The 72,089-nt window shown below is 44.4% G+C and overlaps 1 protein-coding gene across 1 annotated transcript; it reads left to right on the top strand.

Moving 5' to 3' along the window:
• Positions 1–15,578: 15,578 nt before the first annotated feature.
• On the top strand, positions 15,579–67,926 carry DENND6A (DENN domain containing 6A). The gene is made up of 20 exons (XM_083156246.1): positions 15,579–15,796; positions 28,562–28,600; positions 29,650–29,692; positions 31,154–31,266; positions 33,354–33,434; positions 34,127–34,232; positions 36,711–36,790; positions 38,048–38,110; positions 38,404–38,459; positions 40,023–40,145; positions 43,946–44,041; positions 47,894–47,988; positions 48,951–49,016; positions 49,507–49,571; positions 53,499–53,588; positions 54,630–54,683; positions 54,769–54,878; positions 57,375–57,477; positions 59,652–59,726; positions 61,713–67,926. The coding sequence occupies exons 1-20, from the start codon at positions 15,653–15,655 to the stop codon at positions 61,842–61,844; spliced, it is 1,734 nt and encodes a 577-aa protein (XP_083012372.1). The 5' UTR covers positions 15,579–15,652; the 3' UTR covers positions 61,845–67,926.
• Positions 67,927–72,089: the final 4,163 nt, after the last annotated feature.

The raw sequence follows: 72,089 nt of genomic DNA, 5'->3' as shown, positions 1-72,089 counted from the left end.
TTGCTGCTTACTTCTACTATTAACTGCTCGCATATAAGTACCATCAGCCCCCATTCAGAGAGTCAACATCGATACTACCACCATCGTGATTACCATTGTTTACAGTCATCATCGGTGGAACTCTTCAGCTTCCAATTCACTCACCCTTCAGACATGACAACGTGCACTAAGGAGAGTGGTCCCTCCACCCTGAGTTGTTTCTGCTCATTACTAAAAGATGGGGCAAGCCAGACATGGATCTAATGGTGTCTCTCTACAACCACAAGGTGCCGCTGTTCGGGGCCAGGAACCCGCTAGCGGCTTTCACGGATGCTCTATTAATACAGTGGAATTTTCATCTCCCATATGCCTTTCTGCCAGTGTTGCTTCTTCCTTGTCTGCTCAGGAAACCAAAACAGGAAGGGGATAGCCTAATCCTGGTGGCCCAGGAGACATTTCAGCTACCGTCACAATGGAATCTGCTCAGCAAGGTCCTTGTTTACACCCGGACCTGAATTGGTTAGCTTTCACGGTGTGGCACTTGCCTTCTTACGGAGTAAGGGTGGCTAGTCTAGGCACAAATTCATTATAGGGTGTGGCACACCTATTTCTCTTGGTGTAGAGCTAAAGGTTATGATACCAAGGTGGCAAGGCTATTGGTTTTCCTACAGAGCGGCCTTGATAAGGGCTTGCATCTGCCATCCATTAGAGTGCTGGTCTCTGCACTGGCTGTGTGGTTTCAGAGACATTGCCAGATGTGCGTACTTTGTTTCAGGGGGGACTCAGGATCCAACCACCATATACTCCTCCAGATTTGAAATGTATTTTTGATGGCTATAGCCTCCGCTGGGAGAGTATCTGATTTGGGGGCTTTATCCTGTCCTTCCCCATTCCTAGTGTTCCATCAGAACAAGGCCTGCAGACAAAACTGTCAGGATGGCCGGCTCACAAGCAAACTTTGGCTCGCTGGATTAGACTGGACATTGCTCTTGCATATGAGAAGGCTGACCTGCCTTTACCTACTTTGATTTCAGCACACTCCACCAGGTCTGTTTGTCCTTCGTGGGCTGTACGTCGTGATGTTTCTGCTGAACAGCTGTGCAAGGCAGCAACTTGGTCCTTGGCCCATACGTTTCTGAGGTTCTATGCCTTTGGCACATTTGCTTCCAAAGATGCTGCGTTTGGTCGCCAGGTCCTCCTGGCCCCTCATGCATCTTCCCTTCCTTAAAATTACGGCTCCCACTTGCAGGATTTTTGTTGGCAGCACCCACCTTATGGAATGCTCTCAGTGCTGTGAGGCAGTAATGCTAACCATTACACCACCCTAAGGGGTAGATTTATTGAGCTCGGTGAAGTGATAAAGTGTTTTTGTTTTTTTATCACCGGCCAATCAGCTCCTACCTGTCATTTTTGAAACCAAGCCTGTAACTTCACAGTTAGAAGCTGATTGGCCAGTGATAAAAACCAGACACTTTATCACTTCACTAAGCGTAATAAATCTGTCCCCTAGATTCCCACTGATACTCATTTTATGAACACATCAGGAACTTGCAGTGTGTTCCCCCCTCTATCAGAACATTTGCAGACAGTTTTAGATTTCTTGAGAGACAGTTAAAAGTGGATGGGTATATTAATCAAAATACATCATAAACTCCAACAAGGAGCAAAAACAATATATTTCTCTAAAAGGCTAATTTCACTGCCAGTTCGGTGAGAGTACTACGACGCCGGATTTCTGCAGCTTAAGGAGAGAAGAAAACAATAAAAGAATGGGGAAAAAGGAGAGGAACAAAAGGTCTCTTTTTCTTAGAATGTATCCCTCCTATTATCCATATAGATTGTAAGCTTGCGAGCAGGGCCCTCCTACCTCCTATGTCGGTTTGTTTCTACCCAGTTTGTTTTATCACTGTTATTTCCAATTGTAAAGCGCAACGGAATATGCTGCGCTCTATAAGAAACTGTAAATAAATAATAAATGTGTTTCTATTTAATTTGCAGTATGTTTAGAGGATAATTAGTGAGAGGTCCTTATGACTTGTACATTAAGTGGCTAATGCGGAGAGAGCACTCCACTGGTATGCATAATTTCCATCAGCAGGAGTCAGGACCGCAGACAGGCCACAAACACGGCGGCGGCAAGTGGAGGGCTAAGGCAGGATTGGAGGTAGTTTAACTTTTCTTAGGAGGGGGGGGGGGGGCACTTCCAACATTTTCAGCTGGGGATAGGTGGTATTGCAGTCTAGGGTGATGGCAACAGCAAGGAATCATTTTGATGGCAATTTTTGCAGGGACATTGATATGTTTCAAGATTGCTGGATATGGGGAGAGGGAGCTCTGAAGATAGATATTGGAGATAGGAGCAGATGGGGACAGGGTGGAGAAGTTGTGGGCTAAAAACTGTCACAGCTCGAAGTGAAAGTACATTGCAGAATCCATCATTTTGATGGATGTTCAACTAGTAGGCAATAAAGACTGGAGATCTCAAAAGAAAACCTTTGTTATCTTATAGACAGGTTGAGCACGGAATGTGGCAGTTAAAATGTAGACATAGTTACAATATTGACAGTTAAAATATAGACAAATTATAAGGTCAACAGTTAATATGTTGACAGATAACATAACGCAAGACAACTGGAAAGAAACTGGACTTATTCAAGGGTTTTGTATGGGCCGGTATTGATCAGCGTTCATTGACTGATGTTCCTGGTAGAAAGGCTGTTGAGTATGCAGGACGCAGCATTATTTCAATGTCTATTTGTCAGCTATTTTTGATTTATTTGAGAAGATGAAACTGACCCAGACTTACAATTAAAGAGGGTGAGGACAGTAGGAACACTGGAAAGTGAAGCTGGAAATGAAGGATGTTTATTAAATATTGTTAACGAAAAGTCTTCCTTAATGGATTAAAGGGCATATGCTTTTATAAATTGCTGCATCTGATGGGTTTCAGGTACAAATTAAAGCAGTGCTAACATTAAAGGTCTGGATACTGAGTCTGCACATATCTGTACCGCACAGGGATTTGGCTAAACAGAAGCACAGAGATGTTGTGTCTAACGGTAGTTTAGCTGACCTGTCACCGATACTGGTTACATGCAGGCATGCAGAATCGTTTATACAGGAGGCCCTACTCAGATGGATACTGTGCACATTCCACAGGGCTGATGTGAGCTTCTAGGGCAGGGGTGGGCAATAAGCGTCTGTGCAGCTGTTTATGAACTACACATCTCAGCATGCCTTGCATCGGTTTCACATCCTCCCAACTTTAGAATTATGCACGTCAGGACCCTCGTGCACGCCTTAGACCTGAAATTAAGGGGGCCCTGCCTGGCTACAAGGAGGCGCTGCCTACAAATTGCATCACTCCTGCGAGGCTATGTCCCCCGTCGCTGTCGAGGCATGGCCAGTGGCTCTGTGAGCTGCTGGCCATGACCCAGCTCTTCTGCCTATGGGAATAGACGCTGTGCGCATGAACGGAGCAACAGGTGACATGGGGGACAACCAACGGCCCCCACGTCGCGGAACACTGCCAGCCAGGACGGGATGCGGGAACGTCCCCCAAAAAACTGGGACGGACCCACAAAAATTGGGACAGTTGGAAGGTATGCTTTCAGCATGGACAAATAGCACAACTAAGGCAAGGCATGCTGGGAGGTGTAGTTCATCAACAGCTGGTGGCCCTCTTTTTCTAGGTTGTGACTAATAATGCACCAATCATGACTGTCATGGTTGAAGAGGCTCCAACTGGGCGCCTCAGTCTTCCACATTTGGATGCACACCAGGCTTTAAAGCAGCATTAGCATACAGTGGCATACACGCAGGGCCAGTATAAGGCTCCTCGGCAGAGGAAGATTCTTGGGACCCTCACTGTATACCGGTATCCAGGGACTCCTGTCTTTGGATTAACATCTTTACGCTTATCTTGTCTGCATTTGTTTGTAGGCAAGACTTTATGGTGAGAGTCCTTTGTTTTCAAATCCTGCTTGTTAATTTGTTTTAAATTATTAAAAATATACTGCACTATGATCATCTCTCCATCCTTTTGAGTTACAACGTTTCTGAGGAGGAGAAGGAGGAACTCATTGGTTGACGCATTTGTCTACTATAAATGTGGACAAAAAATATTGGTACGAGTCAATATTATTGTGGCCATTACTATTATCAATCTAAAGTGTTACGGTGTTACACTATTGCCTATTTCTTTTTCTTTCGGGGTTACCATTTCGGCTGTACTTCCAAAAATCACGACATCTAGCGCCTAGGGAACTCTCCAATATCTTTTGTTGGTATTGTATGTTGATATTTTGAAGTGGTTCTTCATTTTTTGGATGTTGTGACCTAGGCTGCTTTTAGCGCATAATATATTGGTCTGAAATCTTGTTTATTTTCCTCGGCACCCTAGGCACAACTTCAACCTACTGCCCCCCCACCCCATAATGCCGCCAATACCCACATTCTAGTCCCTCAATTGAAAATGCAGAGGTGGCATCTCAGCAGTTACCGTCCAGAGTAAAGCAGCCACCGGTGAAGGCAATTCTATATGGGTGCCGGATGACAGACAGACAGTCGGGATTCCGAAAGTCATTAAACCTACGTCAGAATCCCGACAGTTAAAACTCAGACACTCGGGATCCCGACACCCACTGGCCATTCTCCCTCATGGGGGTCCACCACGACCCCCATAGAGGGAGAATAGAATAGGTAGCGAGTGCAGCGAGCCATTGTGCCCGCAAGGGGCTTGTCCCCCCGCTGTCTGAGTCCGGTCAGTCGGGATTCTGACGTCGGGCTAATGACCGTCTGAATCCTGACTGTCGGTGTGCTATACCACACCCATTTGTATATGGCTACTTGTGGTATGGTATGTTTGGAATAAGGAGACATGGGGGAAGGTGAATACAAGACAAATTAGTAATTGAAGAAGGGTAAAGACAGGTTGCTGCTGGCATACATGCAACATCAGACCTATTAGGCCATTTAATACATGTACATATTGTGAAAGGGTGCAAGATACGCAATGTGGGTCCCTAGGGACCCATGTTATAAATACGCCCATGTGCAGTAGCGTAACTATAAAAACAGCACCCCCCACCATAAATTTTGGCGCCATCCAATGATGTCGGAAATAAGTCAGTTGAAACTGGGAAGCAGAACGACCAGCATTTTCATGGGGACACCCATAAAACATGGGGAATTCCCATGGGCGGATCCCTGCCCCCCCCCCCCTCGTAAAGCCGTTCATTGCCAGGGTCTGCACAGTTACACACTTGCACATACCCTCCAACATTGGAACAGCGCCAAATTCGATCCCTTCTGATAGTTATTGAAACAGGGACAAAAAGAGCTGCATTTTGGAAATGTAAACATCAATTCTATTATTACAAAGACAATCAGGGAAAATGGCAGTAAACCCGATGGGTGGTCCTTGGATCTAATGCTGGTACACACCTGTCCGACATGTCAGCAAATGATCTAGGTAAGTATACACACTTACCAATCAGATGCTCAATGTGTCAATCAGAAAACCCAGGCATCATAAAATCCAGACTCCCCCCCCCCCCTGCATGCAGCAACTGCATGGGTGGTCAGCGGCCAGCCGGTGCACACAATCAGATGCACCGATATATCTAAACTTACACTGGCCATCGGCTGTGCTGCACATCCGATGATATATAACTGCGAATGACCCACCAATGGGCTTGCGATATATTGGCCAATGAAAACCCAGCTTAAGACAGTTAAAGATGTTGGAAATTACAATAAACTGTGTTCCATATGCAGGATACAAATACACACATTATGGCCATTTCTCCCCTCAGAGAAGTCGCACACAATCTCCCCTTGAGATGAATGGGATCTTCCTGGGTGGCAGGATAGCATGCCATATATCATATGCAGTCAGGGTTGCCTACTTTCTGGCTACCCTCTCCGGAAGAGGGCAGCCAGTTCAGTGAGGCAGGGGGGCGGGGGCACCGATGGGATGGGAAAGGGGCGGGTCACAATATAATGTCATATTTGGGGGCGTGTCTCCACCTCCTGACGCAGTTCCAACTGTCCGTGGTGCGCTGCTGCTGACTGATGCAAGGCTGCAGCCAGCGCTACCACATCACACAGGGACACCCGCCCCAGGCACTTTGTGACTTGCGCATGCGCAGTCACAGCTTATTGCTGCCGGGCAGCTGAAAAACCGGGAGGATCAGGTGACATATCGGGAGAAATACTTAAAAAGCAGGAGACTCCCGGGTTGGCAACTATGTACGCAGTCCTTCACATAAGATATATCGCACACAATCTCGGCCAAGTCTGCCTGGCTTGGCTGTGAGTCGGCAGATTGCTAGTGCAGCAGCTGCGACTCACAGGAGAACTCACAGAACATCTCATCTGCTGCCATATACATGTGATTTGGATGCTTTTTATGCGATTGATTGCTGCAATCGCATAAAAAGTGTCCAAACTGCATCCAAATTGCTCCAATGTATGGCCAGCTTAAGAGAACAAAAATGTTCTGTAATAGTAATTGGAAATAACACTTCTAAATTATTATTTAGTAGGATAATTATCTATATTTATTTAAGTATGGCCTGCATTCTTTACAACTGCAGCATGCCTATTTTGTCAATCCAGGGCACCACAATTTCTGAGAGCAGCCCTGCAGGGAACAAAGGATAGGACTGGACAAAGGATTACATCTAGTCCGTGTGCTTGACGTTTAGGGCTGTGTTTTCAACAGAACCAGGGGCAAAGCTTCCGTAGAGTGGTGAATAGATTATGAGCTACTGTATGTTTCTGAGATATTGATCATTGGCCAAAAAATATTCAATACCATTGGCTAATATTTCTATAGCGAAAGATCTACAGCAAATAAATACTGTACATTTGTGTGCAATCTGCATAGAGGTGACACAGAAACCCAGAGAATTAGGGTTATGGTATAGGGGGTTGACAATGTTTAGGTGGTGTATGTGGTAAAACGTGTGTGATTTATACTGCGCAGGTGAGCGGCCTTGAGTGTATGCACAGGGGTAGAGTGTAGCACCCAGGGATGTTCGGTGAGGTAAATAGGGAAGGAGTCCCTGATATAGCACTGTACACTAAATGGACTTGTACAGACAAAATTACTGAGGTGATGGAAGGGATTTCACGTTTCTCCTCCTTAGGAATGTTTTCAATCAATATGTAAGAGAAAAGAACACACATCTGCTGGGTTTCTCTCCATGCTTTCTTTGACCTGGAATTGACCCAAATGAGACTCTGCAGATGCAAATGTATCTAAGTTGAGAGCCAGCCTATCAGGAGTTACCCCTAAATCCTCCTTGTGGCACTACCCCTAAATCCTCCTCCAAATTCCTGGCATTTGGAGGGCATGCTGGTTCCTGTAGTGCCACAAGGAGGAGTTAGGGGTAACTTCGGATAGGCTGGCTCCCAATTAAGATAACCCAGATTTTCGAGAAAATCGTGACTCTTCCCTCTCTTTCACCCCCCACATTCGTGCTCTCTCACAGTCTTGCCGCTTTCACCTCCGCAACATCTCGCGCATTAGACCATTCCTCTCCACTGACGAGACCAAAATTCTCATTCACTCTCTTGTCATCTCCCGCCTTGACTACTGCAACATCCTTCTCTCCGGGCTACCTCTCGCCCGCCTCGCCCCTCTCCAATCCATTCTTAACGCCGCTGCTAGGCTTATCTTCCTCTCCCGCCTCTCTACCTCTGCCTCCCCACTCTGTCTATCTCTTCACTGGCTCCCCATTCCTTTCCGAGTTCTCTTTAAACTCTTCACCACCACCTACAAGGCTCTCTCCTCCTCCACCGCTCCTTACCTCTCTTCACTGATCGCTATCCACACTCTCTCCCGACCTCTTTGCTCCGCCGCTGACCACCGACTGACCTCTCACCTAATCACCTCCTCCCACTCCCGTGTCCAAGACTTCTCTTGCGCTGCCCCCCGGCACTGGAACAACCTCTCGCCACCCATCAGGCTTTCTGATTCCCTTACCTCCTTCAAATGCTCCCTCAAAACCCACTTCTTCTGACTAGCCTATCCCTCCTCCTCCTAACCTCTTTCGCTTCTCCTATCCTGCCTACCCTACCCATCCATCTGTTTCTATCCATTCCTACTTATCCTATTGTTTTTCGTTCATCCACCCACCTCCTTTTAGTCTGTTAACTCTTATGAGTAGGGCCCTCCTTCCTCACGTACTCACCCTACCTCTTTCCCTTCCTCTACTTCATCTTCAGTCTCCTCGACAATTTCGACATCTGCTTTAGAACTGATGCTGATTTTAGTTCTACCAGCTATACCCCTATTTATGCTGTATTTTATCAACACATCCTGTACGTTGTAATTTGTTTTTTTGTTTGCTACAGTATGTACAGCGCTGCGGTCACTTTGTGGTGCCTTATAAATAAACTTACTACTACTACTAGAGACCAAGAAAGAAGAGGATGAACCAGGCCATGGAGTTTGCACTTTCTTTATAAGAGGCCCCCACCAAGAAAGTGTCGTTTAAAGGGATGAACACAATGCTCCCCTCCCAGGGGATCACCAGTAGGCATCTGCTGATAAATGAAAAGATAAAGTGATGTAGCTAGGATAAATTACACTGGCGTATACACAGTAAAGGTCAAATGTTGGTAGCCAAAAACAAAGGAGCTCCAAGATTAGCTGCGATTCCATTCACAACCGCTCACCATCTAATGATTTTCCCAGTGTGTGCAGTCTAGGGTGGCCAATCCTGGGATCGGCGGGATCCCGGGATTTGGCCTCAAAATCGCCGGGATTTCAATCCTGGGATTGGAGGTTCCAATCCCGGGATTTCGGAATTAGACGGCACATGCTCCTACTCAGACGCTGCCCTGCTTCTTCTGTCGCCGGCGCGGCTCTGCCTAGCGCGGCTCTGCGTAGCGTGATGTCAGTACTCATGCTGCGCAGGTCAGAAAATAGAGCTCAGGAAATGCCTCTGTGTGTTACCTACTCCGCGAACAATAAAGTTTGCTGAAATGCTGGCGGGTGGCGCCTTGGACGATGACGCAGCGCGATGCAGGAAGTGATGAAGTGGCTGCTGTGTACGGCCGGATAATGATTTACTTCAGCTTGTTCCCCACTGTCATAAATTCTGCCACACCTCCCGGATCCTGGCCACCCAGGTATGTAAATATGAGGGCAGCCGGTGCATTTTTTTAAATAGGAAAGTCAATCGCGGGATCCCGGGATTGAGCATTTTTCAATCCCGAATCCCGGGATTGAAAAAATGCCCTGGGATTGGCATCCCTAGTGCAGTCTGTGCATAGCCCAGGACATACTCAGTAGCTTTAATAGAAGCAGGCTGATTGGAGCCGGAGCTGACGCCACATGACTTCTCTTCGAACACTTGGCCATGCCTGACACTCTCAGAAAACAGTTACCATCCCCAAATGCCTGTCAATCACCTTGTGAGCGGCCAGCAACCAAAAAAGCAGCAAGATTTTATCGCAGGAAGTCCGTCGCATGCGTACAACAGGCCGTATGCATGCACAGTCTATAGATTATCACCTAGCCTGCAAGTTCACAGCCATGCTTTCAGATCGTGGTGGAAATAGAACCCATAACATCAGTGCTGGGATCCAGCAATGCTAACCATTACACCATAGGTACTGTCCATTAACGCAATAAATGTATTTTACCCTGGGTGACAAGCTTGGTGGGGTAGCACCAGCAGGCATAATAAGGAGGGAAAACAACTTTATAGAATATCAGGCTGGCAGCCTGGGGCAACTGGCCTTTGTGATTTGCACCTCATACTCTTTGTAGTGCCAGCCAGGGCCGTCTTAACATTAGGAAGGGCCCCTGGGCAACCTAATTCACTAGACCCCCTCCCCCCATTAGTTTGCCCAGGAGCCCTCAGTCACCTCCCCAACCCTCACCTCTCTGGCTCCGTGCGGCAGCCAGTCTGCTTCCGGCGTCGGGGGTCCGGGGATCCGATTAGCCTCGCTGGGGGATCCAGGCAGGGGGATCAGGGCAGCGGCGGTAGCTAGGAGCCTGAAGCGGTGAAGCGCTATTTGCCAGCCAATCAGCGTCCGGCCAGTCTTTTCAAATGCAGCAGCGCTTCCCACACCACCGGCAAATAGCGCTTCCCACACCACCAGCAAATAGCGCTAATGGGAAAGACGGTGGCCGGGTGGCCGGGATCCGGGGAGGGGAAGATCAGGGCGGCGGCGGCTGTAGCTAGGAGCATGAAGCGGCTAAGCAGTATTTGTCGGCGGGGGCGGGAAGTGCTGTTGAATTTGACTGTCTGGACGCTGATTGGCTGAATTCAGCCAATCAGCGTTCGGCCTGTCTTTTGAAATGCAGCAGTGCTTCCCGCCCCCGCCGGCAAATATTGGTTTGCCGCTTCGGGCTCCTAGCTACCGTCGCCGCCGTCCTGATCCCCCTGCCCGGATCCCCCAGTGAGGGTGATCGGATCCCCGGCACCCGGACCCCCAAAACGAATTCACTGGTAGCTAGGCGGCGAAGTGCTATTTGCCGGCGGGGCGGCAAGCGATGCTGCATTTGAAAAGACTGGCCGGATGCTGATTGGCTGAATTCAGCCAATCAGCGTCTGGCCAATCTTTTAAAATGCAGCAGCGCTTCCCACCCCGCCGGCAAATAGCGCTTCCCCAATTAAGGCTCCTAGCTACCGCCACCACCCTGATCCCCCTGCCTGGATCCCCCAGCGAGGGTGATCGGATCCCCGGATCCCGGCCACCGGCTTTCCCATTGGGCTGGGCCCCTAGGTCCTAGGGCCCCTGGGCATCTGCCCATCATGCCCAATGGGAAAGAGGGCACTGGTGCCAGCGAGCAGTTACTTACGCTGTGGGACATCTTACACTATGAGACTGGAGGGGAGATGCCTCTGTGGGCCTGATTCTGGTTCATTTGCAAAAGCAAACTTATACCCCTTTCACACAGAAAACAAAATTGCCGGGTGAAGCAGTTCCACCCGGTCATTTTGTGAATAACACGGGTCCTTTTTCTGTGTGAAAGGGCACACCCGTGTTGTAAATCCCGTGTCTCTGACCTGGAATTGACCAGGGTCGAGGACACGGGATTTATGACCCGGGTTGACCCTTTCACACCGAAGAAATACCCGTGTTATTCATCAAATTACCGGGTAGCAATTTTCAACCCGGCAATTTGTTCTTCTGTGTGAAGGGGGGTCAGGTTGCTCCCAGCAAAATGACACGGCATTTGAACTGCCGTGCATTTGCCGGGATTTGCAGACTTTTCTGTCTGAAAGGGGTATAATTCTTATAATGGAAAGAGAGAGTTAGATTTGGGTGGGGTTAGTACTTCAAATTGATATCTATATTGCAGTGTAAACAAAAAGCATTCAGTATTTATCCTGCACAGAAACAAAATAAGACCCAAATCTAGCTCTCTGCACATGTTACATGTGCCCCACCTGCAGTGCACATGGTTTTGTCCATTAAAGAATCAGGCCCTGTATGTCATCCAGTGGACATTGATATGACAGTACAACAAATATAGATAATTGAAGCTCTGATTATATTGTTCCCATAATAATTAAAAACTTTAGGTTGCAAGAATACATGGTGACAGATGAAACCATCATATAATCCACTCATAAAACTAAATAATTAACACTAGTAATTAGTAAAGGATTATGGCACCAACTTTCCGTGCCTTCTGCTACAAAGCTAATGTTTCAGAATCCACCTAGGTACTAATTTGATTTTATATTTAGCTGGCTGTGAATGAGAGAGGAATCCAGTCAGACAAGTACAAGCGACTGTGTGGCAACAATAACATCAGGTGTGTCAGTATGTAGGATGTGTCATCTTCCTGCACTTCTTACTTACTGCAGCCAGCTACACTATAATGACAGTGGGTGGAAACATCTCACCGCAGGTAACTCTGACTCATTCATTCCCTACTGGTTGTAATAAATTGCGCCATCTGCTGGATGAAGTTAATTCTGCATCTGCACAGCATGCGTTGATAGACCAAAGTGCTTACAAGATGAGAAGATCTCACCCATGGTAACGACCGCAAGTTACCTACTGTATATTGGGATCAATGGTCAGATGACTCATCCCCCACCATGTTCAATACAAAAAAAATTACAGATGGAGCGCCTCCCAGCCAGCACCCCCACTGGCAAGCGCTGGTGGAGAGGCGCTCCAGCTGACTGTGACGTGCGTCACAGTTTTCGGGCAGCGGGGGACAGGAACCCTGCCTGTCTCTGCTCCAGGAAGATGAGCAGGGTTGGGGGGTGGGTGAGCAGGGAGGCGGTGGGGACCGGCGGACAGCAACATGTCGGTGGCGGGGACCGATGGGGAGCTCCGCGCGCGAGTCCCCTTCTGGCGGCTGGTGGTTGGCGATTCGACCGTCAGACCCCCGCTAAACTAGAGTGGCTCCACCTGTACATACGGACTGAATGCTTGTTCTCAATACTGGAGAGTCTGGTGGTTTGGTAGTATTGTGCAGCATATTCTTATGAGATCACATGGCAAAGGTCAATACCAGTTATTACTGGGTGAACCCATGTTTATCCCATTTTGCAGCATTCCTTTCCTGACCTTCAGGATGACTATGACTTAATCTAGAGTTCCCAATGTTACCCAAATGTCATATATGACTTTAGTTAAGAATTTATTTGCTAGGTAAGCATTATTTTCATATTCAAGATCAATGGTTGAGACTACAATTGCCATCATCATCCCCCGGACATCAGTTACGCGACTTTCGTGGGGAAGAATAGTGTTATATAATGATCTCATCTCTATATTCAATATTGTGCTCACACCCTCATCTGTATGTCCAGAACTGTGCTTCCGCCCTCATCTGTATGTCCAGTACTGTGCTTCCGCCCTCATCTGTATGTCCAGTACTGTGCTTCCGCCCTCATCTGTATGTCCAGTATTGTGCTTCTGCCCTCATCTGTATGTCCAGTATTGTGCTCACACCCTCATCTGTATTTCCAGTATTGTGCTTCCGCCCTCATCTGTATGTCCAGTATTGTGCTTCCGCCCTCATCTGTATGTCCAGTATTGTGCTTCCGCCCTCATCTGTATGTCCAGTATTGTGCTTCCGCCCTCATCTGTATGTCCAGTATTGTGCTTCCGCCCTCATCTGTATGTCCAGTATTGTGCTTCCGCCCTCATCTGTATGTCCAGTATTGTGCTTCCGCCCTCATCTGTATGTCCAGTATTGTGCTCACACCCTCATCTGCATGTCCAGTATTGTGCTCACACTCTCATCTGTATGTCCAGTATTGTGCTTCCACCCTCATCTGTATGTCCAGTATTGTGCTTCCGCCCTCATCTGTATGTCCAGTATTGTGCTCCCGCCCTCATCTGTATGTCCAGTATTGTTCTCACGCCCTCATCTGTATGTCCAGTATTATGCTTCCGCCCTCATCTGTATGTCCAGTATTGTGCTTCCACTCTCATCTGTATGTCCAGTATCTTGCTCACATCCTCATCTGTGTGTCAAGCACTGAGTTCTCCCCCACACCAGGGGGCCTCTGGGATTCCAGGCTTGCCCAGTGGCTTCGTTGCTGATTGGCTGAGAGAGAGAGAGCGCACTCTCAGCCAATCAGCGGCCAAAGTATCTTTTGATTTTTTTTGTAATTCTTCCCAGCAGGTCCGCTCAGCAGCACTTCCTGGAGACTGCAGAGTAGGAATTCCTGCCCCGCCACAATGCTGCACCCACACACCCCACTGCTGCCCAGGATTTTTTCTTTAATTACTCTCCTAACCCGCAGCTCCCCAGGAATTTACATGGGATAAATTGCATGCGTTTTATCCCATGTAAAAAATGGCACATCAAGTGCCAAATCGTTAGTGAGCTCTCCCGGGGAGCGGATAGGAAATTGGGTCTGATTTGTCCTCACAACAAGTCGGACTAGTGTATGGGGGTCTTTAAGGGGTAGATCACTTAGAAAGTAAGCACAGATCACCCGATTGGCCGGTGACGGCGATGGTCCCATGCGTTGCTATCGCCTGACTAGATTTTGACTGCATGCCCGTATCATTGACCATGTTCTCTCTATTGAGAACACGGGCAGTAACAGATCGCTCAGCACACATCGCTGGTGCTGCGCGATCTGCTGAGCAATATGAGGGACGCTAGATCGCTCAGCACAAAGCTCCCGCCACCATGTGTGTACAGAGCTTCAGAATACAATCTATCTTTTATAAGTGCATAGCCTTAAGGAGGCCACACACGCACCGATGCGGGCGGGCGGTGCGATGCTGTACGATGGGGTGCGCGCTCCCGCGGCACCTCATCGTACAGTACAAAAAGTATGTGCTGCACACTTTTTGTACTAGCATAGCATCGCATGCACAAGGCATACGATGCGATGCTATGTATGCTAGTTAAGCCCACAACGCACGCCGGGATCGGTGCGTGTGTGGGCTGCATTAGCTGTCAACTTCTGACTAAAATGTCCAGGCAGATTTCATGGCTGCAGAGATAAATGTATACATCTCACATCGTGCGCCTATATGTACATGCTGATTAGTCTTAACCCTTTCAGTGCCGACATCTCTGTGAGAGACGTGCAAAATACCTGCTTAATATTCTAGCATCGCTCACATTAGTTATAGGAGTTCAAACAAAAAATGTTGTGTAAAAAAAGATATTTCCTATATAAGTTAAACATTACAGGTCATTATTTATTTATTTGCCTGCCCATGTTCACACCTATTTTGATAAATTCACTTTGCCATCAAAGGGTTAATCACAATAGATTTTTGATTTATGACTAATACTATTACTTTTTACTTTACTTTTACTGTTCTGTTCTTTTTATGATTTATTACTGTATACAGGGGTGGATTCAATTACGCCCAAAGCTATGGAATTTTGGAATTTTTCTGGACAATACATTTTGCATAAAGCAATGAAATCTCTTTGTCTCCCCGCAGTAAAACCCCAGGGGATGAAGTTACCACATTTTTTTAATTCTCACAGCTTCTAAATTATTGTTCTGGGGATGAAGTGGTCATGTGCAACTAATTTATATTAACCTGGGACAGTCCCAGGGGAAAAAAGTAAGATTCCTTAAAAGCTAGCACCAACACCAAATTTGTCATAGGCTCATTCCGGACATCTGAGGCAATTCATACGGGGGGTTTATCACATACTGGAGCGGAAGTAGAGAGAGGCAAAGTACCAAACAATGAGCATGTAACCGCCATGTTACCAGGTTCCGCTAGAAAATAAAAACCCTGATTGCTTTGTACTTTATCTCTCTCTCTCTCTCTCTCTCTCCAAGCTTTGACAAATCTCCCCCCATAGAGGGCCTGTTTCAGGTTAGTACTTAAACCCAATAGAAGCTTAGCACAATAATCCTGTTAAATAACATTCAGATATATACAAATACAAAGTCAATGTTACATAGCATCTTAGTGTACCCATAAATAATATGTAAACGTAACAGCAGCTGCAACATTACCAGTTCCCACAACACACAATGCAGCTAACTGTAACACAGTACAGAACACACGCTACACAGGTCACCCACATCACAACAACACTTCCTGGCGGAAGCTCTGCTGCGCCCACACACTAAGGATTACTTTCCAGCAACAAGCACGTCATTAGTGCACGCCCTGCAGTGCTGGCGCTGTGTGATGACGGGGACGCTTTGTTGATTGACGGCTGGATGGAAGCTCGGTGCAGCTAGTCATGTCTGTTCCGGGGATGGAGGGGACCGGAGAACTGAACACTTCTGCTGGGGACCCGCTATCCCTGCCCTGGGACCGCTTCTCCTCCTGGCTGCACTGTATCTGTGTGGTGGGCTTCGACCTGGAATTGGGCCAGACAGTGGAGGTGAGAGTGGAGCCTGGAAGTTGTATTACTTCTACATCTGTGCATAGCTACTTATGTTTGTTTGTGTGTGTGTGTGTGTGTGTGTGTGTGTGTGTGTGTGTGTGTGTGTGTGTGTGTGTGTGAATGTGTCTGTCTCTGTCTGTCTATCTTGGTGTGTGTCTGTGTTCTAAGTTTTGGTGAGAGATAAAGTAGCAGCCTTTTAGCTCCTACCTGCCATGTTGGTAGTCTACCCACTTTATCAATCTCCAAGGTTTAGTACATCTGACCAATAACATGTTGCCTCCCTACTACTACTTTGCGGTTGTTTGTATTTTGGACTGTGTACATGAGTGTGTATTTAGTGAATGTAAGATCTGATACATGTTTTCCCTAGACCACACGGATTCAATGCATTGAATTGTGTTCTCTGTTGCTGGCACTCTGGCAATGAATGGGTCAAACACAGTTGTTGTTTTTTTAATGGAAAACCTGCTGTGTGGAGCTACATGGTACATTGCATTCATGTGACTTAAGTTTCCAGGGAACAGTTTGGCGACACGACTATGAATTGACATCCGAGTTCTTCACATTCCGAATGTGACGTGTGTGTGGTCGGTCTCGCATAGAACTGAGAATCTTTTTGTAGGTTTTTTTACTGAGAAAAACACAGGCCCATGTGTTGTCCATGTTCTTACTTGTGTTCTGGTGAATATATCCATTTGATACGGATGGTAGTTATCACATGTTCCCGCAAGTAGATGTCCGCAGAGTGGTGGGGACCTGTTGAGGGTACTTGAGGAGAAGGTTGAAAACCAGAGGGAGATGTTGTGTTTGAGTTTTTAATAGTTTGCCATGTTTAATGTCAGCTGTGTGATCTTGTGTTCATTCTAGCACCTGCATCTTCCATAGCACAGTATGGTCTGTATTTCAGCTCTGATATGCAGACCGGACGTGTGCTAGAAGCACCACAGCAGAGTGTGACCTCCCAGGAAGGGAAGATAAACTGCACGGGTTTTGATAGATGCAGGGTGCTAGAATGACACTGAATGTGTCCATCATATCATATCATGAACAGCTGCTGATGTTGGGGTTCAACCCTAATAAGGCAGAATAAACATCAAGTGGTTAGAGACCCTAAGATTTCTTACTTGCCAATATATTTGGGGTGATTAAAAAGTGCATTACCATTTAATAACTGATGCTTCATGCACTTATTTTTTTTCCAGGGATCTGTTGCTTTTAGTGCTGATATACAGACCACAATGTGATAGATGTAAAACAGCAGAGAGCGACGCCCCAGATAAGGAAGAGGAACTTCATGGGTTTTGGAAGATGCAGGGTTCTAGACATTATGGGCGAAATTTAATGCCACCCACACCCAAGTTCAGCGGCAGTGCGAGATGTCCGCTGAATGCGGTTTTTTTTTTTTATAATGACCTAAATGAGTGTCATTTGAGTGGTTCAGAATTTATTAATCTTGCATATTGTGGTATAATAAGGTCACATCCATGATGGCACAGAACCACAATCACCCTTCTTATTACACTTTGTTCTGGCTGCGGCTATATCTGACTTCTATTAATATCTGTAAGTTAATGGTAAAACTTTAGACCTGCAGCGAGTAAAGTCTAGAGGTCGCAAGATTTGAAGGTGTAAATGTGGCATTTTTCCATCTATGTCTTCATGCTATCTTTTTCCATCCTTATGGGGCCTACACACAGTGCGATTTCCGGGCATTTTCTAAGTGATCTCATTAGATCGCTTGGAAGATGCCCCTACATCGCTCCGTGTGTAGCGGCCATAGTGATAGCGATGCGCGGCCCCACGCATTGATATCGCCCGGCGATTAATATCCATCATGCCGGATAAATCTAGTCAATCACCGGTCAGGTCCAGCGTTCTCACCAGAGAACACTTCCCCTGACAGATGGCTCAGCACGCACATCGCTGATACCTATCGGGAGATCATGTACAACCCTTCAACCTTCTAAAGGGCTACATACTGTATTAAAAATCTCAGTTATAATTTAAAACCGTACATTTAAAAGAAAGACGCACCTAACTGTGATAAGTTAGCAGCACGCATTAACAGACATCTGACAATAAAGCTTGGGGTCCTAATGCCACCTACTATTTTGCCCTTGGGTACGACATGGCCCAAACACCCCGTCACCGTATACACTCAGTTTAAAACAAAACAAAAAAAAGTATTTGAAGTCAGTGATTTCTGTTATTTCGTTCCTCTAGGTCTTTTGTATTTGATGTTAAAACCGAGCAATAGCTCTAAAGGGGGGAACTCAATTGTTTTATTGTGACCACAGCTTTAGTCTTAACCCTTTGAGTGCCAATGTTGCTGTGAGCGTTCCTCAAAAAAAAAGAATAGTCGCTGTGTGCGGCATTGGCACCGTTTATTTCTATAATCTTGAAACGAGATCCATGCTGCTTAATGCAGCATGGTCCCCGCTCCCGCCTCTCGTCTGGCAGCATCTATATTGGGGGCTGCCAATTGGCCCGAGTGGACACACCTTTATTTTTGCCTTTTGCTGAATTTTAAACCTGTAGGCTGCATCACCAAAATGTCACCAATGTCTGCTGCTCACAGACTGCTGCATTTGGGCCAATGTATACATCACATTTGTGTGTCATTCTATAGTAAAGCTAGGTGCGCATTACGCAATGTATGTACCCAGAGACATCATGGCCGGGGAGGGACCAGACAGGGAGCTAGCATTGGCCATTGTCTACATACTTGCCAGCAGCGATGGAGTGGGTACAGGAGCCATGCTGCACCCCACAGCTTGACCCTCCATTGCGAGGTCCTCTATCGTACGGCGTGTAGGGATAACGGAGGATGACGCTGATGACACGCACCGTGAGGGACAAAGTGCATACATCAGCATTTTTCAACCACTGTGCCGTGGCACACTAGTGTGCCTTGAGCTGATCTCAAGTGTGCCCCCAGATCTTGAGATGTCCACACCAGTTTATTACAGCCACCACCAGTTCAACTGTTATTTACTGGTCTCTTCTTTTCATGTAAAGTGTAAGTGTATTTTATTTTTGTTACCTGTGGGGACCAGTGTGATTATTGTTTGTCCTGTGGGGCTCAATGAGTTTTTTTCCCTGTGGGGATCTCATGGTGTGCCTTGGCAATTTTAAAAACTTGTTTGGTATGCCGCGAGGTAAAAAGGTTGAAAATCACTGGCATACATGCTAGAGGATAGAGATTTTGTCACTCCGACCCGTCGGAATTGACAAAATTGTTGAAAATATTGTCTAATGTGTACCCAGCTTAAAATAAATTTGATGTTGAAGACCATTTACAAATGATCTACTGTTTCTTATATGCGTTAGAACAAAGAGCCACTGTTACTTATTTCCTTCTATTGTGTGTTTGATTTTAAAGTACAATTTCAATGAATGGAGGCAGACAGAGAACACGTGGTGTTACTATAAGCACAGATGTCAGATATTCCCCATCCTATACATGGCATACAGCAGAGGAAATCTGTCCATTTCAGTGTTTGCAGGACACGTAGCAGAAAGGGCAGCTTAGTAAATATTAGCGTTCAGGCCGTCAGTAGGGGACGTGGCTCCTTCTGAGTGTAAGAACTCCTGTGCTCCGTCACTGCAAGGGTACATACAGAGAAATCTAATGTTGTGGCACATATTTATTGCATGCATATCCCTGGGGAGCTGGCAGGGGGCAGGCAGCGGGGTCCCTGCAGCGTGTGGCTGGTCAGCGGGTACATGCTGAGTGCGGGTGGGAACTGAGTGAGTAGCGCTATTCGCCAGGTGGCAGCGTGGTAAGCACTGCTGAATTTGAAAACACTGATTGGCTGAGATTCAGCCATTTAGCGTCCGGCCAGTGTTTTCACATTCAGCAGCGCTTCCCACGCCGCCGCTCGGCGAATAGCGGTACTCACTCAGTTCCCATCCACCGGACCCGCTTTTCAGCGCCGCAGGAACCCCGCTGCCAGCCACACGCCGCTTTTCAGCCGGCCGCCCCCGCCACTCAACAAACTGGCCAGACTCCACAGCCCGGCCCCAGCTGCACACGTGGGAGGTCTCAGAACGGGTGGTCGGGCGACCAGCATGTCTGACCACCTGCTCGGGTACGATGCGCACGGGACCGTGCATCGGACCTGAGGGGACATCAAACTGAGCCGATTTGGGCCGATTTCACGGCCCAATTCGTCACAATTGGCCCAAATCGGCTCTGTATATAGGCACCTTTTAAGCAAGTCTGATTGGCCATTTATTTCTATTGCCGTTTTAAATCTACGCAACCATTGTGATTCTGCCAGTTTTTACTCTTGAAATAAAACTGATTCATATCTGTAATAAAATAATAGATCAAATAAATGTCAAATATTAATTCTAACATCAGAGAGCTGGACTTCTGGGAATCCTGATGGCACTTTTGTGGCCTGGTATCCATCCTGGTAAAGAATTTATGGCAAGAAACTACACATCCCACCATCCATCTGCTGTAATGTCTGTAGCTTGCTTGCATCAGCAAGAACTTTAATCCTATTTGTACAGAGATAACAGGTGCTGAAGGAGTTGAAGTGAGTGCATTTGCTGGTGTTTTTTTTTATATATAGCAGTGAATGGAGAAGATGGAACCTTTTGGCTCCATTGAATCCACACAAACTAAAGGTGCCCACACACTAGAAAGATCTGCGATCATAAGATGTGCGCATTAGCATACCTCCCAACAGTCCCGATTTTATCGGGACAGTCCCGATTGTCAGGGCCTGTCCCGCTGTCCCACCCGCGGGCGGCAGTGTCCCGCGGTGTGGGGGGGCTGTTGGAAGTCCCCCCTGTCAGCTGCTAAGCAGCGGGGAATAAACGCTGTGCGCATGCGCACAGCGTCTATTCCCGCAGCCAGGGGGCTGGGGGCATGGCTAGAGGCTCACAGAGCCTCTGGGTCATGCCCCCATAGCGGCAAAATGGGGGCGTGGCCTCACGGGAGAGCCGCGAGTATAGACCACGCCCCCGAAAATTTCGACACGCCTCCGGCACGCAGCAGCAGCGTCCCGCCTGCTGGAGTGCCAAAGTTGGGAGGTATGCATTTAGCCTTCAAATCTTTTGTCCGATCTGGACAAAAGATTTCAGGCAAGTGCACATCTTTACCAAAGATTTTCTGTAAGATCCCGTGTGCGTTCCTATGGATATTTTGTTAAATCTTCTGATCTTTTGTGCAGCACGTAAGATCAGAAGATTTAGCAAAAGATCCACGGGAGCGAGCATCGGCCGATTTTCGACCGATTTTCGGTAAATATCGGACGATATATCGGCCGATTTATCGAAAATCGGCCCAAAAATCGTTGTAGTGTGTGGGCACCTTAAAGCTGGTCATACACTAGGGTGACTACTCCTCTCAGAGAAGTCACCCGCAAACCTCCCTTGAGCTGCGTATGCAATATATATATATATCACATGCGGTCCTTGTGCATGTGATCCCAGGCAACTCCGCCCAGCTTGGAAGCAATCTTATACCCTTTCAGACAGAAAAATCCCAAAACCTAGGTATTTCCCGGATACAAAAACCTAGGTAAGACTCAGCTAAAAGCTTTGACCCCCTTTCACACAGCATGAAAAACCCAGGTATTTCCCGTGTATATATTGCAATATACTGTGTGTCATATCCTCCTGGACCAGGGAAATTCCCGGGTCTTTTTTTCTGTCTGAAAGGGGTATTACAGATTTTTTCTGCAACCGCTGCGACTCGGACCTGCTTTCAATCACACGCGATTTGGATGCATTTAATGCAATTGAGGGCCACAATCGCATAAATAGAGCCCAAATTGCATGTGAATCGCCCTATTGTATAGAGGCCTTTACATTCATGTATTAAATGGCTCCATTGGTCAGAAGCACAGCCATGAATATATATATATATAGATATATTAACTTGTCAACAACGCATTGCAAAATGCAGTAGCTATTTTAGCACAAAAACACAATGCTAGTGTAGATCCAACCTGAGGATTGCATAGTGTGTATGACATCCAGCGATCACACATTCGTACTGGCAGCCTACCAGTGATCTTGCCCAATAAAGAAATGCATGTATGTGAACACGTGATTCATTAAACTGTGCACAACATACCATCAGTACTGTTCCTACCTATGTATACGTGCCACATGAACTGTATGTAGTGCACCATAAAGCATATCAGCCATTTAAGCTCAGAAGCACAGGATCATTACAGATCCAATCGGAAGATTGCACAGTGTGTACGACCCACGTATATGTGCCACATGAATTGTATGTAGAGCACCTTATAGGATCAGCATAGATCCAATTGGAAGATCGCACAGTGTGCACGGCACTAATTGAGTGCACACCCTTTGACAATTACCAGTGACTCTGCCTGACAGATTGTGAGCACTAGTACTAGTGTAGGACAAACCTGTCCGCACGGATTATACATCTGCACCATATGCAGTGGTTCAGATAGAACTATCGTGGGCAGAATCAACCCCATTTGAGGAATATATACGCAGAGGGCAACACATTGCTTTGATTAGACAACAGACAGTGAGAATATCACCGTGTTAATCAAACACCCTACACAGGCACTGCATTAATCCACTATCACACTGTGGAATTTAAGCAGTAACTAGACAAGTATACTCAAGCTACAATATTCACAGAGTGATTTTTAATCTTTAAAATTTCTTTTTCTCTTTAAATCTATATCTTGTTTTAATATTTTCGCTACTTACCTTAAGGTCTCATATCATTGACAAACTGTATTATCCAGCACCATTACAGAATGATGACCTACTAGCTCTTAATAAAGTTTAATAAATAAAACTTCTAAAAATAATCAAATACGTCAACAAATAAAGTATACACCTTTTATAGGTAAAAATAATATTTTATTACTGTGGAACAGGAGTGCATCCCAGTCAAACTGATTCACCTTTTTTCTCTTCCATTGATATAGCGTTGTCCATTTAATCTTGTTTTGCTTATAAATAAGGTTAACCGGACTAATGAGCTTTGAAGTGAGAGCGATTAGTCCTCGTTATATTGGCAAAATATGTACATTTGTGCAAAATACATATTTTTATGGAAGTGACTTGCTTGAATGTGGAAATACTGTAGCTTTCATTGTCTGCCTTCTCATCATGGGAATATACATTTGGTATAAGCAGGGGCGGAGCTTCCACTAGGCAGCTGCCTATGGGCGTAGGACCTGAGGGGGAGGTCTGCTGGCACTGTCAGATGGAAAATTGAAGAATACAGTAGCTGCCGCAATAGCAGCCACTGCTTCTAGTACTGTTGTCCCATGTTTAAAAAAATAAAATCAAAAGACATTTTTTTTTTTTACTTTTTATTGTATTTTAATTTTTTTGGGCCCTGTTTTTATTAGTTAAGACAGTGGTTCCCAAACTGTGTGCCGTGGCTCCCTGGGGTGCCTCAGGACACATGCAGGGGTGCCCTGGGTTGGTGGTCCAGGACCAATTCAAATTATTAATTGTTAATTATTTATGAGCAAAACCGGTGCTGGTGGCTGTCAATCATAAAATGTGTAGAAACAGAAGCAAATCCTGCCCTTTACCACATAACTGAACCTAAGAATCACATATAAACTCAATCTAATTATTTATTTGGGGGCCTAGGGGTGCCGTGAAATAAAAACTGATACTCTAGGGTGCCGTGAATCAAAAAAGATTGGGAACCTCTGAGTTAAGACCATAGCAGCCATGATCCTAAACACCAATTGTGTCCTGTTTTTATTATTTTGTCAGTGTTAGAGGGAGATGTCATTATGTAATGTGACTTATACCCAGGTGAACTCTGCATGGTCATAGTCAGTAATATCAGAGGACTTTTACCTGTGTTTATTTTGTTATCCTGCATTTGATATTTTTATGCTGGGAAAGTAAATTGAAAATAAAATCCAGATTGTAGGCTTGCCAGCAGGGCTCTCCTACCTTTTTAACTGTGGGTAAATACTCTGTTTCCATTTGCAAAACAAAACGGAATTTGCTGCGCTGTAAAAGAAACTATTAATAATAATAATAATATTTGAAGACCTTTGCTTTGTGACTGTGTGGAGTCAGCAAACTATTTTGTGTTGATGGGCGGAAATTACCGTTCTGTTTCAGATGGGATGTTGCTATGAGGTTCTAAATAAGAAGTAGATTCTGATTGGTTGGCCATAGAAACCTCCCATCTAAAAATAGAACTCCCATCTTAGTTAAGTTTTTCCATTTAAAAGAAATAGCTTGAAATTTGTTCGACCTCTCTGAAGCTGCAATATTTTATTCCCCCCCCTCCCTGGCTAAAAATAAAAAAGGTTTTACTGGTGATTAACAAAACAAACAAAAAAACCCCAAGTTTTTGTAATTCATGTTCTGGATTGCCAGCGAGTTTCCTGACTCTAAACATTTCTGTTCGCTATGGTTTATCCATAAGTGGCTATTCTTTCAGCCCGGCGGCCATACACACGCAGCGAGGATGGATGAAAAATCATCCAGGATACTTTTCGATACATTGTTTGTTTGCTTCAGGGGGATTACGGGTAACTTTGATTTAATTGAGTCATTAAAGCCCTGCGGAATATGTGTGTGCTATATAAAGTACTGTTACTAAATAATAAAAGATACAAATGCTTGATCATTGCCATTTTTTTCTATGGTGAGGAAAGAGGATTTATTTTCTCTTAATTTATATTTAATATCCAGCAGGCTAGTTCTGATTGTGGCACTCAGTCTGCATATCACATTTACTTCTGAAGCACAGTGAAACCTTGCCTTGTAAATGAATGCTGCTTTAAAAAGTAAGAGATCGTTCCGCACAACCGGCGATCTCAAATTGCGTTGTGGGACCTACATACGAGGCAACTGTGCTGAGCGATGCTAGATCTGGCAGGGCCAGTGTTCTCCGGTGACTCTGCCCGGCAATCTTACTAGATTTATACTGCAAGATCTTAATCGCTTGGCGATAGCATCGCACAATGCGCATCGCTATCGCCCCTACACACAGCGCGCATAGTCAGATTGCTTATAATATGGGCTGAAATTGCCCCGTGTGTAGGCCAAATTACATCCTGCCTGTTTTGTCTTATATGATTTGCTGCTTCATCCCAGCAGATTGGGCAAGTCCAGAATCTTCGTATTCTAGTCTTTTAGGTAACCTCTTCCATTACAGTTCTTAGGATGTTTTTTTGTCCTTAAAAATCTACAAAGTGTTCTGTAAAAAAAAAACACAACCAAATAAAAAACATCTGTATGGTCACTTAACAAAACCATTCTTGCATTCTGCACCTGTCAAACCTGTGCTGAGATACAGACCAGAGCGTGCTAAAATCAGCAAAGCATTGAGCAACACCCAGGCAGCAGAGAGGCTCAATGCTTTGCTGATTTTAGCACGCTCTGGTCTGTATCTCAGCACAGGTTTGACAGGTGCAGAATGCAAGAATGGTTTTGTTAAGTGACCATACAGATGTGTTTTTTTTTTTTTTTTTTACAGAACACTTAGGATGTTTTTTTGTCCTTAAAAATCTACAAAGAACTGTAATCAGAGTGGTAGAATAAACACTAGATACAAGCACTTACAGAATTATCCGTGTATTTCAGATTAGATTAGTTTTACCAATTAACATGAGCTGCCAGTATTAAAAGGTCATTACTGTGATTTATTTGGTCATGGAAACAGTCTAGAACAGGCCTGGCCAACCTGTGGCTCTCCAGATGTTGTCAAACTACAAATCCCATCATGCCTTGTCACAGTTTTGCTATAAGGTAGTGTTAAAACTGTGGCAAGGCATGCTGGGATTTGTAGTTTGACAACATCTGGAGAGCCACAGGTTGGCCTGTCCTGGTCTAGAATGTATTGTTAGGCGCTGCAGAACCCTTGTGGCGCCATATAAAGAAACTATTATAATTATTAGAATGGAATATCACTATTTGGAAGTGCCACAAATAGCACAGCTGGGGGATATGGCCCTGCCTTGTAGACATGCATTCGTAGAAAATTGGGGATGCAGTCAATAGGTCAACAGGCCATAGGTTGACACATGAAAAAGGTCGACGAACGCAATAAGTCGACATGAGTTTTTCACTAATTTAAAAACAAAAAATATATATATTTTTATTTTATACTTCACTATGCGTTATGGACTAGATCACATTGCGCGCGATTTGCGTGCGTTGCGATCTAGTTAAGGTATGTGCAGCACATACTTTTTGAGCTGTGTGCTGGGATGTGCGTGGGAGCGCGCATCGCACACAAAAAACGCACCGTGTATGGGCACCATTAGACAGACACCAAAAAAAACATGAAAAACTCTTGTCGATCTTTTCCATGTTGTCCTATTGCTTGTTTCGAACTTTTTTGACCCTGTCAACCTAAGGCATGTTGACATTTTTCATGTGTCGTAGTGATTAACCTTATAACTGTCTACATTATTACTGTTGATCCTCATATCAGCAGTTATGGCAGTGGTTCCCAAACTGTGCGCCTAGGCTCCCTGGGGTTCCTCGGGTTGGTGGTCCAGAACCAATTCAAATTATTTATGGTCCATGAAATAGGCAAAATCAGTGCTCGTGGCTTCCAATTATAAAATATGTGGGTAAACAGAAGTGAGTCATGTTCCTCACCACATAACTGGACCTACGAATAAAATCTAATCACAACTTTTTTAATTTAATATATATATATTTTTTTTTTCTAAATTTTTCAGTAACAAACTTTTGGCCTAGGGGTGCTGTGAAATATCTTCTTATACGGTAAGGTGCCGTGATTCACAACCTTTGGGAATCATTGAGTTAGGGGTTCATTTACAAAGATGGGAGTTCTATTAAAGATGGGATGTTGCCATAGCAACCATTCAGATTTTTTTTGGTGGGGGGGGAGGGTCCTATTCTTGTTAACACTTGTTACTAATTCTAAATATAACTTCAACCAATCAGCTGTCCTATTTTAAATAAAACTGAAAGGAGCTGATAGGTTAGAGGAGTATTTAAGTAGTGATGACAAAAACATCACCCGTTAGTAACTAGGCCCCATTAAATTGTTTTTATTTTTTCTTATGTATTTAAACTTTATTCATTCAGATGTCAGACACTCCAGTGTATTTCTGGTCTGTAATAAAACTCCCTCTCATTTTAAACATCTAGTCTGCAGCCAGTGCTATTGCAGTATAAACATTTATCATCTTCTTTTATGTTTCCTAATGTTAGTGCCAATTAATTCTGACCTTTACTACAAGAGCTATATATTATAGCTATGCAGCTGCACATGAATAGTGTATTATGGTGGTGTGTGGTAGCTGCTTGCCAGCATTTATATTCCTTGGTCTACTGTTGGCGTTGTCTTCATATTACCTCTCTGATTGTGTAGTCTGTCCCAGCGCTCCTCCGATTTTGCCCACCGGATTCATAACTAGGAGGACCCCAGCCTGTTGGCTTGCCTTAGCAGAGAGTTGTGAAGAAATGTCATTAAGAGGCAGAATATAGGATCAGTGGAGGTTATTCTAGTTCACACGCAGTGCTGCATGTTTTGCAGCGCTGCATGTGGTTTAAACTCCGTCCGCCAGTCTTTCAGCCGCCCTTGCTCGAGGCGTTCCCTGCATGGCGGAAATGCGCATTAGAAAAACATCAGTCCTCCATGCGACCGGGCGGGAGTCCATGTAGATTACAATATCCTCCAGAAGCCATCCAATCACGTCTAGAATACACTGGGAATATGTAAGTCTGCATCAATAAGGACCGCTCCCAAAAGTTAGGTGCCAGCTGTGATTTTCTTATTGATTTGGGCTATTTGGTTCCTGAGAATTATCATGCCATGATTTATGTGGGATTTAACTTATGCACCTGTCTAGTCGGTAACATTAAAACATACATGCATCATACATACCGTGGCTCCATGTGTGATAATGTGTGCTGGTAATAGCACATGTGACCCTTACTGTCTCTCCATACATCACACCATGAACTTGAAGTTTATTATTAAATCTATATATATTAATTAAGACCTTCTTATCATTACTAGTAAGCCCACTCAAAGCAAAAGCCTTGAAAACTAGTCTGCTTCCTTCAGTTTGTGCATGTGTGAGAAAGAGATGTAGTTTCACTCTCTGCCAGCAAATGGCAGATGTTCGGAAACACGGACACTAGACATATATATATATAGATGATTATATCACAAATTTTACACATGGGGACTAAACGTGATGTTAAGACATTGGGTGATAACAATCATACAGAGCGAGTCTAGAGGACCTTGCTCACAAGCTTATTTAAAATGTGGGCTCTGGTACTTCTAGTTTGTTTAACCCTTTGAGTGCCAAAGTTGCTGTGAGAGACAAAATAGCCGCTAGAAATGAAAGCACCGCAGACTGTTCTTTATTTTTTATTTTTTTGGGGCAATATCTGACTAAACGTCAGTTAATGGACTAGGCTGTATTTATTTATACTAAAAGAACAGTCGCTGTGAGCGACGCTGTTGTTTTTAGCGGATATTTTGCGGAACTCACAGCAACGTTGGCACTCAAAGGGTTAACAATAATTTTACTTGCGCTTTAACAGAATTCTTTTTAATGTCTTTTTTTTTTCAATTCACCTTGTATATATGTATCTGGCAGAGCCTAGCCATTGCTGGTTTAGAACTAATATCCCTTTAATACACTGACCTCAGTACTGACCATAGAGGTGTGTGGAAAAAAAGTTGTTCTTTACTGATGTCATTTAAAAAATGTAAGATTTAGTCAGAGCGCCAAGTAATAGAGCTCATAACTAACCCTTCCGTTCTCGTTGCAGGCTTTGTATCCACCCCATGCCAAGCTGACCGACAAGGAGGTGAGTGACATACAAATCTTAGGTCATTCAGTTCTTGGTGCCCATATCTGGAAGTGAAGGATGACCCGATAACATTACTGCAAGGTTTACTTGTCTGCGGCGCTCAAAAACAAATGTTTATGACGTAATGGAGATTGTAGCACTAGTTAAGAATATACTGTAGTTACAGAGGTAGGAACTCGATCCAGAGGACGGATTAGCGGAGCTGGTTCTTTGCCAACATCAGTGTACAGACAGATACTTTACCAGGACCACCCGCATGTGTTCTGGTCTTGAACTCGAGTGAATAAGTAATGATTTTATCTGGAATTGTCTTATAAATACGTGTTCTGTTGTACACTCTTCTGTAACCACAGGAGGCCTCAAAGTACACGTGGCAATGATCTGCGAGAATTTCAAAATATGTTTTATTTGTTTTACCCGGAACAATACTTTGAGAAGTTTTGCATTCATTTTTTTTTTTTTGTAACAGAGCTAAATAACTACTAGGAAACTTCAGTCCATACATGGAAAAAAAAAGCATTTTTCTCACGGGCGCTCTAGGTGTGGGAGGAATATCAAATTTTTGGGGGAAGCTTATTAAAACAAGAAGTGAGATAAAGGGGGTGATTCAGTACAAATTCGCCCCGGTTCCCGATTGTGGGGGTCGCGTGTGCAAACCCCAGAAGCAAACTCATTTGGCGGGGTTCATACTCGGCTTTGGCAAGTATAAACACCCCTCCCCGCCCCTTTTTTCATACTTACCTCGTCCCCCCCATGTCAACGGTGCGCCCGCGTGCAATGCACCCTGGGACCAGAGATGCCGCTGAAGAGAGTCCTTAAGGCCCATTGTGGCGCCACTGAAATAAAAAAAAAATCCCTTATCCTAAATGCTCGTGGTCCTGAGAATTTTGGATAAGGGATACTCCACCTGTATAATATTTCTCCCTTAAATGATCAGACCCATTACACTTGAAGGGCACAGCCGTTAACTGGAATTAGTTAAATAACTGGGTTTTTTTTTTCAAAAGAATTCATATACCATGTAATGTCATTATCTTAACTTACAGAAAACCAGCATATGTTACCTGTCATTCCCGGATTCAAACTCTGGTAAATATGATTCCTATTATGCTTCCTTTTATTCCTTAAAATCAAAATCTAGAATGGGGGTGGGGAGGGGGGTACAGCGACATATGCCGTGCGAGGAGAAGTGAGCCAGAGGAGAAGTGCATAGTGAGTTTTAATTAGTTAATTATATAATCCCTCTAATTGCCACTAATTGGCAGTTTGTAATTGGTTCTAGAGTAGAATTGTTTGTTCACAAAGACTACATCAGCTCTGTATGATGACATTCACATTTCATCTATCCGTAACAGAAATGTACCGTAGAATGCTGCATAAGAATGGTAAAAGCAAAACTATATGAGCATTAAACGAACTTAAAACTGAATAATTGGCAAATGAAAGGAAAACAATATATCAATTTCACGTTAATTCTGTAACTACAGCGGAGAGAGACCAGCGGCAACATTGGGAGAAATGTAAGGCAGCCTAAACTGAAAGCCACGATTTGCATGGGAGACTGTAATAGAACCGGGGCATATAGCACATTTACCAGGGTTTCATCGACAACTACAGATACATGCAAAGGAGCAAGTTGTTGTTTTTTTTTGGGGGGGGGGGGGGGGGGGGGGGGGGGGGGGGAGGCTGATCCAGCCATGAGATGGAGAATTTTTTTTTAAAGGAATTCCAGTATACTTTAAAAACTGAGAACGAATCCTCCCCTTGGTGTGTGGGTCTCCAGATCTTTATTTGGTCATCCCCTGTGTGGGACCATCAATGGTTTATAATGGCCAATGTAGAATAGTTTTGGCATCGATGTAGAAGAACCAGGTGGTTCCCCTCCATCATTGGCACACCTTAACTGAATAGTTGTGTGTTTGTCTTTTTTTGTTCCTTGAAGATTCCGGGACATGGAGCATAGCTCCGCCCCTGACACCCATGAAATCCCACTCCCAGGTACTGATTGCCCCCACCCCCAGGTTCTGATTGGCCCACAGGCCAGTCAGTCAAAGAATATGGATGCTCATATTGACAAAAAGTTGACACAAGCTTATGGTCAACATGAGTTTTTCACATTTTTTTATTTTATTTAGAAGTGTGTTTTTCATACTTTTCTATCCAAGTGGGTATACAGTGGGCATATAATAGTGTTCCAAGCACAGCAAGGCACTGTGCCCGAAGCATGTTGAGGCAACGCGGTACACTTATGTGGTGTCCATATCGACATAGACACCCAAAAACGTAGAAGACTCATGTATACCTTATTCATGCCGCTGGGTGCGAGCATCCATTACTTCTGCCTGCAGAAACCCGCTTAGTCTCTCTTGTGTTACAAGATTACGCATACTAGGATGTTTCAGGTGGAGATGACAGCTGTACAGATAAAGAAATTATATTGCATTCTCCGATGTTCTGGTAGACGCAATGTTTCTTTTTCTTCTCTTGAGAATATGTCACAGTGATTGACCGGGGTAAGCTAATGTATGTTCCTGCTGCTTGTATTTGAAGGCTGCCTGGGAGACACACAGTTTTGCTTCAGATTTCGGCAATCAGTTGGCAGGAAATCATCCTTACACTGCGTCTTGGATCAGACAGACAGAGATTCACCAGTTTATTTAAAGGTTTGATTTCTTGCAGTATAAGCGAATAGCAAGAGTAAACTGAAAAAGCTAACCGGAGAAAGATTCTGTGCCGCGGTTTTACAAAGTGATTGTGTGATCAGCAGATCTTACCGCAGACAACAGACGTAATGGTTATACCGGTACTGTATTACAATGTGAGAGGTGGAGGCTGCACAGCACACACCAGTTTTGTCAGAGTGCATATATTTAATATTGCTGATGACCCCCAAATCTAGAGAACTACTAATTAAGGAGTTCAGAACTGTAATCATATTATTGTTATTAATCTATTTAACAGATTCCCAGACCTCTAAGCAGTTCCTGAGTGTTGGGAAACTCACCACTATACTGAGTATGCATTCCAGATGATTAGAATAAAGGGCTTTAATTCGCATTTTATGGAAAACATAATTGTGTAATCCAGCGGTTCCCAAAATCAGTTCTCAAGCCACCCTAACAGTCCAGCCCTAACACTAGTAGCAGATCCAGTGCTGAGCCACTTTAAAACAAGAACATAAACTTCGTTCAACATTCAATGTAGACCATTTTTGAATAATAATAATAAAAAAAAATACAATTCATGTAAAAATTTAAACCAGACTGTTTGAATTGCAAAAAAGAATTTGGGTACTTGTTTCCTAGCACAGCCACAAAGATGTTGATCGTGGGCATCGTGAGGAAAAAAATTTAGCCGCGATGCCCCCGATTTACCATAGGAATCAATGTTAAATGGCTCAATTGACCCAAATCATCATAGGGAACAATGGGAAATGGGCCAGAAAACCCAAAAAACACAGCTGAACACTGAAATGTCCCCCCAAAAGTAGTTGACGCCACCCCACAATCAACGCGAACCCGAAGCGTGGCGAGCGGCGGTGGTACGCGTCCTCCGACCTTTTCATACCCCCACTATCCACGTCGGCGTGGAGTTGAGAATAGAATAGTGTGGCGAGCATAGCGAGCCCCGCGAGGGGACGCGGATACCTGTGAAGCCCGCGAAGGGACGCTTTTACCTGTGAAGGTATCTGCGTCCCCTCGCAGGGCACGATGCGCTCGCCACGCTTCGGGCTCGGTGGCTCGCTGCGCTCGCCACACTAATCTATTCTCAACTCCACGCTTCGGGTTGGCGTTGATCGTGGGGTGGCGTCAACTACTTTTGGGGGGACATTTCACTGTTCAGGGGTGTTTTTTGGGTTTTCTGGCCCATTTACCATTGTTCCCTATGATGTTTTGGGTCAATTGAGCCATTTAACATTGATTCCTATGGGAAATCGGGGGCATCGCGAGTAAATTGAGGCATTTAACATTGTTCCCTATGGGGAAATCGGGGGCATCGCGTCTGGACCATTTAAGCCTTTTTTAGCCGCATATGACGCGACCGACGCGATATTGACTTTTTTAAATGCATTTCAATGGGAAAATCGGGGGCATCGCGTCGGTCGCGTCGTATACCACTAAAAATGACACCCGATGCCCGCGATTGTGGCCGTGCTAGGAAACAAGTACCAGAATTTGCACTGCAAAAGGGTAAAAAGTGGCCCGTTGTGTCGGGGAACTGAGTTTGGAACCTCTGATGTATTCCGAAATAATACTATGATTATTGTTCCGCAAATTCCATGATGCTTAAAGATAATAAGCACATACGTAATGTTTAGGGGCAGATGTATTAAGCCTTAACAAGATAAATGCAAGGGTGATAAAGAGAGATAAACATCCAGCCAATCAGCTCCTTACTGACTTTTTTCAAACACAGCCTGTAACATGGCAGTTAGCAGGTGATTGGCTGGACATTTATCACTATCACCCTTTCATTTATCTCTTGTTAAGGCTTAATATATCTGCCCCTTAGTCAGTTCAGTTCAAGTTAATCCAAGTTAATCCAATGTTTCATTGTTTGGTCCACAACAAATGCGATATAGTCCCATTCATTTTAATGTAAATGATGCAGATTGCAGTGTACTGATGTTCCTTATCTGCCATGATTAGGGAAGCACTGGGATTATTAAATTGATCAATTATAATCAATTCCATCCATTTCAAGTATTCATGATTTTTCTTTCTGTGTGTGCTTCATATCTCTCCAACAGAAAGATCCATCCTGTTTCTATGGTTACGTCTATTTCCGACAAGTCCGAGACAAGTCTTTAAAAAGAGGCTATTTTCAAAAGGTAATTAATAACATGGCAGCTGCCTTGGGCCGTGTTCCGCATGCGGATGTAATTAACCTGAGATCACCTCTTGTCGGCTGTGTCTGCTGGAGGATTCCTCACAGCATTATGAATCCTGTGACTTTGGAGTGAAGAATAAGTCTTGTATTACTTACATTTACCAAGACTGCTCAACATCTGCTGTATAAGGGTCCACTGATCTGAAACGCATAATAATGCATAGCAGGCTGGGTAACGTCTGCGGCCGTTCTAGCGTGGCGTGGGGCTGATGCCGAATGCTACCAAGTATCTGCCCAGCTGTTTCTTTTAGGCGTCACATGATTGGGATTTGCATACATCTGTCCTGAAGTTAGCCGAAGGACTCCGCCACCATAATGACACCATATTGGTCTTTCAAATCAGTTTAGCGGCAGATAACCTAAAGGATTGGACTGAATAACCACCAATGGTGGAGTCCAACCCATTCCCCCGCCATAGATGAATTGGTCAGTAGTGTATTGCCCTTCTCTTGCACAGGAGGCCCCCAGGTGCTTTGTAACCAAAGGGTTCTGGTGCTTTGGGTCTACTTCTGACATTTTGGGTATGGACATCGGCTGTTAAAAACTCTTTCTAGGTGGCCACAATGCTTAGTGAGTAACGTGTTCTGTGGATTTGAAGGATCTAACACCAAACCTTGTTTCCTGTTTGCCCAGTCCTTAGTATTGATCAGCAAGCTGCCGTACATCAACTTCTTCCACACCGTGGTAAAGCAGATTGCCCCGGAGTACTTTGAGAGGAGTGACCCGTGCTTGGAAGCAGGTAACAGCCAATGTCTAGTGTGAAACTCCTTCATTGGCCACTGACTGGGTGGCAGCCTCTACTACATACACTAAAACGTACACTTAACTCTAAAGCAATTTAAATATATCCTTTCACATACGTCACCCCTTGGTCACCACTACTGCACCCACATTTAGGATTTCTCCCTGGCTCCCCCTATTGGAATGCCTTCCTTTGCTGCAGATAGATTTTTTTTATACAGCTTCCGAGCCTTCAAGTGTTCCCTTAAATCTCATTTCTTTTTAGTTTAACCCCCCCCCCCCCCCCTTCCTGCTGTCTCTGCTTTCTATAGTCCATGAGTCCCTTCACACGGGCAGATCCAGATCACAATGATAGGAGTACCATGACAGAGGAAGTGCGTGTCCTCGCAGCAAGGGGCAATCTGTATAAGTAGTGATGCCCTGGAGAGGCAGAGGATGACAGGAGAGAGGGTTATGGGGGATAGTGGAGCAGGGGAGAGGCAGAGGATGACAGGAGAGAGGGCGATTGGGGGATAGTGACATGGAAAAAGCAGAGGGTAACAGAAGAGAAGGCGATGGAGGATAGGGATTCAGGGGGAGAGGTCCGGCGTTACAGCGGAGGGCAATGGGGATAGTGGTGTCAGGGAGAGGGAATGAGTGACAGGAGAGAGGGCTATAGGGGTTAGTGGTGTAGGAGAGAGGGCTATGAGGCATAGTGGTGCAGGGGAGAGGTAGAGGGTGACAGGAGATAGGGCTATGAGGCATAGTGGTGCAGGGGAGAGACAGAGGGTGACAGGACAGAGGGCTATGAGGCATAGTGATGCAAGAGAGAGGCAGGGGGTGACAAGTGGGTGAAAGTGATAATTAGTTGGTGACAGATGGGGGTGACGTTGATGGGGGAATTTGTGATAAGGGGAGGCAGTGAGTGATCTAAAGGGTGATAGGGTGAGGCAGTGGGTGAAAGGAGAGTGTGCTATTAGAAGCAGAGGGTATTTGGGTTGTAAGAGTTTTCTGAGATAAGAAGGTAAAATATCAATTGTGGCAAAAGGCAGGAAAAAAAACTAGAGATTTTAACAATAACTGAGAGGAAGGAGACATCAAGAATAGAGCAAACAGATTTCTGCCACTCTGTTTAAAAAAAAAAAAAAAAATGCCAGAAACAGTAGTGCCACCCCCCTTTCCCTCTCCCAACGGTATGTGTCCACGCATATTCCCTACGGATTGTAAACTTGTGTGAGCAGTACATTCTCCCTTTCATCTTCTTCTCATGATTATTTAAACTGTACCAAGTATTTGTGTACCTATGGGATATTTATATGCTATTGGTACTTATGGCTACTCCCCCCTTTTTATGGCGCTATGGAACCCTTGTGGCACCATAAAAATAAATGAAAAAAATAAGATCTTCCTGCTGCCAGACCTTGGCGGTCCGCTCCTGGTACATTTCCCTACATGCTTTGCAGCCTTTCTTCCTCAGATGTCACATTTGGTCATTTCTAATAAGACTTCAGATTACATTTTGTTCCTGACCTCACATTCTATAAATGAACAGCCATTTATGTGACCTATAAATAAGTAATGAGTCTTTTATCTCTGGTGGGATCTGGCATTAAATCCTGAGGCATAAATGCACTGACATTGTTCCTCATTGATTTAGCACTATGCAGCTTGGCAGTAAATACATTTTTAAACCACATGATTTATCTGGATCTTCTCATCTCCAGTGGTTTTCTTGTTTTACTTTGCGCTCCTACCCCGCACTGCGAGCCACGGTGGTTTGTTAGGCTTTAGTGTTCTACAGTCCTGCAGCCAGACTTGTCACTGCCCTCTGAGTAGGAATGCATGGAAATATTTAGGGCCCGATTGTATCAAGCTTCAAACCAGCCAATCAGCTCCTAACTGTTATGCTACAGACTGGGTTTGAAAAATGAAAGGTAGGAGCTGATTGGTTGATTGTATCACTGTCCACTTTATCACTTTTTGTAGCTTGATACATCTGGCACTTAGTGAACACCAGTCACCTACACAGTGGCCCTTATTCTGATTCCTTCTCAAATGGACAAAACCATGTGCAGGTGGGGCAGATGTAACTTGTGCAGAGAGAATTAGATTTGGGCGGGGTTTTACTTCAAAGTGAGTTCTAGATTGCAGTGTAAAAATAAAGCAGTCAGTATTTTTCCTGCACAGAAACAAAATAACCCACCCAAATCTAATTCTCTCTGCACATGTTACATCTGCCCCCCTGCAGTGCACATGGTTTTGTCCACTTGAGAAGGAATTTGCCTATGTATGTTGAATTGTCATGTATATTAGTTTTGCATACTAATATTCTGTGTATGTGCATACACATTATGTAAGATACAATGGGTGTTAGATACAATTCAGTGGGTGATGGTTTGTTCTCGTGTGTTTCATGGTCGGCCTAACCAAATATTCATTAGTTATAAATGCATTTTTGCCTCATACAGTGATATCCATATTGTTCTCCTCTCTGTAGCTTGCAGTGACATAGACCGATGGCCCCCTCCTGTGCCGGGGAAGACTCTGCACCTGCCAATCATGGGGCTTGTAGTAAAGGTACAAACTTTTGTTATTTTTTTTTATCATTTGCTATTTGAAAAAATCGTGGACTTATATTTTTTAATTAGATCGCAGCAAATGGACTGTTTTTGTAATCTAGAACAATGTAGTCTGCATTTGGTAGAAATTAGAGAATGATTTAAATAAGGGTGGCCAGCCAGTCTGAAGGGGTATACACACAGTGCCATTGCCTTGCTGTTTGATCCTTATTCGATCGGGATCGAATCGTACAGCTGGGCAAGCGCATTCGATTTGGATTATTTAGTACAGATCTGTACTATATAGTCTTGCATCTATTTAAATGAGATGCTGCAGGGCTCACCTCGGGATCGAATGTGAACGATTTTTTTCCCATTTGATTCGATTTTGCTTATATAAGTAAAAACGAATAGAAAATAGACCAAATCAACCGTGTGTACGGGGCATGAAGGCAGAGGCGTAACTACTTTTTTTGCGCCCCCCGCCGGACATTTCGGGTGCCCCCCCCCTGGGGGCAGCCATTTTCCGAGTGTCTCTTATTATATTAGCACTGCAGCCGGAGCCGGGGACCGCCCGTCACCCGACACAGATCTGCGTGTCGGGTTAGAGGCAGCGGCGCCGGCGGCAATGGGGTAAGGAGGGGGAGGGCAGGAGTCGGGAGCCGGGACCAGGTGGTAACTATAGTCCCGCAGACCCCCCAGGCGCCCACACCTGCCTAGCGCCTCCCTGCCACCGCGGGGGGCTGCGGGACTATAGTTACGCCACTGCATGAAGGGGTGTACACACAGTGCGATTGCCTAGCTATTCGATCCCAATTCGATCTAGATTGAATCACATGGCAAGGCAAACGCATTTGGTGTGGACTATATAGTACAGATCTATTCTGTATAGTCCTTGCACAGTCTATTTTTCTGTTCGATTTGAATGCCACAGGGCCACGCGTCGGGATTGAATGGGGCTAAAAACAGTTTGATTTTGATTCGATTTTACTTATGTAAGAAAAATCAAATAGAAAAATAGACCAAATCGAACAGTGTGTGTACGGGGCATAAGAGCTGACAAATATCTTTTTATATAAGGCAATGAGCAGTGTCCTTAGACCCCGGCATATGCGTATAAATGCCCCTGAATTGTATAACATGACAGCATAACAGCATGTCATTACATCATGGCTGTCATGGAATTTGCAGCTGGGACCAGGGAACCAAATGTACTAGTTCAGGGACATGTGTGACGTCTCTACTTGTCTAGTGGATTTATTGATATTTTTCTCAGGTGCGGATTCCAACGCGACTTGACAAGCCGGGGACAGTACAACTGGTGGACATGACACAGCAGGTACGGGGTAACACTGGTCCTTTCCCGCGCCTTTTAGTTGGCAATATAGCGTATAATTCCTATAGTTTCGTTTCTACAGATCTTCCACTGTTCTTTTACTTTCTCTGTATACCAGTTAAATAAATAAATATTTATTTGAATTTCCCTTAAAATATATCTTTTTTTCCTTGGGTACCATGAGGCATTAGTTGTCTCTGTAGTCCCCCGTACAGAACTGGCCCTTTCACCCAGTCTATTAGAAGGATCTGTTCCTAACTGCATAAATCTCGTTCTGTTTTTCTGCTCTGTTCCAGACAGACGCACAAATCTCTGTGTCATTACCGACAATCCATGAAGTTGATTTATTCAGGTAATGGCAAAACAACAATGTAGACCGTGATTTCTACATAAAGATTTATACCCTCACTTCACAGCTTCTTTGTTACTGACAAATAATTAATGTCATAAATTGTCATGGGGGAGAGGACTTTTTGCTCTTCTGCAGAGCGAAGCTGGTGTGGCTTGAACTTCATAATCTTTGTATTATGTGGCAATGTGTACTGCACGGACACCGCCTTCAAGGTGAAGCAGTTTTGAAAAATGGGGTGTTGCCCAGAGCAACCAGTTTTTATTTTTTTATTTTTTTTTCTGTTAAGATTAATGAGTCAGAAGCAACACCTACCTCCATGTTTAATTGTGGAATAGATTTTATAAAGGTCTCTTTCGTAATTTCTACATTATGTAATTATTACAGTTGAGCTGGGGTGACTGTTAAGAATATTTCCTATTCATGTAATAAATTGAATCAATATGCTTCGATCAATTCAACGAACATCATTGTACAGAGAGGAGTATTACTTGGCTGAAGCTGTAGTGTAGTTACAGCGGGCACCCTTTCTGCCAGTAACGTGTACAGTAGTGTGCCCCATGGGGGAATTCAATTGTTTATGCGCTGGGAGCCAGCATATGGAACCCAATGGACCTATTCAATTGTTTTGGGGATGATAATTTGCCTGCATTTCAGCTTGAACTCATCCATCGTGGTGCGCCAAAATAATAAGCAAAAAGTGACCGACCATCATGAGCACTATCAGCGCAATACAGATATCAATTGAATATCGTCCCACGATCTCCTGTCACTAGATGAGGGATCGGAAGTGTTAAACAATTGCATTCCCCCCTTACAATATAGTGGTGCCCATCATATTGCTGAATGACAGACTAAGGGGTATATTCAATTAAATCCATTCTGACATTCATTTGTTGGAATGGATCCAATCAGCAGATCCAATCAGCAGCCAAATCTAACTGTTGGACATGGCTACTGCTCACCTGGCCGACGCCGGGACCGGGTGAGCAACGGAGGAGGCGGGATGCCGAAGAGGGTGCCGGGTGAGCTGCTGCTGCTCGCCCAGCGGTGGGACCGGGTGAGCGTCGGGAGGAGGCTGCTGTTGCTCACCTGGCACCGCCCACCCTGCCTCAATCTGACTTTTTTTTAAAGTCTGATTTAAGATTGTAGGAAACGGGGGCCAAAACCTGTCAGATTTGGCCGCCGTTTCCAACAAAAACACATGGATCCGCAGCTATTCCTCCAATCTACGTGGTTGTTGACAGGTCGGAGCATTCCAACCTGTTGGGGGAAAAACAGCCCTTATTGAATACGTTGGAACCCCTTCTGACCTATTCAAGCCGGAAACTGCCATCTTTCCAACAAAACGGCAGTTTCGACTGCAATTGAATATACCCTGAACTAACAGATGCACTAAGCTTTGGAGAGTGATAAAGTGGAGACTGATAAACTACCTACCAATGCGCTCCTGCCATTTTGTCAGAAATTGCTTGTTATATGGCAGGTTATGATCTTTTGTTATGGAACATACGACACTTTGTGTCATTTATATTTGTTTATATGACCGATACCAATATGTTCCAGGTGCTTCTCACCAGTCTTCTTCCACATCCAGTTGCTCTGGGAACTCGTATTATTGGGGGAACCTCTTGTGGTCATGGCTCCGTCACCATCACAGTCTTCGGAGACCGTACTGGCTCTTGTAGGGTGAGTTAATTGATTTGTAATACTGGTTATACGGTACTGTGGCAGTTGATCTGTTGCAAATGCTTTTGATATTGAATTGTTGCCATTATGGTAATTATATCCCTTGACAAATTCTGCGCAGTTAATAAGCTGACGTCCTCTGTTTCCTAGGCTTCCAGCTGTAAAAGTGGCGTTGTAAGCCAGTACTCGCATTCTAATGTAGATATCTAACCTGATATATGAAAAAATAATTATTTCAAGGATTTTCCTAGATGGTACATTAACCTCTCCTTGTGCGTAGACATTCTATTCCTAAATCCTCCTTTTAGGAAGTTTGGCAGCTGATTGGCAGGGCACTTGTTGCAGATCTGTCCACATGCATCTATCCTCTGTGCGCTACAAGTCATGTTACACGGTCCTTTTAACCGCCATGTGTTCACTAGTGCTGCACTTCTTTGCACGCTACTTTTGCATTAAAATGTCTTATTCACAAATCGCAGCAAATCTATATTCTGTGTGACCACATCTGTATCTGCATCCAAAATGCTATGTTACAGTGTTCTATTGGAAAACACTGTAACATAGCATTACATATGCAGATACAGCCACAGTTATACACAGAATATTGAAATTCTGCATATTTTAATCAGCAGAAGCTGTTTGTTTTGCATCGATTGGTGAATAAGACTCCTTTGAAAAGAAGAGTTCCACCATGGAAAGGTGCGACTAGAAGAGCTTTTTCATGCGCAAGAAGGGTAGATGTATGTGGACACATCTGTATTACATTTACTTTTTATTATCACTTTATAGCTTGTTACCATCTTATCAAAATGATAGAGTAACATAACCGTAATTACAGCGCTGATGGCTGTGCAAAGGCGAAAGAGTAACACTTGAACTGCTCAGTTGGGCGCTATTCAGTGGCCACTGGTGTGTAAAACAGTGGAATCCCCCCCCCCCATAGGCTTTTATATATAGGATGTACTAATGTAATCTACAGGGGTTAAATCAGCCACAACATTGCTATTCATACTACAGCAACAGACATTACATTTCCTTAAAAAAAAAAAAAATCTGTCTGGTTTTGTACTTGGAACCATTCAACCCTTGCTCTTACTATCATTGCCTGTGTGTTAGTGTAGGCTTTCTTGTTGAGTTCTTTATGAGAACAGAAGGCCTATACCAGGCCTGGCCAACCTGTGGCTCTCCAGCTGTTTTGAAACTACACACTCCAGCATTGTAACAGTTTTAGCATTCTCTAATACAAAAACTGTGGCAAAGCATGCTGGCACATGTAGTTTCACTGGGTAAAGAGGGTTTTGGAAGACCCGCACCATAAATTCAATGTTGGTATTTTATATAATTTTTATTTTTGGGTGGTAAGAATGCTCGCCTGCCAGGAATTTTTATCAAATATAGTTTCTGGCCTGCTAGGGTGCAGCCCCCTGATTTGTCATTAAGGCAATATGAACAAGAGGAAAGAAAAATAAATCAGTTTTAAATGGGGCGCACTCCTCACCCAAGATGTCTTCTTAAAGACTTTTTAGAAAAACATACCTACTGTTAGGTGTATATTTTATTAGTGTATATTAACACGTTGGCCTATCCGGCCATCACTTGTATTTTGGGTTTTCAATTTTATTAATTGTATTAAACCTGTATATTCATTTTATTAATTGTATTAAACCTCATATACAGGTTTAATACAATTAATAAAATTGAAAACCCAAAATACAAGTGATGGCCGGATAGGCCAACGTGTTAATATACACTAATAAAATATACACCTAACAGTAGGTATGTTTTTATAAAAAGTCTTTAAGAAGACATCTTGGGTGAGGAGTGCGCCCCATTTAAAACTGATTTCTTTTTCTTTCCTCTTGTTCATATTACATGTAGTTTCACAACAGCTGGAGAGCCACAAGTTGGCCAGACCTGGCCTAGGCCATCGGCATAGGGGATTTTCCCAGATACTAGTATGCATAGCTTGACTGGCACATGACAGCTGCTGATATGATCCAGTATACCTAAATACTTCCTCTTTATGTGCTGATAGTAGGGGGTGACCAAAGACACTGAACAAACCTAAATAAAATACATAAATAGATTAAATAAGTTAATACAGAAGGAGCGCCTCTCAGCCAGTGCCGGGGCTCCTCAGAATGCCCCCTCGGGCGATCGCCGGTGGAGAGGCGCCCCATCTGATTGGGACGTGAACTCTGCCTGTCTACGCTTCAGGGAGACGGGCAAGGGGGGGGGGGGTGGTGCGGGGAGGCGGCGATCCAAAGGGAGGCGACTGGGACCGACGGGGAGCGTCCCCTTCCGCCGTCTGGCGACCCGATCCGATGGCGGCTCCATCTGTATAAGGCCAAAAACTAACCTCAAACAGTACAAGGTATGTACTAGGCCACATGACACGTTACATAGGATATTTTGAATCCAACTGGAGAACTAGCCAGTATGACAAGGAATCACATACACTGGATAAGATGAAGTCTTGGTCTTTATTTTTGTAGCAGGTGAACAGCATACCAGGTAATCAGCACAGCAATAATGGTTACAGCATTGCAGCATACAGGTGTCACAGCATAGTACAAACACTAAAAAAACTCCAGTGGTCTCTACCGTATCCCACACCCCGGCCTATCACTTGGCAGCTAATCCACCATCAAGAGCAATGACTCTCTGCCCTAAACACTTATATCAGGAGAGCACAGGTGCAGCTAATCAGCCTAACCCTGATCACATCAGTTTCCCTGCTGCTGCTGCTCTAAAACCTGGACCGGATCCTCCACATTATCCTCATGTGTGAAGATGCTGTCCCTGCCACACCAGTGACAATCATTTTTGGTATTTTTCCATAACTAATCGGATTAAAGTAATACTGGAGATTTTCATTGAACTCACAATACTTGTTTTTTTCTGCATTACCACCCATTAAAGTGTTTTCTTGAATTATTCCCTCCCAATAAGCAGGCACTGAGGGAGAGAGGGAGGGGGGGGGGGGTGTTAACTTATAAGAAAGTGTAAAAACTAATTATGTCACTAAAGTATAGTTCTAGGCAACAACATATGTTACAGAAGCGCCACCTAGTGGTTTGCTGGGCCCTTTAGTTTTTTTTTTTTTTAAATTAAGCTGAATTCTAAAGTCCCTTTTTATATCGCAACTCATAGTTTCCATTGATGAATGCAATCCCCTTCTGTCTCTTACACCCTTCCCATACTCAAAACGCTCACTCTACCTCTTGAAATATATATATATTTGCAGTGCATCTCTGTTTCTTCTTGTTAAAGCTACACCCCATGTCATTACTATGGATTGTGCGCTCATGTTGAATTGTTTGGGAAATAAGAGTACATCACAAACAATTAACTGATAGGTTAAGGTGCCCATACATGGTAAGATGCATGCTCCCACGCACATGCCATCGCACAGATCAAAGTGTGTGCTGCACATACTTTTTGAACTAGGTTGCATCGCATGTGATCTAGACCAAAACACATGAAATTATTGCACCGTGTATGGGCTATTTATAGTTTTGTGTACCAATATAGTTAAAAAATGACACGTCAATTTATATCTGCTCATTTCAGCTGAACTGTTTTGTCTCAGAAAGAAAATAGAGATTCCCATCCATTAATGATCATGTCATTACTTCGTACTCCGTATTGCCTTTATTATGCAGTATGCACAAATGGATTGTAACCTAGCAACTTGTCACGTTTCTTTCATTTTCTGCAGTGCACTATAAATGACCGCTAGGATCTGGTTTGTCTTCAGAGATCAGGGTTTCTAATGTTTCCATCTTTTATGTATACAGATGTATTTCTCCGTTGAAATACTGCAGTGACTTCAGACCGTACTTTACGATCCACGATGCGGAATTCAAGGAGTACACAACCCGCACACAGGCACCGTACGTATACATATTCTTTTTTAAGCATGCCTAATTGGATATATATAGAGGCTTGCTATAATATACCCTTAAACCAGGACACCTACAGTTTATACAGGTTCCGGGAAGGTCCTGTGGACAAAATCCTGGGTGTGACCTGGCTTTAGTGATTTGAAAGGGGTGTGAGTTTTTACGAGCAATGCTGACAATTTGCTTATTCTTTGCTGCTTTCACATTGCTCCCTATGTGATTTGATTATTTGTCCTGTCAGTGCATTTATAATGCCTTATTTATTTTAGGCTTTTTGCGAGGTTGGCAACATTTCACTTCTTTCAACTGCCATTGCACCCTGGCGTGCCTCATAGCACTGCAGGGGTGCCCTCGGTTGGTTGTTCAGGACCAATTCAAATTTTTTATGAGAAATAGAATAGGCATAACCAGTGCTGGTAACTGCCAATCATAAAATATGTGGCCAAACAGAAGCATAACCCCTGTCAACTACATAACAAACATGTGCAGAGATAATTAGATTTGGGTGTGGGGTTTTACTTCAAAGTGAGGTCTATATTACAGTGTAAAAATAAAATAGTCAGTATTTACCCTGCACAGAAACATAAGAAGTCACCCAAATCTAAAGGCCCCCATACACTATGCGATTTGGGCACAATTTCACCCGATTCGGATGAATCGGGCCGTGAAATTGGCCCAAATCACACTTGCAGACACCCCCTCCGATCCGATGCGCGGTCCCGTGCGCATCGGGTCGGGAGGTCGGACGGGCTGCACATAAGATTTGCTAAATCTTATGTGCAGCCCAGCCCCAGAGCGGGCGGGGGATGCCGGCTATAGAGAGCCGAGCAGGGGGTGGCTGCATAGGGAGCCGGGCAGGAGGCACTTGAAGCTGTTGTGGTGGGGTGACAGCGGGAGCAGGGCGCCGTGCAGGGAGGATGAAGCTGGCTGCCGGGCCAGAGGTCTCAGCCAATCAATGGCTTGCTAGTCATCTGTATGGGCTTCTTTTTTTGGTACTCTTTACCTAGAAGGGCGCCAGCGATTGGAATCGCGGGCGTCTGGGGTAAAAATCGCGGGCATCGCGGGTAAATCGCGGGTACATAAAAAATCTGCTGCCCGCGATGACCGCGATTTTCCCATAGGGAACAATGTTAAAAAGGCTGATTGACCGCAATTTTCATGTAAAATGCCTCAATGCCCGCGATTTGGCCATAGGAATCAATGTTAAATGGGCTACAGAGCCCAAATAGGCACAATTAACCCTTAAATGTCCCCCCAAATTTTTAACGCCACCCCACGATCCACGCCAACCCAAAGCGTGGCGAGCGCAGCGAGCCCGCGTGGGGCGGCGGTACGCGTCCTCCGACCTTTTCATGCCCTACTATCCACGTCGGCGTGGAGTTGAGAATAGAATAGTGTGGCGAGCGCAGCGAGCCACCGAGCCCGAAGCGTGGCGAGCCCCGCGAGGGGACGCGAATACCTTCACAGGTAAACGCGTCCCCTCGCGGGCTTCACAGGTGTCCGCGTCGCCACGGACACCTGTGAAGCCCGCGAGGGGACGCGTATAACTGTGAAGGTATCCGCGTCCCCTCGCGGGGCTCGCTGCGCTCGCCACGCTTCGGGCTCGGTGGCTCGCTGCGCTCGCCACACTATTCTATTCTCAACTCCACGCCGACGTGGATAGTAGGGCATAAAAAGGTCGGAGGACGCGTACCGCCGCCCCTCGCGGGCTCGCTGCGCTCGCCACGCTTCGGGTTGGCGTGGATCGTGGGGTGGCGTTAAAAATTTGGTGGGACATTTAAGGGTTAATTGTGCCTATTTGGGCTCTGTAGCCCATTTAACATTGTTTCCTATGCCCACATCGGGTCCATTGAGGCATTTAACAGTAAAATCGCGTCGGTCGGGCCATTTAACATTGATTCCTATGGGAAATCGGGTGCATCGCGTCGCGGGTACATTTATGGCCGCGACGCGACCGACGCGATTTCCATGTTTAACATGGGTTTCAATGGGAAATCGCGGGCATCGCGTCGGTCGCGTCGCGGCCAGACATAAATGTACCCGCGATCACCACGACGGGCGCCCTTCTAGGTAAAGAGTACCCTTTTTTTTTCTTTTCAAATTATCTGTTCCTCCCGGGCCGGCTCCCGCCGCTGCCCGGCAGCCAGCGTGCGTCATCCTCCCTGTACGGCGCCCTGCTCCCACTGTCACCCCACCGCAACAGCCTACTCCTGCCCGGCTCCCTATGCAGCCTCCCCCTGCTCGGCTCTCAATTAGCCAGCATCCCCCGCCCGCAGATGTCCCCCGCATGGCTCCCTCCTCCTGCAGCTCCCCGGGGACTGCATATGATAAATCCATGTGATTTATCATATGCAAACCTTGGCACATCAAGTGCCTAATCGTGTGTCCCCCTCCCGGGGAGCTGCAGCGTGAAATCAGGTCTGACTTGTCCCTAGGACAATGTATGGGGGCCTTTAATCTCTCTACACAAGTTACATCTGCCCCACCTGCAGTGCACATGGTTTTGTCCATTTGAAAAGGAATTTTCCTTTTTGTGAGTGAACCAGAATAAGGGCCCTAGTACATTTTCTGGCTTGTGGTGTTTTTTTTTCTCTTTTGTTACCTTTCTATTTTTGTAGCATGATGGTGTCAGGTCTAAGCCAACAAAATAATCTATTACAAGGCTTTATTTATAATCTATTACAAGGCTCTATTTATCTGTCTAGATCGTTTGGAAAGTAAGCCCAGATCGCTCCATGTGTACACCCTATAGCAGCGGTTCTCAAACTGTGGGTCCTGACCCCAAAGTGGGTCCCGACCACCTCAATATGGGGTCATGACTCCATGTTGCTGGCCATCAGACTAATGTGTCTGTGGAGGGGGGACAGGGGATAACTCAATAAGTAAACACCCTCTGCTTCCCTCTTCTATCCCCCTACCCCCTTTTCCATCCCCTCATTACCCACTGCCTCCCTGTCAAAATAGCGGTCACTTAACTTCACTGACCACACATGTGGCGGCCATTCCGTGGTAACTTGCTGGGGTCCTGTAATAATATTTATTGTCTGATGGGGTCCCAGAGCAAATAGTTTGAGAACTCCTGCCCTATAGCAATGACCCACGGTCCCACGCATCGCCATCGCCCACTCAGATAGACAGTGCATGCACTATTCCAGGGGTCCTCAAACTATTTTGCTCTGGGACTTCATCAGACAATAAAATAACTCCAGGACCCCAGCAAGTTACTGCAGAAGGTCATCACATCACGTGTGTGGTCAGCAGACAGCACATACATGGCAGCATTGTGGAGGCACAAAATGATGGGAGGAGTCTAAAATAACAGACAATTAGAAAAGTCATCAGCCTGATGGTCAGCAACATGGAGTTGCGACCCCATACTGAGAAGGTCGGGACCCACAGTTTGAGAACCGCTGCACTATTTTATCCTGCTTAGATCGCCTATAAGCAGTTTACTGTTTCAGATAGTGGGCTAGATGCACTAAGCTTCAAACAGTGATACAATGGAGAGTGATAAACAGCCAGCCAATCAGCTCAAAATGTCAGGCAGGAGCTGATTGGCTGTTTATCACGCTCCATTGTATCACTCTATGAAGCTTAGTGAATCTGTCTCAAAGTCTTCATTCGATGAGAGGAAATATTACTTTTATTACATAGATGTGACTATTGAAATATAGAAGTTGTCAGGTAGTACACACTGTATCAAATGGAGAACAACAGAACACGGCCATTTTGTAAACCTACGTTTCTTGTCCTGCGTGTCTTCTGCTTACCCTGATCACCTGACATGGGCGCCCACCAGTACACGCTCATATAACCGCTGCCACCTTGTGTCCCCCTCTGCAGGCCGTCTGTTATCTTTGGTGTCACCAATCCGTTCTTCGCTAAAACACTGCAGCACTGGCCTCATATCATCCGCATCGGAGATGTCAAGCTGGCAGGTAACGTGTTCTGATCATTTTCTCAGCCATCTATATGATAATTAAGAACTGGAAATAGTTTATACATCTCGGGTCAACCACAAATATATCTATGTATCATTCAGAAATACTTATATTGTGAAAAATGACAGTACTTTTGTTCTATGCGAAAGGAGTGATATTTTCCTTTTTGATGTGTTTATCACTGTAGGTCCATAGTGAGGGGTTACTTACATGGCAGATAAATAAGGAGCAAAAAAGAGAATGGAGAAAGCGAGGAGACTGGAGAGATGCTACAACAGGGACAGTATAAGCACATAACAGGCAGTGAGTCTGAGGGAAAGGATATAGCCGGAGGAAGTTTCCTTTGTATTGGAGTTGTCAATTGAGCTTTGGGAAGGAGAAAACAATCACCAATAAATGTCAAATAGCCTAATTCAGACCTGATCGCAAAGCTTTTTTTTCTCCAATGTGCAAAACCACTGTAGGTGGGGCAGAGGTACAGAGAGCGTTAGATTTGGGTGAGTTATAATGTTTCTGTGCAGGGTAAATACTGGCTGCTTTATATTAACGCTGCAATTTTAGATTTCAGTTTGAACACACCTAACCCAAATTTAACTCTCTCTGCACATGTTACATCTGCCCCACCTGCAGTTAACAAGGTTTTGTACATCAGAGAAAAACCGTGCTTTGCGATCAAGTCTGAATTATACCCCAACTTCCTTGCATTATACACAGTTGCTCGCTCGCTCACTATAATTAATTCCTACGCAGGGAGTACTACTTGTTACCGATGAGTTCGGAGAGCCACAGTCACTTCTAGTTTTCGTACATTATTCCTTATAACAATAGTATTGAAATATCCCATAGATTTAAGAACTTACCAGTCATCATCGAGGACCTCTGCACTCACTGTTTATAGGAATATTATGTGCTGGAATATATTTATGTATTAACCATTTGTTCACTACAAACCTTTACAGGAGATGTTCCCAAACAGGTGAAGGTGAAAAAACTGAAAACGCTGAAGACCTTGGACTCTAAGCCCGGTGGGAGTGTTAATGTGTTATTAGTTGTTGTTGTGTACATAACACCATTATATAGTAGCTGTAACAGTTGTGTGTTTGGGATGCAGTCAAAATCCCGCATGGGTCAAAATCCCGACAAGGACAAAATACCAACATATAGAATGTACAGGTGAAACAGTCAACATGACTTTTTGTCGTCAGGTCGCGAGGTCGACATGTGCCGACAGGCGGTATTGCCCTACCATCCACTAGGGCGTGGTGGGAGAATAAAATAGTGTGCCCGAAGCATAGCGAGCGAAGCGAGTAATGCGATGGGCTGCGGTTCACTTCCATATGTGTCCATGCCGACTGTGTCGACATTCGGGTCAAACAAAACATTGAAAAAACCTATGTCGACATTGCGACCTGTCGACGAAACGTCATGTTGACTGTTTCACCTGTTCATTCTATATGTCGGGATTTCATACCGAATCTGTGTGTTTTATGTGTTTATGCTTTGTTTTGTCTGTAGGTGTCTATAGCTCCTATAAGCCATATCTGAACAAAGATGAAGAGATCATCAAACAGCTGCAGAAGGTAATCCTATTCAATCTTGTATTATTCTCTTACTGGGGTGTAATGAAAGGGTCTCTAATTGCAAGTATTGTCCCCCAAGCATCAGCGACCTACAGTATTGCTGCTATATTGTGATCCCCTGATGGCCAGGTTGGGGAATTGACAATTTTTAACATTTTAAAAATCCAGATCTCTGCCAAAACCGGTTGGTGTTGGCAAATCCGCTAATTTTAACATGTTTTCCTGATTTCCCGATGGATCATTGATGGTCCGCAGATCAGAGAAATAGGGCCAGCGATGTATGGGGACTTTGCTTTCTCTATTATAGTATTGCCCCCTTCCACCAATTCTGCAGAGGAAAACTACTTCTCTTTGGTTAAGCCATCTACAGCCATGACATTGGGGGTTATTCAGAGCTGATGGCAAAAATGCTTTTTTTAGCAAATGTACAAAACAATGCTGCACTGTAGGTGGGGCAGATGTAACATGCGCAGAGAGGTAGATTATGGGTGAGATATTTTGTTTCTGTGCAGGGTAACTACCGGCTGCTTTATTCTTACACTGCAACTTAGATTTCAGTTTGAACACACCTCACCCAAATCTAACTCTCTCTTGGGGTAATTCATACCTGCTCGCTACTCTGCCTATATTCAGAGCCTAGCGAGCAGGTTAATGCCATCCTGGCGAACACACACCCCCTCGGCGCCTGAAATCATTTGATGGTTGCTCACCATCGATGACTTTTCCTCTGTTAGCCGGGACTTACTTTTCTGCTGCACGTTGTTGTTGTTTGATTTGGGGGCGGACACTGACGTCCTGTCAGGAAGGGGCCTGCCCAGCGTTTCTATGCGCACTAACATGTCCATCCCAGAACGCCCCCCCACCCCCGCCTGTCAATCAGGCATCAAGCATCCTGGTGAATGTAAATTTTTGCCTAAGGTGTCCGCTGCAGGGGTCTGCCCAGCGCCTTAGCGCCTATACACATGCGCAGTCCCCCACCATCAGGGATGGGGCCAAATTCGGACCTGTGCGAGCAGCTCTGAGGCAGCCCCCACTGTGCGCATTACATCTGCCCCACCTGCAGTGCAGCATGATTTTATCCATTTGCTAAAAGAGCAGCTTAGTGATCAGCAGTGACTGTGCGGCCTCTAATGGATACGGTCTAGTATAAGGCCTGTAAGTGTTAGTGGCACAGTCACTTCATACGTTATGAGCCTGGTGCAGAGATGGATATGTGCTCCAGTGCTGCATGCAGATCTGTACGCAACAACTGCTGTGTGTCCATGCCCTGTCCATTCACTTGGATTGTGAGTACACTACCAATGCCCTACACTAGGGACCTTTATTCTGGTCAGTGCGTACAGACCCCTTCGTTTACAAGGGGTCCCATGGTTTGCATCTGCACGTGTGCAGGGTTATTTCTGCACTTGTGCTTGCGCCCACAGTGAGCAAACTGTTCGCTGGGTGCACCACCCATCTTATCAGGCAGGGGGTGGAGAGGGTCGGCGGGTGGGCTGATGGTGCCGGCAGCTGAATTCACCGGATGTCAGCTTCCCACCCACTTCCCCCCCCCCCGACTATTGAATGATGTGGGCGGATCCCACAAGGCTGCGAATGGATGTTGCTGTGTAACATCCATTTGCAGTACCTGCGAGTGAATCGCCCTTGCGAATGGTGGGCCGGAGTACCACTATTCACAAGGCGGGGTTTGGTGGACTTGCACGGCTGCGAATTCACAGCCTTGCGAATTAACCAGAATAACCCCCTAGGTGCACTAGATATACATAGAAGCACACACGACCTGGGGTCCCAGGCAGATACCCAGTGTGCCTATACATATAGATGGTCAGTAGTATGTGTCAGCATGACTGGAACGAGTACATGTCTGCAGTGCACCTGTTTCTGTGCCATCGGTTTTGCGGAAGATTCACAAGATTTATGAAACGGCAACAAGAGCGTACACTCAACTCTGCGTCTGTGTCATATATATGTGTATTCTAACAATGCTTTAACTCTTTATGACCCAAAGTAGACTAATGATGCCCTAAGTAACCCCAATAAACATGGTCTGGTCATTTTCATTTTTAGTATAAAAATCATTAAAGCTCCTACACTGAACGTCAACTTTATTTCTTTTCTGTAGGCATAATTTCAGAAACGCTCATATTTGTAATACTAGAGTACCGTATATTTCAGGGCTATTCTGTACACTGTGCAATCATTGCTTCCTGTGTCAGAGAAACCACTGGCTACAATAAGGGAACACGAGGAAGGAACCGGTATGTTGCTTCAGCGGAGAGATAACATTGGCAGTGTGCTTCGTAGTCAGTGAAAGTGACTGCCGCCTGGTTAATCAGCCAGAAGAATAGATCCTCATCCTCTGTGGTTCCAGGGGGTGGGAGACTGACACCAGTTATCCCGGTCTGTCATGGCTATTCCAGGCGTGATTTGTTTCTTTAGTGCAGAGAATACCGTCTGCAGCCAAGAACATAATGCAGAGCTCTGTGGAATGAATGGCGCCATGCTGGAACAGACTGCGTGTGACAGACTGTGCAGCGATGCAGTGTAATGCATGGTCCTGCTGAACTAAATGTACATTGCTATGACCTATTCGGATAGAAATGACATTGGCAGGTAATGTGTCCCTTTACTAAAACATGCATTTACTGAAAATTCCGTGAAGAATGAGAGATGTACGCTCAGGCCTAAGAGATTCTTTGTATATCCAACTGCTTGAAAAGAGTTAAAGAACTCCGTTTTCTTTTTTTACCTCTTATTTTGCAATGAAGCATTTTCCCCTCCAGCTGTCAGATCTGTAGTAGGCCAATGTCAGGAGAATTATCGCTGCTGTCCCATGATGCTCCAGTGCTCAGCCAGACATTGGAAAAAAATCTTTTAAAAGTAATTGCCAGCAGCAGGAGCTTATACTGAACCTGTAGGTTGTGCGGTTAGGTGTTTCCTTAAAAATGTTTTCCATTTTAAATGCACTTGTTTGTTTGAATTAAGTTCTGACCCTTTGTATCTCAATGCAAAACAGGGAAGGTCATTGATTTTTGGTGCATGATTGTATGCTGTACTGTATTCTTTTTTTAAAGGCAGGTCTCTAAATAGTCCCATGTAAATATAGTGCAAGATCATTTTGTACAGAGTATTATGTCGTACAAAGGAAATAGCTGTGTCACTTACTAGTGTGATGATATTGCTTTGTTATGTTACAGGCTGTGTCTGAAAAATGGAAGTTAGGAGCTGATTGGGGATTTATATTTCACCAAGATTTAATCACCCCTAAACGGCAGTGATAGGCCTCTGCTTTTCCATCAACCCCACCCGAAACGGCATCAGGCTGCCAATCGATGAGTCAGATGCCGGCCGGCTTCCTATGCCAGAACAGGTCCTGGACATGCGCAGGATACCAAAGACCAGTACTTTGCATACCTCCCAAAATGACCCTCCATGTGGGACACAATGCTCTGCTCCTGGACTTTCCTCTTAATTTATGATTACCATCACCTGTGGTGGAACACCTTTCTTATTAGTTAACCTATTCAAAAACAGGTGCTGCCATTCATACATTAAGAGGAAGTCCTGGAGCAGAGCATTGTGTCCCTCCTGGCATGGGTCACGTTTGGAGGTATGCTTTGTGTGGCAACCACACCTGAATGAGCCACATTCTCTGTACTGCTGCACATAGGTTACAGGAGCTTCATTACCTTAGTAAGCTCTGTGTTACACTGGATATGGATTATATAAATCCCCAATAATGGGTATGAACCCACTGGAGGATGTAACGGCTGTCACCTACTGTATATAAAGGTGGTATCTCATACATGACGTTGTTCACGGATTTATTTATGCATTTTGTAGAATTATGGTCACTGTGTAGATGGCTGGTTCTCCCTGCATGGTATAGAGTGTAATGAGCTTGGGGTTTGTGTCATTGTGTTTTAGGGTGTTCAGCAGAAACGTCCGACGGAAGCCCAGAACGCGATTCTCCGGCGCCACTTCTTGGAGCTGACGCAAAGTTTCATCATTCCTTTAGTATGTGGCTGGCGCGCATCACTTTGTACCCTCCTCGCGTCTCACGGTCACTCTTGTTTTATTTTCCCACTGTCCTCCTAGTTATTTCATCTCTGCTTCTCCCTCCACTCCTACAAATGTCCAATATGAAACCTACTCCGAAATCCAATTTTTTTTTTTTTAGCATGACAAAGATAGTGACTCGTTTTGCTTTGTGATGGCTTAATGTGCACAAAAATATTAATAATTGGATAAAATGACCTTTATGCTCTGTGTGTATTAAGGGCCTGATTTTTGATTCATTCGGAAAGGGGCAAATTTTGTTTTTTGTGGGTCTGCGCCAGCGCGTATTTGTGCATGTGCAAACCCCGGCTACGACCGGCCTCGTGATTTACACTCTCTCCAGGCCATTCGTTGCGGTGTGAGGGCCGAGGCCGGCGGGAATGGGACTCGCCCATGGGAACACCCGGTGTGTTGTGGGCGTCCCCATGAAACCGCTGGATGTTCCCATGGGTATGTGGGCGGGCTGATACATGGCGGGGGTGTGCGGCTGACATCCCGGGGCATCAGCCACCCACCCCATCTTTGTCCAGGCGCACGCAAGTAAGTCAGTTTTTACTGACTTATAATTGCAAGGGGCAGGAGAAATCATTTGATGGTTTTCATTACACATCCCCTCGCATGTTACCGAGGGGAATCGGCGGCAGCGGGCGGTGGCTCTGGTGCTCGGTATGCTGCAATGTCCGCAGCTTACTGAGAAAACCTGAATCAGGCCCATACAAATGCATTCTATGTTTAGGCATGGTCCCATTCCCAAGACATCTTATTATGGTATGCAGATATTCCAAAATAGGAAAAATCTGATATCCAGAAGTATCTATAGGCCCAAACATTTTGGATACGGGAGACTCTACCTGTACATCATATTCAACCTCTAGCACATTGTATGTGAGGGAGCTATAACTCACTGTAATATGAGACAGGAGAGCATGTGTCCTCCTCCCCCCCCCCCCCCCCATCCCTGGGCTGGTGGTTCTTATATTCATTCCTGTCTCCCTGTAGGAGCGCTATGTGGCTAGCCTGATGCCCCTGCTGAAGAGTATCTCTGCATGGAAGGTAAGTTACCATTATGTTGTCATTTATACTACTGCCTTTTCCAGTGCTGGATATTCTCCACTGCCTCCATGTATTCTCCCTGCAGAGTCCTCCCCAGCCGAAACCCTTCAGTCAGGAGGAGTTTATGAAAACATTGGAGAAGGCAGGACCTCAGCTAACCTCTCGGTTGAAAGGAGACTGGATTGGCCTATACAGGTTGTCCTTTATAGCCCACGTAATAAACTGCGTTGTAGTATCACATCTCGTCAACCACATCAGTCATCGCCCAACTGTAGCTTCCAGTGTAAGGGTTAGATGTATGAAGCAGTGATAAGGGAGGAGAAGTGAAAAAGTGCCTGGTACTTCATCGCCGGCCAATCAACTCCTGACTGTTGCTTTTTAAATCCAGCCTGTAACTTAACAGTCAGGCGCTGATTGGCCGGTGATAAAGTACCAGGCACTTTTTCACTTCTCCTCCCTTATCACTGCTTCATACATCTACCCCTAAGTTCCCTGGCTGTAAGCTAAGGATAGTTTCAGACTGGGGCATTAAGGGTCAACTGTGGAAATCCGTTCCTGCTGGCTCCCGTAGGGATGTTGTGAAGGCGTGGGCAGACATTTAAGAGAAAGTGTACGTCCCATATGGGACAAGATTAGCGCCAATCTACAGTATATACAGAAAAAAGTGTTCCCTGCAAATAAGGCCATTTCCACATGCAATAGATTACAGAAATACACAGATGAAATGTGTGTCAATCCATAAACGCCCTTTAGTTAGTAGAATAAAAACATGGTGTAAGGAGGATATAGGATACATAAGCATGATGGAAGTTCCACTTCAAGAAAGGAACCAATGCCAGATTGACACATTATAGCTTAAGGTGCCCCTGCACTATGTGACTTCTTGCATGGGATCCCACTGGAACTGTCCAGGAGGAATGATCGCATATGGGGGTTATTCTGATTCACTCGGAAAGGCACAATCACTCTCTAATGGACAAAACCATGTGCACTGCAGGTGGGGCAGATGTAACATGTGCAGAGAGAGTAAGATTTGGGTGGGGGGTGTACTTCAAACTGATATCTATATTGCAGTGTACAAATAAAGCAGCCAGTATTTACCCTGCACAGAAACAATAAAAAACCCCACCTGCAGTGCACATGGTTTTGTCCATTAGAGAGTGATTGTGCCTTTACGAGTGAATCAGAATAACCCCCATGATACATTGTATGCTGTCCTTTTGCAAGCGATCCAGGAAAGGCCTGCGGGATCCGCTATATCTATAGTGCAGGCATGCGATCTCCGAACCGCGCATCGGATCGGAACATGAGATTTGACACTTTTCATCTGATTTTGATACAACATCCTAAGTTTTTTCTCCAACCTCATGGAGTTGTGCAGGAATTTAATGTCATATGTGGATGCCGTGGTTAGGTTGTGACTTTTTTTGTGTGTTCTAGTCATTGATAAAAGTAACAGGTGATTGAGGGTTCTCCTACCTTCTGGCTTGTGTTCCATATGGCTTGCTTCTTAAAGCAGTGAAGGAGAACATTACATGGGAAGCTCCTAATGCTTTACAAAGTTAATACGTGTATAAGCAAATTGTAAAATGATATTTTAAAGGCACACAGAAATAAATAAAACACCTTTACCATATAAACTATCCTCTCAGACCATATTAGGTACTTCGTGGAGGTGGACATGTTGGGATTAATTTACTAAAATTGGAATTCTATTAAAGATTTGATATTGCCCATAGCAACCAATCAATGCTAAATCTGATTGGCTGCCTTGGGTAACATCCCATCTTCAATAGAACTGCGATCTCAGTAAATTTACCCTTGCTGCAAGCTGAGACAGTTCAAGGGCCCTTGGAGGAGTCTGATGGCATGTAAGGGGCATGTACAGGAGTCTGATGGCATAATAAGAGATTTGGGGGAGGGGCTTGCCTACACACTCTTATTTTATACCTAATAAAAGACTAGAGCCATGCTGAAATAAAAATAAGATGAACATGGTAGTAAAAAGATAGCCTACGTCATAACATAAGACTCCAAATAGAAAAGTGGGAAATAGGAGACCGCTTTACTTTTTTTTAGTAGGATCAAAAAATTACCTTTTATTGATCCTATATGATGCAACACAATATATAGATTTTATTTTTTTCTACAGCATTTTATACGTTGAATGTTTAGTGAAGACATAAGGACATTAACCTGACCATCTGTTCCATTGGTCTTTTAAGAAATAATTTACGGCACTCGTACACAGCTCTGTGGCTCCTTTCAGCCAGTGATGTGTGCTTACATTGATGCAGATTGCATCCATTAACTTTGTGCCCAGGAAGATTTTCTTACATTCTCTGCCCCCACGACAGCAGTGTGACATTGACCTATTCATGGTGCCATCTGCCAACGAGGGGGAACACCACTTGGTGCCATAAATCAAATCAAGTCAGATATGATGCGAAGCCATTGATCCACACTATAGAGAACTATAGAGAACAATGTATAGAGAACAATTTATGCTGCCTGTATTGTTAATGAAAGTCCACATCAGAATAACCCAGGATATTTATTGCCAAGTGATGCCCTGTATACATCGCTGTCTCTGGTTCTGGGGATTTATGTCCATTATATGCACATGGGAAACTTGTGTTATTGTATGAACGCCCCCCATTATTTCCATAACCTTTTCCTTTTTAACTGAAGGCACTTTTTGCGGTCCCCAAACTTTGACGGATGGTTCAGAGCTCGCAGAAAAGAAATGATGCAGAAACTGGAAGCTCTTCAGCTGGAAGCACTTTGTAACGAGGTAGTCTGAGCATCTTCTCCTTTTGGGCGAGATGAATCAAATGGGAAATGCGGTAAAACCCTGGTTTTACCGCATTTTCCAATGTATCAAAAATGATACCGCATTGAAGGGTATCGCCACCTTTGGGTGGCGATACCCTATAGAAGCCTATGGGCTTCTTTTCGCCACCCGCCGACGCAAACCCGCCGCCTCGCCGACCCCCCCCTTTGGCTTACCTTCCTGAAGGGTCCTCCTGGACCCTGGAAGGTAAACCCCTCCTCCCCCTAGTGAAGCAGCCGGACATCCTTCCGGCTGCAGGGGGGAGGATGAGGCGCCGGGGACAGCATGCTTAGCTGTTCCCGGCGTGAGGGGAGAGCGTGGCGGCAGGGAGATGACGGAGACCCCCCCGCACACCAGATTACAGGTATCGCGGGGGGGCTCAGTCACCGCACCGCGATGCCAGTCGCATATGTTAGTACATATGCGGCAGCATCGCGGTGGGGGGGGGCGGCGATGTATTTTAATACATCCCACCCTTTATCTATTTAAGTCGTGCTTCTATTATTATTATTGTTTATATGGTGCCACAGGAGTTCTGCAGCGCCTAACAATGCATAAATGAGCAAAAATAAGAAAATGATTGTAGTACAAGGGTGGATGAATAAGTACCTGTGTTTGAAGACAGGTGGCGATGCTGAGGAAAGTTGGTATTCCTATCGTGTGCTACCATTTTTCAAACAACGCCATACCAAATTTCTGATTGATTCATAGGTTAGTTTTTTTTCCACCACAACAATCCAGCTCCAATTGCGCTATGAATTGTTGCTGCATCCATCGTACTCTCCTGACTTGGCTCCCTGTGACTTCTTTCTGTTCCTAACTTAAAAACGTGGCTCGCGGGGGAAAAAAACAATTCATAGCACAATTCATGCCATTTGGCCGCAACAATTCTAGAAGAGGGAGCTGGTGCATCGTCATGGTGGGGAAAAAAATCTAACCTATGAATCCATCTGAAATTTGGTATGGCGTTGTTTGAAAGATGGCAGCACACGATAGTAATACCAACTTTCCTCAAACACAGGTACTTATTGATCCACACTTGTGCAATGCAATTTAGAACAAGTAATACCCCTTTCACACTTGCAAAAATATCCCGGGTTTTTGCACATGAACGCGCATCAACCCGGGATTTAGCTCCGTGTGAAAGGGTCTTGGACCAATATCCCATGTTCAGCATTCCGGGATCTCTACCCAGGTCCTGACCTGGGTAGAACCCGGAATCGACACTGGATGCGGAGTGACACAGAAAGGGTAGAAGTCAGGATAAAGAGAAGGTTAGGATGAGCGATATCTGGGTTTAATGGAGAAGTGGTTATTGGAGCCCAATTAAAGTTTAAAAATACTTATTTGTCTTGGACAACAGTAATGTCAATTTTTGTACTTGGAAAGTTAATCAAACAACTTTGTGAACCATTTCCTGCATTCTACATAAGATTTTCATTATTTACTGGTCCAGTGCTAGCTGGCATTAATAGTAATGATTACAGCAGCTTCTCCTCGGGCCTTCCCGGTATAACAGCTCCTTGTAGTGTCACAGGGTTATTTAATTTACAGCTGTAGCCCACCGCCTTCACCTTGTACACTGCATGCAGAGGTTTGGCAGCCAGGCACCCCCAGAGGCATGGTCTCGAGGACCGCAAACTACCAGTGGAAACAGGGTTCTGTGCTCATTAATGCTTGAGACTCAGCAGAGCAGTTTTGTTGTGCCATTGTATCGTACTTGCCTACCCTCCCGTAATGGCTGGGAGGCTCCCGAAAATAGTGTCCGCCTTCCGGCCCCGCGGAAAGGTTGGCAAGTGACATTTTCCTCCCTTTCTTATGACGCTAATTGCTATATGGATCTGTCTGTTTTTCCGCATGTCCATAGTCCCAGACAGCTTTGTACAACTGTTTGCAGGATACAGAAGTTTTGTCTCTTGCAGAAATTCTGTATTATTTGTATGCTTTTTGTAATCATTGCATCAATGATAATCTGATAACCACAGCAGGTAAAGTAAAAGCGGATCCCTGATTTTTTGTGCATGTTACGTGCACATATTCACCAAAATTAATAAATCCGTATTGTTTAGGTTTTTTAAATAATGTTAGATATGTTTATTACCATAATTCATTATTAATTTGTGTCTTCCATTTAGGACTTGCTAAACTGGGTTCAGAAACACAGTGAAGTAGAAGCGGTTGATCTGGTTTTAAAGCTTAAAAACAAACTGGTGAGTAACAATGGGAGTAATTGTTCATATATTGAAGACTCCTTTCTTGTTAATTATTGGAAAGGAATTCCAGTTGTATAATTGAGAACGTATAGGAGTGACTGGAGACTTGGAGGTAGTTCAAGGTGAATCGCCCTACCCAGCAGCCTGATTCCAAGCAACTTGCGCCTAGAACAATCCATGGTGCAATGCATGCAGGGAAAATACTGACCGCTTTTGCATGTAGCCCCAAATGCTAGTCTTCTTTGTTCGTTCATTCATTACAGTAACATATTGGAAAATACTGAGGCGGAAAGGGGTCTAGGAGTCACTATTTCAGGTAGGCAGCTAAGCAGTGCAATAAAGCAATGAGGGAGGCAAGTCAGCGGATTGGTTATATAGGGAGAGGAATCCGCAGCAGAAAGACAGAAGTAATAATGCAATAGAACACTGATATGATGGTGTCTGTCCTATACTACAAAACTTACACGGAAAAATTGGGGTCTGGATGACTCACAGATAATGTCCAAAGTTTGACAGTGACTAAAGATCGACATGGGAAAGATCGACGCATAAAAAGTTCGACCTTCGTTTTTCATGATTTTTTATAACATTTTTGGACTATTTTACACTTTACCATCCACGTTAACTACAAATGGGAACGATAGTGTGCTGAGCGCAATGAAGCGCTTCACTTTTTGCGAGTGAAGCGCTACGCTAATTGGGGGATCCACTTGCTGAGGTGTCCACACAGAAATAAACTTGTCGACCTTTTCATGTGTTTACCTTTTGTCAGTGTTGATCTTTTGACTGTTTACCTAGCCATTGGGCCTAATTCAGACCTGATCGCACAGCAGCGAATTAGCAGCACTGTGCAGTTGCTGTGCGAATAGATAGCCTCCACCCTGCCGGTGTGTAATCCTGCACTTTGCAACCAGCTCACTCACCACCGAATGCTTTCCCCACTGTCTGCAGGCTCTGGGTAGTCCTGGACTTACTCAGCGGCTGCGATAGAATCATCCTGGTGGAGGCTGGAGCTGACATCACACACCCTCCCAGAATCCTCTTGGGCATGCCTGCCTTTTACCTTACAGAAAATGGCCAGAGGAGACCCCCAAATACCGGCTTCCTGGCAATCACCTTGCGTACGGCCAGCGAATTCTCAGCTATGCAATAAGGCTGAATCAGGCCCCTTGTCTATGAGCTACACCACAGCCAAAAATGTCAATATCTCGACTCTAATATATAATTTGGGGCAGAGATGGGACAGCAGAACATGATGGAAGCTTTCAACTATATAAAGTGTATTTATACGGTACACGAGGGAGGCAATGTGCAAAGGAGGATAAGTAATAGAAATGAGGAAATGCACTGGTACTTGAGGCGGTATAGCCTCCCATCAGAGGTGGTAGAGGCTAATAGGCAGGTGGGATCCTGTCAGGTAGAATCCTCTGCACCTTTCTGGGCATTGGCGAGCCGCCTATACCTTCTACCAATCAGAAGGTAGGAGGAGGCAGGACTATGCATAATCCGGCCCTTCGGCTCTGCCTCTGTGTAGCATTTTCGCTGAAGAGGTGGCCCTGTAGGTAGCAGAGATGGATCAGTTGGTAAATTATCTAATGACTGACTTTTTAATTGATCTGTTTTCAGGTAATGAAATGTAAAGTCAAAACTGATTACTTGTCAGCAATTGTTAATACCCATCATAATGATTTTTACTTGACAGCAAAATCATACAGTGCCGTTACCTTTCATATAGACAGTGTATAGTTGTATCTATATATTTGCAGTGTACACATAGAAACCAATAGAAGCATAGCTTTTATTTTGTAAAATGTGCTAGAATATAGACCGCTACAATCCGCACAAAGTGACTACTATACGTAGCATTATGTTTCAAAATAAGCACAATGAGGAATTGAAGTGGTGTCTTCAATGAAAGCATTAGTGACCGGCATGTAGGGTATCTGGGATGTTAGAGGAGCTAATTCATTCTGCTATTCTCAGGCTCTGACGCAGAGAGAACAACTCCCCGTTAATATGGACACATTGCAGAAGCTACAAGGACAGGTGGACACCATCTTACAGGAGCTTCCTGAAGACCTGAAGGATATCTTACTCAAAACCACAAACTTGTGACGCAAACGAGCAAAGTACAAAGACATTCACAAGCCGCATGTGTGCAACACAGCCCTGGCAATCCATTATTGCATTCTCCCATACTGACTTTTGGTAATACCATTGTAGGCCAGTACTCTGCAAATTCTCCAGATATTAGACACGAGGCAGGGTGTAGGTTTCTAATGTTGTGCCGTAGATTTACAGTCCGCTCCTACTGCCCAGTACGGCATTTCCTCAAATTCATCACGTCTCATCGGTGACCTCATTAGCAGCAATAAAGAAAAAAAAAACTTCTGGTATCGATATCAGTTGAGTCCGAAGTGGTATAGTCACAATTTTGAATTTAAGGGGATAACTGTTTTAAACGGAGGTCCTATAAGATTACTTTGAGGGAAAATAATAATTTTTCACTTATAAGAAAAGGGAATGTAAAGACGAAAAGGGAAACCTGACCTTTTGTATCAGTGAACAGGGTTTTACATACATTGTTCTGATGAAACATGGGTAATACTTGTCAATCTCTGCATAGTATGAAATATGATCTATCTTGGTATATCTTTAACGATTTATGCAGCTTGGCCAAGGCTGTGCTCAGATGGATGTTTTTTCTTTGACTTGCAACACTAAAATTACAGGTTGAGTATCCCTTATCCAAAATGCTCGAGAACAGGAGCGTTCCGGATAGGGAATTATTCTGGATTTAGGAGTATCTTTTTTTTTTTTTTTTTATATACTCACCTGGTTTTCAAAGTGCTTTGATGCGCTCAGCTCCCTGTCGGAGTGCTGCCAGTCATGTCAGTATACTGACCATCGGAATCCCGACTGTCAGGCCACCGTACCATACCTGACGTCACTGCCGCACCCACGCAATGCATCATTGGGACCGGAGATGCATACTATTTTTGGAATATTTCGGGTTTTGGATACCCGACATGTATCAGTATTCGTCTCTTTTGTCATAGATTAATGTTTCATACACAGACCTTCCTTGATAAATGCTCTATAGAACTGTGTAAACTGTATCAAAATCCAGTGAATGGTTCTCAAGACTAGCCTGACCAAAGAGATAGATGCCTACTAGGTCAGGGACTTTATTTTATACAATGTTGATACTGATACCAGGTTTTTACTTTCTTTACTGCTGCTAAATTAAAACAATTGAACTACCAATCATTTTAATCCTGTGCTTGAGTTGTCTCCAGATTTGCGAATAGACACAATGGTTTTATTTGTCTTCTCAGGTTCTGTATCTCAAGTTCCTTTCTCCTGCTTTATATCCGGTGGCTTGTCTCCAGTCCCCTCTAATCCACCCGGACTGGTGTTTTAATGCAGGGACCATTCATTTAAATGAATCACTGGCCAATCAAGAATTAAGTCTTACATGTGCAGGATTCAGTATGCAGTGAGCATACAATAGCAATGACCTTGGTAGTGCTGAGGAGATGGAGTGACAGTAATGATATCTGATCTGCACTCTGGGTGCACCTCTACATCCCGCCTTGGGACTATTGGTATTGGATGAGGAATACAAGCAGCCCCTAAAGCCCCACTGCATTACAGCACACGATTCCACAGCCTGAAGCCTTACCTGGGGTAGTTTCGGCAGGAATAATCTGCTGTCCACTACTGCCATTACCCTAGGTTGGGACCTGTGAAGCTTGCCCACCAATCCAGCATTCGTAGTGCGGCAGAGGGAAACCTGGGCATTTCAATTTTTTTTAAGCTTTGTTAGAGCTTTTATACACTATATAATTACATATTCAGAGAATAGAATGCCGAGATATGATGGGGGAACAACTGTCTACTAATATTTAGTGTTCCCTTATCCCTTGCTGAGATTCTATTCTGTCCTGGAGATTTCCCCAAATTCTAGAAGTATTGTTAGTAAGTAGCGGTACATATGTATTATCTGGGCTCCCATGTTAAATGCACCCCATTTTTTCATACCCCTACTATCCAACTACGCATGGAGTTGATTTTATATAGTGTGGCGAGCGCAGCGAGCCACCGTGCCCGAAGCGTGGCGAGCGGACGCGGTCTCATAAGAAAAACGGGAGCCCAGATATTACATAAGTACCTAAGTAGCTTAGGCTGAAATCTGACCACTTACGCTACGTTTAGTGCCTTTTGTTATATACATATTACACCATCATCTATTTCATACGCTCTGATAAGGAAAAAGGGTGACTTTTTGTAATATAGTCCGTATGGGGTAAATACACTGAATCAGTTTCCTTTGTGTTTCTTGTGTAGATGGGCAAGACCAGCAGGTTTAGAGCCTAAAGTATGCTAACAGTAATGAATTTTAAGCTCCCCGAAAATGTAGAATCTGTTACAGTATCAATGAATTCACTTTACACAGCGAAGCTGCAAGACATGGCGGTCAGGCCAGTTGACTGCGATGAACATGAGGGTGTAGGTCATTGCGGCAGCGGCCGCACTTTGGTGCATCCTGTACCTGCGCAAAAGTGCTCGCTACCCCGTGAGGCTCTGATCAATTTTGTGAGAATTTGGGCAGAAATCAGCCTGCAAAGGGTGCGAGGTAGGGGTTTATTGCCAGCATTGAGACTTCACAGCAATGGCACATCGCACTTAATTGAATTGACCCCATGGGTAGAATTTCTTTAAAAAACAAAAACTTTCTATTTATTATGTTTTATTCTTCTGTAAAATTTTCACTGTGTGTGTGAGAACACGGTTTGAAATGCAAATTTGGTCATTCCGTGATACGGCCGCCATTCTAAAGAAGCATTTGTGGCGGCAGGAGTACAACCCATTACTGCAATACATACCACTAGCCGGCTACATTTGTTTTCTGTGCTATCGAGATCGCGGCAGAAATATATTTCACAAGGCAAACATGCCTTTGGTGTCAGTATTATAAGTCCATTAACAATCCCTAATTTATTAATTCTCTCTCTTCGTACATACACACATACATACATACATACATACATATTTAAAAACAACAATTCTGTAATGTGTAAGGCATAAAACATGAGAAATATGATTGTACTGCGGAGATATAAATATTTTGTTTGCTTTTAGTACCTTATGTTCGTTTTATTATTTTTCCTTTACAGCATAATGGATCCCACTGTGTAGGCTGATCTACATCTGTAAGCCACTGTATACCATTGCATGTATAGCAGCTAGCTTATTTCTGTCATTGATGTAAAACAGGCCTCAGAAGTGTCTTGCAGGTTTTTTTTCTTTGACTCTTATAATAGAGCAACTATTTCATGTTCTGTTCCTGGTAATTCCATCTTTATTTGCTTCTAAGTTTCAGAACATAACGCCATTATAAGCGGTTCCATTTCAGTTTGATTGTCCAAAGTCTTGGTCCTACTGACCTTGGATGTGCCAGGTGTTGTACCTGCAAGTGCCCTCAGTGACCATAACGATCTCCCATCATTCTTCTCTCACTGCTTGACCAAAACTGGCCATGTTGGGGTTGATGCCTCTTCCCCATTAATGTTTAGTTTTCTTTGATTATTCTTCACCTTTATGCCATATTTGCTCATGCAGGAATGGTTTTGCCGGTGCCTCATCATTTGTAGGAAGGTGAAGGTTCGTTTCACAGATGACTTTAGGTTATCTTTATAGAACTGCCTAAAACTCTGATGAGAATTGTTTTCTCTAACACAGACATAGCTCAACCAGTCCTCGAGATCTACCAACAGTTCATGTTTTCCACACCACCTGTGGGTCTGTAGAATGTGTTTGTTAGGAATGCATGCAGCACGTGTTTCAACATGTGACCGTAACGACTACACATGTGCCCAGCTCAGTGGTCTGGAGAATGTGAACTTGTTAGATCTTGAAGGACAGTTTGGTCTTCCCTGCTCTGAAGCTTGGCTTTGGGTGCCCACGAGTTGGTTGTGCCAGATTGAGTAGCTCCCATGAGAAGTTTTCTCCAGGAAGACTTACCTGAACACTTCTAATTGGTGGTGATAAAAAAAAAGGAAAATAAATGACTTTAAGCTGTTTCCATACAAGGTGGAAGTCAGAAGTCCGTGAAGGAACAATTGGGGGCATCTGTGATACAGGTACAGAATAATCGATAGATGTTCCCTATTTCCATGTGTACTTTTATATTTACTACTTTGTTTTTGTTCAGTTATTCCTTGATGTGCTCTTCAGATCACTGGTAAGTTTATGAAGCTTATCATTGAGTTCCTGAGAGGTTCTTAGACTATTGAAGAATGGCAATCAGTAGTGTGATCATATCCAAATATATCAAACACAATTGTTGAGTCCCCCGAAGGTACAGATAATCACTGCCCCATTTTACACGTAGCACTTAAGTATACTGGAGTTTTATTGTCTACACTAATTTTACATTTGAGCCATCAAGCGTCTCGTCTTACTTTCGGCATGTTTTAGAGTTCCCCTTGGTGGGAGCACTCTAACGTCTCTCTCATCATCTTGTCCGTGACCAGTTTACACCAGGATGAATGGATCTTGATGCCCCTGGTGTACATGTTTATTTCTTCAATATGTAAAATTTATGGGGCTGAGCTTTAAGTTGATTGTTCTTTAAGAAGCTTGTAGGTTGTATATAGATAATAAACTTCCCATGAATTGGATCTGCATCATGTTACAGGATTTAAACATTTTGGGTTTGGTGCTATTTTATCATTTGGTTTGGTTTTCATCTGTTTCTCCTATATCCAGATGTGCGCTTTTATGTCCATTGTAAAGGCAGTCATTTACAGCTACATTCTTGGATAGATGCAGCCCATTGTGATTCCGTCTTCTTTGACTCGCACCGATAGGCCATCATACAAGGCTATCCAGTGTCTTCCTCTGCTTTGTAGACATGAAATACACTTCAAAGCTTGATTTTGTTTAGGTGCGTTTCCTTAGGGTCTGCCTGCTTGTCCTTCTGTTCCCTGTGTTATACCAGACCATCAGAATGTATATAGCAGCAGATGAATGATTGTGATCATATGTTCGCCAATTGACTTCCTGTTTGTGATTTATTGGTGAGGACTGGGCTTTGGGTCTGATTCTGGTTCACTTGCAAAAGCAAATTCTCTCTAATGGACAAACCATGTGCACATATTACATGTGCCCCCTGCAGTGCACATGGCTTTGTGCATTAGAGAGAGAATTTGCTTTTGCAAGTGAACCAGAATCAGGGCCTTTGTGTGCTGCAATAGGTGCCACGAGGACAGGAGTTGTACAGTGCAATGAGCAGGGTACTCCAGAAGCACAGAGTAATGGGGTGGGGGGGGGGGAGCATTTGAGCATTTTATACATCAAACTAGTTTATGGACACTACAGGTCTTTTATACCACTTTTTCTGCTCTGGTTTCTGTTTCAATTGTGGTATTTCAATTTACAAAGCATTACAGGCATATTGGTTTTAAATATATATGGCTTTTTTTTTATATATTACGAATATATATCTTGCCAATTTTTATTCTGTTGCGGTAGATAAAATTGACAGTAGGTTATGGGATTGCAGGTGTAACCAACAAATCTATCTTATTTATACTGTACCTACATGTATGTGTCACTGTCGTGTTTCCTTTACATCATGAGAAGAAAAATGTACCTTGTTTTTTTATTTTTTTTTAATAAACATTAAAGGTTTTAATTGGCACAGTAGGTACATCCTACAGCACACTTTTCATGAAGTGACAACTCCCCAATTCAACCTCACCATTCAATTAGGGTGCACTTGTTCTCAGTTATTCAGGCTTAATTCTGTATTGGTGATTTTCAGAAAATGACCTTTTCCAATATTAAAACCATGCCATACACTAGTTGAATTTTTAGAAAGGTTTTGAGTTGTTACCTTTTTTAAAAAATAAGTTATATTTTAATATTCTAGCATTTTATATGCAAATATGCTGCGGTTTCTTATCAAATGTATATTTTATTTATAATCTAATGAATGTCTGCATTATAATTACATGTGTGCATCCATTTCCTGTCTCTGCCCATATTTTTGGTTAACGAAGACTGCTAAAAACACTGTATAGTTCTCTCCTACAATGCTTGTTACATACACTGACTCAAACCTGGCCACTACAATTAAGAATGTGTATTTTTCTAAAACTGAATAAAGACATAACTTTATTTACATTGATCTATGTAGTTGTTTCACAACCAGACTCGCTTTACTGACCTTCAAACTGTACATATCCCGGATTCAAGTAATTTAAAATTGGTTCTGATTCTCACACTTTCTTACTTTGGTCTGGAGTATTAGCAGTACTTAGGGGGTATGGTATAACCCTTCGACGGTCATTTCTGCGACATCGGAATCCTGACTGTCAGGAGCCTGATGGTGGTGCAGTATTTCCTGGGTGCTGGAAGTGGTACACGTACATATGTACATGCATGAGGAGGGAGGTGAGAAGGAGCAAAGCTAAATTACTGCCTTGCCCCAGGTGACGAAAATTCTAGTTTTGGCTTTCTTACATATATTCTGTCAAAGTTGCTTTATGGACGGACTAAAGAGACCTGACAAATGTAAACATGTTCTCCATACTTTCCAAGTCCCTAATCTTATTTAATAAGTGTAATCATGTGAGGGATATGGGTATTTTCAATATCTAGAAACCAAGGACCTTATCTGTATTTTGTGGTATGTTTGTCTTGTCCATCTGATGGGCAACCAAGGAGAAATAAAAGCTCAGCACATGGTAGCGCCTACATTCCTTGATCCACCCGGGGGAAGTAACGGTGCAATAGGAACTAAAGCTCCGTAAACACGGGGTGACCCGGCGCTTTGCAACGCTGGGTTTGTGCTGTCTCTAGGGTTCCATCTAACGCCTATTATAATGAATGACACTACATCCTCCACCCTTGTCAGCGTGGGGCAGGTGATCACTGATGTCTGAGGGTAGCGCAGGTAGCTCCCAGTGGATTGCTGGTCGGCCAGAAGTACAAAGAGACGCTGATTTTGCGGACAGAACCAGAAGTGATGCAAAGTGGTTCATCTCCATGGCAGTGGGAGACTTCTTCCGCCATTACCAACATTATATTCAAGAACCACCAACCGATCTTCAGGGTACCCCAGGTTGGAAACTAGGTGCTCTAATGTTTAACCCAAACTTACCCTAAACATTCTAGCATAGTCTAAATAACTGAAAGCACTTTACATGTGCAATGTAGGGACCATATTCCAAAACAGGCAGCTATCAGAATCAGAATCATCTTTATTGGCCAGGTATACTTGCGTATGCTTGGAATGTTTTGTGGTAACAGTGCAGCATCAATCAGGGAACACAAAGGGGGTGGGAAGAGAGGCATAAACATACATCACATATATCTAGAACCGTTCGAGTTAGTATTTGGTACGTTCAATACGGTTTAGTTGGTGGACAGCTATTGGGAAGAAGCCTTTTGTAGTTCTTGTCGTCTTTGCTGAGATGGACCTAAAACGTCTGCCTGACGGAAGGGGTTCAAACAGGTTGTGGCCAGGGTGTAGCTTGGGGACACTACTTGTGTAAGCTAAGCAACATGATTACACTTTTAGTACATATGAAGTGTACAAGGAATAAAATACAGGAACTGCAAAATACAGACCAATTTGTCAGTTCTGTGAACCATTTGCCCCTACCCATGAAATCCTAAGATGAGCTAGCCATAATGGATTTGCTTCTTAGGATACAATGGGTGAGGTATGCAAACTGCAGAGATATGGGGCCATAATTCGGAACTGATCGCAAAGAACCTGGTTTTCAAATGTACTAAAGTTTAGTTGTTCTCAAAGTGGTTCTCAACCTCGGTCTTCGGGACCCCCACACAGTTCATGGTTTCCAGGTCATCTCTGCATTTTTAAAATGTGACCGTTGGTGATACAGAGGGCAGCTGCTGGTGACGTGGAAAATGCGCACTGTGTAGGGGGCCTGAGGACTGGGGTTGAGAACCAAACCATGCAGCACTGCAGATGAGGTAGATGTAACCTGTGCAGAGAAACTATAATCTACATTGCAGTTTAAGAGGAAAGCAGCCAGGTTTTACCCTGCAAAGAAACAAAAGAACTCGCCCAAATCTAACTCTCTGCACATGTTACATCTGCCCCACCTACAGTGCAGCATGGTTTTGCCCATTTGAGAAAAAAAAATAGTTTTGTGGTCGGGCCTGAATTAGACCCATAATTACTCATAGGGACATACATAATACAAAATAATATCTTTAAACAGCAAAATATACTCAAAATCTTCCGTTCCTGACAAGACCGTCGTCATAGTGGAACTATAAGTGATATAATGGATCTAATGGATAATTGTTATATGGAGATAAGATGTGTAAAATCCACGTAGGTTAAAATTGGGGAAAGCACAAAGGGGGAAATTTACTAAAGGAAATTTGTAAAAAAAATAGGTGTATTTGTATCCAGAAATACACTTATTTTTGACATTTACAATCCCGAAAATACGACAATTCGTATTCGTATTGATAGCACATCAATGCGACTACAAATTGCAGTATTTTCGGGATAGTAAATGTCAAAAATAAGTGTATTTCTGGATACAAATACACCTATTTTTTTTACAAATTTCCTTTAGTAAATTTCCCCCAAAATATAACATGACAATAACAGGTTACAGATAGCATCATTTCATTCACAGAATCTTAATCCTGCCCACAAAAGTACCAGGTGGGGTTGCCATCTTTGGAACACTCCATACGATCCAATGGGGGTTATGGTATAGCTGATCGACAGTGTCTGGATCGACCATGTTTCAGCGAACCCCTCTAGTTAGATGCCTAAATCGCGTCTAGATCAACATTAACGGAAGTGAGACACCAGCGTTAGAGTGACAGGAGTGTTATCAACAGTCACATGGTTTAATTTGTGAATCTGCTATTTAAATTTAGACTGTGCTGCACCCCCACCTCTGCACCTTTCACTAGCAAGAAAGCCCAGGAATAGAGCATTTTGTACCTCACGGAATGGGTCATGTTTGAGGCTATGGGCAGGGCCGGCTCCACCATTAGGCAGCTTTAGGCAGCTACCTAGGGCGCCGGGATCTGGGGGGGGCGTCATCAAGTCTGCAAAATCAAAAAATCAAGGATGTCTATGAGGATCCTTGTTGTACATAATGCAGGTGGTGGCTGTGGAACCTCTAAGACCTCACCTCCATACTTTCTCTTGAGAAATGCATCCCTACTTTGCTGCCCCCTCCTCCTTTTGGGGGGGGGGGGGGGGGAGGAATTGGTTGAAGTTTTGCCTAGGGTGCTGAGAAGCCTTACACCGGCCTTTGCCTTCGAGGCAAATTACTTCTCAAATGGACAAAACCATGTGCACTGCAGGTGGGGCAGATGTAACATGTGCAGATAGAATTAGATTTGGGTGGGGTTTTTCTACCAAGTGAGCTCTATATTGCAGTGTAGAAATAAAGCAGTCAGTATCCCTGCACCAAACAAAATAACTCACCCAAATCTAATTCTATCTGCACCTGTTACATCTGCCCCCCTGCAGTGCACATGGTTTTGTCCGTCTGAAAATTTGCCTCTAATGCAGGTATTCAATACTTTAATTCCCCTTGTGCAGCGAATCCTGTTTTGGACTCGCTGCACAATCGCCAGGTTCCGGAGGGCTGGTGCATTCGCTGCCAGCCCTCCCTCACCCCCTATTCAACGCCTCAGGGGCTTGCTGCCCCTTGCGGCGAATTTTAACCCCCCGGCGAATGCCGCAGGGAGCCGGAGGATGGCTGCGCAGGGAGATGGAAGCCTCCCTGCCTGCGCCGTACACTGTGGAGGTGAAGGAGGGCTGTCGTCGACAGAGGGAGAGCCCCCCAGAGCTAGCAGGGGGCTGTGTTATGGAGCCGCTACACACTGTCCCGATCGTGCATATGTAATGATCGGGACCAGTGTGCAGTGAATATATGAATATTAATGAGCGGCTCCCGGCTCGGCCCCCTGCTGGTGAATGTGTAAAAAAAAAAAAAAAAAAATGTTTAAAATAAATAAATAAATTTAAAATATATTCATGTGCTTCAAGCACATGAATAAAAATAGCATGCCCCTTCATAGAAAAAAAAATCAAAAAACGCTTTATTTTCAAAGATCACATTCCAGTTCACCTAAAAAAGATGAAGAATGTAAAATGGAGAATCCTGGTGAAAATCACTGGAGAAAGCAGTTCTCCACTTCAGCATTGAATACACTCTCGGCGAATTCCACTGAAAACCCCATTGAAAACCACCGGCGAATCGCGGCGAATCACAAACGGCGAATCGCCAGACATTCGCTCTTCATTTGCAGCGAATTGTGTTCATTGAATAGGGCGAATTG

The sequence above is a fragment of the Crinia signifera genome, chromosome 8, assembly GCF_055691185.1.
Source record: "Crinia signifera chromosome 8, ASM5569118v1, whole genome shotgun sequence".
Classification (NCBI taxonomy): domain Eukaryota; kingdom Metazoa; phylum Chordata; class Amphibia; order Anura; family Myobatrachidae; genus Crinia; species Crinia signifera.
The sequence above is the reverse complement of the archived record's forward strand: the minus strand, read 5'-3'. Positions and strand labels throughout refer to the sequence as shown.

Excerpts from the sequence above, each read along its gene's own strand:
- DENND6A (XM_083156246.1), top strand. The coding sequence starts at position 15,653 with ATGTCTGTTCCGGGGATGGAGGGGACCGGAGAACTGAACACTTCTGCT. Across the intron at positions 28,601-29,649 it reads CCAAGCTGACCGACAAGGAG|AAAACCAGCATATGTTACCT; the intron begins GTGAGTGACATA and ends CTTAACTTACAG. Across the intron at positions 54,684-54,768 it reads AGAGTATCTCTGCATGGAAG|AGTCCTCCCCAGCCGAAACC; the intron begins GTAAGTTACCAT and ends TTCTCCCTGCAG.